At 40.3% G+C, this 72,089-nt stretch overlaps 4 protein-coding genes and 1 pseudogene across 4 annotated transcripts; 2 read left to right on the top strand and 3 right to left on the bottom strand.

Annotated features, from left to right (window-relative positions):
* Positions 1–32,666: 32,666 nt before the first annotated feature.
* Positions 32,667–33,212, top strand: Ifne (interferon epsilon). Its single transcript, XM_004658504.2, has one exon. The coding sequence runs from the start codon at positions 32,667–32,669 to the stop codon at positions 33,210–33,212; it is 546 nt and encodes a 181-aa protein (XP_004658561.2).
* A 6,965-nt stretch (positions 33,213–40,177) lies between these two features.
* Positions 40,178–42,372, top strand: LOC101610234 (McKusick-Kaufman/Bardet-Biedl syndromes putative chaperonin-like). Its single transcript, XM_045142094.1, has one exon. It carries the CDS (start codon positions 40,188–40,190, stop codon positions 41,898–41,900), a length of 1,713 nt encoding a protein of 570 aa, XP_044998029.1. The 5' UTR covers positions 40,178–40,187; the 3' UTR covers positions 41,901–42,372.
* A 4,454-nt stretch (positions 42,373–46,826) lies between these two features.
* LOC101610527 (interferon omega-1-like) lies at positions 46,827–47,411 on the bottom strand. Its single transcript, XM_004658406.2, has one exon. The coding sequence runs from the start codon at positions 47,409–47,411 to the stop codon at positions 46,827–46,829; it is 585 nt and encodes a 194-aa protein (XP_004658463.2).
* A 9,239-nt stretch (positions 47,412–56,650) lies between these two features.
* LOC101610816 lies at positions 56,651–57,205 on the bottom strand (annotated as a pseudogene).
* A 5,427-nt stretch (positions 57,206–62,632) lies between these two features.
* Positions 62,633–63,154, bottom strand: LOC101611106 (interferon omega-1-like). Its single transcript, XM_012948762.2, has one exon. It carries the CDS (start codon positions 63,152–63,154, stop codon positions 62,633–62,635), a length of 522 nt encoding a protein of 173 aa, XP_012804216.2.
* Between the last annotated feature and the right edge of the window lie 8,935 nt (positions 63,155–72,089).

The raw sequence follows: 72,089 nt of genomic DNA, 5'->3' as shown, positions 1-72,089 counted from the left end.
TCCTAAATCTTGGAAAGTGCCTCCTATTTTTTTCTTCCAGTACTTGAAGAGTTTCAGGTCTCATATTGAGGTCTTTAATCCATTTGGACTTGATTTTTGTATATGGTGAAATGAGTAGGTCTAATTTCATTCTTCTACATGTGCTCATAGTTTGCCTAAAACCATTTGTTGAAGATGCTTTGTCTTCTTCAGTCTACATTATTGGCACCTTTGTCAAAAATCAAGCAGCTGTAGTTACTTGACTTAAGGTCTGAGTTTTCAATTCTGTTCCATTGGTGTATGTTTCTGCTTTTATTCTAGTACCAGGCTGTTTTTGTCACTATGGCTTCATAATATAGCTTTAGATTGGGTATGGTGACAGCACCAGAAGTGTTTTATGTTTGTTTGTTTGCTGAGGATATGTTTGCATATCCAAGACCTTCTACCATTCCATATGAATTTTGAGATCAATTTTTCAATCTCTGTGAAGAATTGATGCTGTTATTTTTATTGGTATTGTGTTAAATCTGGATATTGCTTTTGGTAAAATTGCTATTTAAACAATATTAATTCTACTGCTTCAGGAGCATGGGAGGTCTTTCCATCTTCTCAAGTCCTCCTCAATTTCTTTCTTCAGTGTTTTTATGTTTTCATTATATAAGTTTTTCACATCCTTGGTTAGTGTTATTCCAAGGTATTTAATGTTTTTTGTTGTTGCTATTGAAAATGGGACAACCTCAATGATATCTTTCTCTGTGTATTTGTCCTTTGCATATAGAAAAGCTACTGATTTGTGCATTGATTTTGTATCCTACCACTTTGCTGAAGGAATTTATCATCTTTAGAAGTTTTGAGATGGAGACTTTTGGGTCACTTATATACGATCCTGTCATCTGCAAATGGGACTAACTTGACTTCTTCCTTTCCAGTTTGAATCCCTTTATTTCTTTCTCCTGTCTTATTGCTTGGCCAGTATTTCTAATACTATGTTGAAGAGCAGTGGTGAGAGTGGTACCCCTGCCTTGTTTCTGATCTCAGTGGGAACTCCTTGAGACTTTTCCTTTAAGAATTATATGGGCTTTAGGAGCTTTATATATAGCCTTTATTGTGTTGAGATGTAAACCCTCCATGCCTGTGGTTTCCAGTGTTTTGATCATGAAGTGGTGGTGTATTTTGTTAAAGGCCTTCTCTGCATCAATTGAGATGATCATGTGGCTCTTATGGTTAAGTTTATTTATGTGGCTCTTACATTGACCAGTTTCCATATGTTAAACCACCCCTGCATCCCACGGATGAAGCCTATTTGATCCAGGTGGATGATGCTTTTGATATGTTGTTAAATTTGGTTTGCAAGGATTTTGTTTAGGATCTTTGCACCTTAAGTTAATTATGGATATAGCTATGCCGATAGTTTTCTTTCCTTGTTGCATCTCTGTCTGGTTTTGGTATTAGGGTGATGCTAACTTCATAAAAGGAGTCGAGAGGATTCCCTGGTCTCTAATTATGTGAAACAGTTTGAGAAAAATTGGTTTCAGTTCTTTAATGAAGCACTTAACCAATGGGATCTCATGAAACTAAAAAGCTTTTGCACAGACAAACATACCATAAACAGAGCCAATAGATTACCACTGAATGGGAGAAAATCTTCACTAGCTATACCACTGACAGAAACCTAAAATCTAGAATCTACAAGAACTCAAAAAACTAAACAATAAAAAAATCAAACAAACCACTCCAAAAGTGGAACAGAGAACTGAACATCCAGTTCTCAGAGGACAAATTACAAATGGCCAACACACACTTAAAAAAATGTTCCACATCCCTAACCATTAGGAAAATGAAAATGAAAACAACTGAGATTCCACCTTAGCACCTCCACCAGTAAGGATAGCAAACATTAAAAAACCAAATGAAAACAAATATTGGCCAGGATGTGGAGAAATAGGAACACTCATTCACTGTTGATGGGAATGTAAGTTGGTACAACCACTATGGAAATCAATTTGGAGACTCCTGAAAAGGATGAATACAGACTATTATTCCCTTACTGAGCATTTACCCTAAAAGCTCCACATCTCAGCTCAGAGATATTTTCTCAACCATGTTTATATCTGCTCAATTCATAATAGCTAAGAACTGGAACCAACCCAGGTACCCATCATTGGATGTAGATAACCAAGATGTAGTACACAGTAGAATTCTACTCCACAGTAAGAAAAAATGACACAATGAAATTTGTAGAAAAATGGTCAAACTTGGGACAGATCATTCTGAGTGAACTCACACAATCACAGAAAGACAATTGTTGCATGGTCTCACTCATCTCAAAAGCAAACCTGACGTGATGCTCACACAAGTGCAATAGTGGCACACAGCCATGGTGGGTAACCAACTACTCTTGGATTGGCTAACAAATCCTCTCAGTGGAAAGTAAACCATATCTGCAACTGGGAAACAAGTCACAATCATATCCAGATAATAATTCTGCTTCCCATTGTCAAGCTTCCACTAACCTTAGATGATAAGAGGGTCTATACCCTTTAAATTCTCTCTGAATTAAGAATGGCTGTCCCATTTAACTGATGCTGACTTTACTTTCTGTTGGAGAATCTGCTTCTCTTTTCAGATGGGAGCTGGACCCGAGGAGATAAATGACCCAGCACACTCCACCTCAGCCCCACCAGAGGAATTGGGGAAATGAGCAAGAGTGCCATTTTCTTAGTGAATCTGATAAGAGCATAAGGGTGATGGAGATAGACACTGAGGACACTCAACACCTACCAAACCAGAGATCCAGAGGCTCCTAAGTCCCCATCACTGAAGTAGACTTAAAATGCTCCCAGCATGGCTCAGGGAATTTTGCAGAAGATGGGGCAGAAAGATTGTTAGAGCCACAAGTTGGAACATTTTACAGAGAGACATGAGGATAACTGACTGCTGTTCCCATAATGTATGACCCACAATCCCTATGGAGTTGACCTGCACCCCCAACAAGGAAGACCTCTTCATAAAAGGGCAGGGCAGAGGGGAAGGATGGTATCAACATGTATTGTTTACATACTAAGTATGTCCATATCTCATAAGAAAGTAAATTAAAAAATAATATACTGGGCTGGAGAGAGGGCTTAACAGCTAAAGCACTTAAATGCGAAGCCTAAGGACACAGGTTCAATTCTCCAGGTCCACATAAGCCAGATGCAAAGTGCAGAAAACTTTTACCCAATATCCAGGTTTCTTTTTTTTCAGTTATTCATCCAAAATTTATTAATTGCAGCTCATGTAGCAGATACACAGCCAAATCTTTTCTACTGCTAATAGTCTAAGAAAACAAGTCATTCAAGGTCTGTTTGTGACAAGAACATGCTTTAAAATGTGAAAACAATTGGGAAATCTGAAAGAACAGTCCAAGGAAGAGATCATTTTTTAAGGGGAAAAAGTAGAGAAAAGTGTATCTTAGGCAGAGAGTATGTGTGACATCCTTATGTCTGGAATGTTGAGGAAAAGAGGGACTTAATAGGGCTGGAGAGATGGCTTAGCAGTTAAGCGCTTGCCTGTGAAGCCTAAGAACCCCGGTTTGAAGCTCGGTTCCCCAGGTCCCACGTTAGCCAGATGCACAAGGGGGCGCACACGTCTGGAGTTTGTTTGCAGTGGCTAGAAGCCCTGGTGCGCCTACTCTCCTTTCTCTGCCTCTTTCTCTCTCTGTCACTCTCAAGTAAACAAATAAAGATAAAAAATAATTTTTAAAAAAAGAGGGACTTAATAAAACAGGAAGGGCAATGCAGCTCATCTATGCCTTCTTCTAGAGTGCAAATCTTAAAAACACAGCGAGGAGCCCATGAAGTATTTGAAGTCACTGCCCCATAAAATGAAGGGTTTTTTTCCCCCCTTGAATAGTCTTTCTTTTTCCACAGGTTTAGTAACTTCTGCCCTCCTGCATGTCTTAAAATGTAAGCTTTCTTTGAAGCTAGAACTCTTTTTTTCTTAATTCTTGCTTTTCAAGGTAGGGTCTTGCTTTAACCCTGGATGACTTGGAAATCAATATGTAGTCTCAGGCCAGCATTGAACACACAGCAGTCCTACTACCTCAGCCTTCCAAGGGCTGGGATTAAAGGCATGTGCTACCATGCCTGGCAAAAGCTAGAATTCTTTCTTGCTGCTGGCCTATCCTTCTCTTAATTTACTGACTTCTAGCAAAAAGAGCAAATACTGGCTCTGCTTTCATATGACCTATTAACTGCTGGACCTTTCCTGTCTTCTGTTCTCACTAACTGAAACTTAATTTCCAAAGGATGCTGACTTAATAGTCATGAGTCCAGCAGTCATTGTGCATTGCTGTCCCGTCAGCTTCCTCAAGTAACACTTTTTTATGGCTCTGACACTACTTCCTGTTCACATCTCTGACATTGTCTCTCTGCCTTTCACCTTCACCTGTTCCTGTTCAAGGTATTTATTTTCATTTTGATTTCTCATGTTTCCTGGGTATATCCCTCTATCAGTTGTTTTCCAATTTTCACAAACATTGAACATATATAGCTTTCTAGCCCAGATCTCTGACTTATTCCAATTTTTCATTTTCATTAGCCTTTTGTACCATACATAGATGTATGCTATTCATGCCACATACTCAACTTAGAAACATACTCCACCCGAATGACATCATGATGAAAAGTTCCATCACCAATCCGCTTTGTGAACTTAAAGTCATCTTGCATCCTTTCTTGCCTGTCAACCACACTACCCCTTCCCACTTAGTGTCGTATTGTGTGGATTCTGTCTCAGCAATGTCTCTCGTGTACAGTCACTACTTCCCACTCCTACAGATACTGCCTTCATTTATGCCTGGCTTCCAACCGTACATTTCAAAATCTTCTAATTTATCTCCCAACCTCTATTCCTACCCTTTACTCAATCCGAAATCTATTCCTGCTGAAGTTATCCTCCTAAAGCATACCCTTAATTGTCTTCATGTCTTGCCAGTTTATGATGATACTACTTCCCTCACATTTTCACAAAACCCTCTCACTTTTTCATTAATATGACCGAACACCTGTTAAGGAGCAACTTAAGTGTGGAAAGGTTTAGCTTAGAGTTGGAGAGAAAACCATCCACAATGGCAGTAAGGGATGACTGCAGGAGTGTGTGGCAGCTAACCACATTGCATCTTCATTCAGGATACAGACTGGGTAAATGAAGGTGCTTAGCTTGCTCTAGTCTGGAACGTCAGCCCTTGGAATCATGCTGCCTATTGCCTGTTTGGAATTGATCTTGCCTCTTCTGTTTATTCTGGAACACCCTCATAGATATACACAGAGATGTGTTTCTATGGTGAGTCTAAATCGAGTTAGGTCAATGGGAATTAAACCATCCCAACTCCATTTCTTGTCAGCATGATACCCAGCCACACCACTTCAAATCATAACTTTCTGCCCTTTACTCATAAAGTCTCATTTCATTTCAAAATGCCAAATCATTTAGTTATTTCTAAAAGTCTTAAAACATTCCAAAGCCTAAGGTCTTTCCAGAGAATGAAATGTGAGTGCATGTAAAACTTTAAAAAGCAAGATCTACTTCTAATACCAAGTGGCACAGGATAAATGTTTCTGTTCCAGAGTGAGGAACAGAGGGTAGCATGGAAATGTCATACAAAACATGACCAAGCCTCCGAGGAGCACAGATGAGATGCATGCAGCTCCACATCTGGCATCTCGTCTGTATCTCATGGAAGCTGTCCTCTAAGTGTCTTGGGCACCCCTGCTCTAGCTCGTCCACAGAAGGTACATGTTCTTCCTTGGGCCAACTCCACTCCATGTTTGTAGCTTCACTCGGTGAACATGCCATCGTCCTACCATCCTATATCTCCACTGCACCTCACATTTCACCTACCCGGCTTCACACAATGGTCTATCCAGGTCTCTTGCCAGAGAATCTGACTCGGTCACACATTGCTTGGCCTTAGTAGCTTTCTGCAATCTTGGTGTAAGCCTCCGTGATCCTGTCACATTTGCATATTTTATGCCTGCCTATTTCTGCTGCCAATACCAGACATTGTCAGTGGCATTCTCAGTTTAGGCTCTCTCCTAAATTTACATCACCACAGGTTGGAGCTTTTCATGAGTGGAGTCTTGCCCTCAGGGCACCTTTCTTATTGTCCTAAGGCATAGAACTAGGTTTCTTTTTCATGGTATTTCTCTCTTTAACAGTTATGGCTGTTTTCTCAGCACATGACTTGTCTAAAACTTTGAACTTTCTCTCACTCCTTACCTCACCAAAGTACATTTTTTTAAATCTGTCATTCTCTGTCAGTGAATAAAAGCAGTAAGCATTAACCATGGCACAGCCAGAAAGCTCTATTTTGAAATTTCCTTTGCCAAACAAATTAGTACATTACTTTTGAAAACAACCTCACTCAAGTGCTCAGGCATGGACAGATTATTTGGCAGATATAATATAAATGGCCTTTACCCTAGCTCAAAAATGAGTCTTTATTCTTCTATGAAACTTCATGATCTGGGCTTCCAATGACCAGTGCCTCTTAGCATTCTGTTCTTCAAAACTTATAGCAAAATGGCCCATAAGCTCTGATTGCAACATTCTAGGCCTCTTCTAGCCACAGTTCCAAAGTCCTCCACATTCTTCCTGCAAATTACAAAGTCCTAAGAAACACTTAAGTGAGGAGAGATTCTTATCCTAACTTATACTTAGAAGGGATAAAGTGTATCACAGCAGGGAAGGCATGGCTGCATGGGTGTGAGGCAGTGGGTCACCTTGCAGCTGTAGCCAGAAAGCAGAGAGAGATGAATGCAAATGCTCAGCTTGCTTTCTCTTTTTCATTTAGTCCAGGACCCTAACCCATGGGATGGTGCTGCCTGCAATCAGAGTGGGTGGTCTTCTCATTAAACCTTTCTGATCATTCTTGTACACTAATTTAGAGATATGCATTATGGTGATTCTAAATCCTGTCAAATTGTCAATAAAATTAACCATCACACCATCTTTCCACTTTTTAATATTTCCAGATATCTGTTTCCACAAAGTTCCAAAAGGGTCATATGTATTCATACTTTCCTTGATGCGTATTTTCCTTGTTCATCTTTGTTGAAAAACTCTTCCTAACTTTCCCAATTAAAATTGTTTTTTTCTAGATGTCCTATAATTATTTTGTTTGTAACTCAGTAATATAAGATCATGTATTCCCGTAGAACATCACTTTTTATCTGCCATATGTAACTTGACTATTCAGATTATTTTACAGAAATGAGAAAGAAGAGAGAGAGATCCTTTTGAGAGTGCTTTATGGGGGTAAATGTGTGTCTGTTTTATATTTATATCTTTAGAGTACCTAGTACAGATCCATACATTATAATATATTTGATGACTATAATCAAGGTGATTATAGGTTGTTCTATTTATTAAAAGTAGACCAAGGAGTCAGATTTTAGTAATATAATACACACACACACACAATATGCTCCAGATGCTCTGATCTCTTACTAAATGAGGACACATTTCCCTGCCCAGGATATCTATGGGTGTGTTCTTACATAAGCTATTGTGGATAAGGATAAGAGACTTGCTCAGGCTAAAGGAGAGGGTGTCCAGTGTAAGGGCTCATAAGGCCTGCAACTAGAAGATGTCAGTACCAAAGCTGAAATACGGATACTCTCCATCTGTGTGATTATTGCTCATTGCTTTCCTACTCTCCTCCCTTGCAAGGGTCTATTGCATCACCTTCCTTAGTAGCTTTGGCTTTGAGGAGATTTAAATGGATAGCACCATCTCCTTTTGTGGGTTCGGTCTATGTACATCATCTATCAGCTTCACCCCCACCCTTCCCACTATCAATTATAGTGACTCTCCATATATCTCTCAATTCTACTTTTCAAAAGTGTGAATCTGAAAAGACCAGGCTTGTTTTGGGGAAGGCCCATCTGAACTTTCATTTAAAACTTTTTTTTTGTTTCTTATTTATTTGTAAGCAGAAAAAGAGAATGAGCATGTCAGGGCTCTGGCCACACCAAGTGAACTTTAGACACACACACCACTTTCTGAGTCTGGCTTTACATGTGCACTGGCAAATTGAACCTGTGGTGTCAGGTTTTGCAAGCAGGTGCCTTTAACTGCTGAACCATCTCCCCATCCCTGTATCCATCCAAAGTTTCATGAATGAATTTGGCCTTAGTACATGTGGCACCTCTTGATGGCTGAGTCATGAGAATTGTGAATAGAGTCTGGAGAGATGGCTCAGCAGTTAAGGCACTTGCCTGCAAAGCCTAATGATCTGGGTCTGATTCCCTGGTACCCACGTAAAGCCAGATGCACAGAGTGGCAAATAAATATTAAAAAATAATTTTGAATAGGGTGTCTTCTTCACAGGGATATGAGTCCTGACTGTCCACACTCAGCAAATGCCATCACTGAGTAGAAATAGTATATGTACATATAATATATACAAATATATGCATACATATCCTTGACATTTAGAATTATATTCCTCCTATTAAGTGTCCTAATATAACTTCCAAAAACATTATAACAATTTTGTTGATTAAAATAATCATAACTTCAATTCTTATCTTCCTCTTTTTTGTTTCTACTCTTTCTAATGATATTTGTCATTCAAGCCACACACTTGGAAGATTCAGTATTGTTGATGTTCCAAAAAGTTTAAACCCTTAGAGATTCTTTGCCCCTTCTTCCTTGCTTTTTCCTAGTGGAGCCTATAGGAACTCCCAACTTCTAGTGTTTGCTCCTTCATCATCCTTTACCCTATTATTTACAAATGTTTTTAATATTTTGTTTATTCATTTAAGAGAGACAGAAGAAGAAAGGGGGGAGAGAGAGAGAGGAAGAGACAAAATGGGGAAGGCCAGGGTTTTCACTGCAAACAAACTCCAGAGTCATGTGCTACTTTTTGCATCTGGCTTTATACAAGAACTGGGGAACTGAACCTAGGCTATCATACTCTGCTATCTCTCCAGCCCCCTCTCCCCACCCCAAATTAATTAATTAATTTATTTATTTACTTTTGGTTTTCCAAGGTAGGGTCACATGCTAGCTCAGGCTGACCGGGAATTCACTATGTAGTCTCAGGCTTTGCCCAGAACTCTTAGTGATTTTCCTACCTCTGTCTCCTGAGTGTTGGAATTAAAGGCATGCGCCACCACATCTGGCTGCACCCAAAATGTTTGATAAACTGTGTTAGGAGAAAATGTGAGACTTTTCCTCCTCAGATCATGTTCTCTTTTTGGAGTGTATTTTTTTTTAGACAAGCTACAAATTTATTTTGTGTAATTTACTGAGTGAACAACTTAGGCCATAAAAAGATTTTTTTTTCTAAATTAAAGTCATCAGGCCTACTACCCTATGAAATTTCCAAGATTTTAAAATTTGATTTAACTTCTAGTTTTTCTGGAAATCAGACTATGCACATAACATAAACAGTTCACTTTCTAATTTAATCTCATCTTACACTTTTTAAGGTCTTGACAACAATGTTTATGATTATAATTAGAATCAGAGTTAAGCATTCCTTTATTTTGGCTGCCTTCATTTGTTTTGGACATTAATTGACTGAGGTTTAGAAAACAGTAATCAAGTGGCAAAGGCTTTATGTCATGTCTCTTGCTTCTAGCAAATTTTTATAATTCCTTCTTAGTGTATTTTTGGTATGTAGGTTATATTCCTCTGCTTCTTTTGGGACATAGTGAAATTAGAAGAGTTTAAAACCTAATGACATTCTTCCTCTCAGGAAGACCAAAAACAGCGATAATTTTTAAAAACAATGAAATATAACCTTATAACCAATCTCTAAGGAAACAGATGCATCTAGATTTCACTACTATCATTAGTATATTCTCAGAAATACTAATCATTATGACTGGCAGGAATTTAAGAGTGCATAAAGGTTTTATAGTCTTTAACTGTTATGATCAAGATTTTAAGTAGTAAGTTTTAAAATTAATCATCTTTTTAGAAAAACACAAAGAAGAATTAATGACATTACCTTCCAGAAGCTTCTCAGAGTTCATTGGGTATCACACACTACACTTCATACTTTGAAAAGACTGCCAAAAGCATTGACATTGTTTTAAGTACAGTGCCCTTCTATTCCATGAACTGCATCATGTATCCTCAATTTGAGTTTGAGTCTTAGAAGATTCAAGCCTGATCTTTTTCATCTTTCTGTGAGAGCCTTAAATTGCCTAACACACTAGATCATTTTCCTAGTTTGTGTTTTCTAACTTTATAGGAAAGAGCACATTCTGGAGTCATAGAATTTTTAAGTGAACATCATGAATTATTGCTATTACAGCTTTAGTTACATATTACAGGCAAATCAAATACAAACTTGAAGAGCCAAGGTAACCTTAAACCATTATCTACACTAATGGTCTGAAACAAATATATGTTGGGAAATTTTTAGAATTTACAAAGCCCTTTCCATTAGTTTCTTTTTGCATGAAATATGAAAGGCCTGTTGTTCAATTTTAGTAACAAATTATCTAGCTTCAACATGTAAATTCTGTGCTTCACTGAACCTAGGAACCAAGAGTCTTCATGACTTATTACATGATAAACAAAATAGATCCTGTAATGTAAAGTGAAGTGTAAAGATTTTAGACCTAAAGATTATTTATCACTACTTTTTCTATTTTAAAAAGGGATTGTTCCTATAATTATATCTCAGCAAATTAAAACATTCATTATGCCTATCTGTTTTAACCCATGCTAAGGATTTAATGCATGACATCATCAGCCATCCAGACTAATTCTGAGCTACAACCCTACCCTTTTTCATTCATTCAATACTCCACTTTCTATGACCCACCATACCATTAGGCATTTTTGTCATTATTGTATGAATTTCTAGTTATGATCACATGTCAATTGAGAGACATGCATTAGAGATGCAATACTCAAATTTGCTAAAATTTAAGCTTAAGGTCTATAGTGCTTTGGCTCTTACTTTCCTTGAAAAAAGAGCTAGGCATGTTGGTGCAGACCTAGAATGTCAACACTGGAGATGTGGAAAAAGGATCAGGCATTGAAGGTCATCCTCTGCTATATACTGAGTGTGAGGCAGCCAGGGCTATATGAGACCCTGCTTAAAAGAAAAAAAAAAATCATTGTCATTCTCTTACCATGTGGAAAGTAATGTGAAAGTCATATGATTCAAAATTATGCCTTTTAGAAAGTCCATATGATGACCTCCAAATGACAAAGTACTATAATTATATAGTACTTGATCCCATAGCTAACTGGCAGTCATTGCATGTAGTCCATTCCCCTCACCCTTTTTTGAAACAATCTTGCTATATAGCCCTGGCTCAGTTTAAATTCAAGATTTTTCTGCCTTAGCCTTCCAGGTATTGTTTTAGTAGGCATATACTCTGTGCCCAGCTTATATTCCCTATCTCTAGAAATTATTTTCTTCAAAAATGCCATTTTCTTCTTTATGCATGTATGTATATTGATGATTCAAAAATAAAAAAAGAAATGATTCTGAGGTCCTCAGTAAAAGATGTAACTAATCCATCTTGAAAGTTATCAGTACACCTCCAGCTAGGAGATGATTGATTTCAGACTGATCTTAATCCTGTTGTGACCTTCAGGATGGATGCGATGGGCAGGAAGCAGTTCAGTTTATATTCCCAAGGCAAATGAATGGTTTCATTATGGGACTGGACTGTGTTGACTGCACAGTCACATTGACAAAGAGGACATTTGTTTCTGTGTGTAAAGATTTTGTTAAGAACCTTTATTCCTGCCCCAAAAAGGAGAATTGTCACCACACAAGATGTTTATCAAAGACACTGACATCTTTCCAGCTTGCTCCACCTATGCCCCAATTACTGCCTGTTGTTGGGTGGGTGTTACTAGTTCTAAGCCATCATCTCTGGAGTTTCAGGAGTGTCCTCTCAGAGCTGCAGCCTCCAGACTCCATGCTTTATAATGACCTCTTCCTTTTACCTTTATGTGAGACTGCACTGATCAGGTTTCATGGCTTCCTAGGCTACTCCATGAACCTGACACTGATATATGGGGTCAAGCAAAAGTGTTCTCAGGAAGTTGATTGTGAAGATTAAGTTGGCCCAATGTTAATAAATACAATTAAGCCTAGAAAAAAGTGAACTTGAATTTGAATAAATCTTGTCAGCAGTCTTTCCTCTTGAAACTTCAGGCACAACTTTTGGTCTTTACAGAGATCTAGCATGCACCTTAAGATTTTTTAAAAAGTAGTCAGATGTATATATGTGTGTTTGTTTGTCTAGAAGAGCACCTTGCTCACATAAGACAGAAATTCTTATATTAGCTATCAACAGTAACTGGCACACACATGAACTTGGGATCCTGGCATGGATGTCTATAGGTCATTGGATAATCTGGTCTTTTGATAACACTTGCACTGAGGTCAGCATTTCCATTAACCATTTTAGGACACAGCCTTCATACTACTCATCCTTCCTCCAGGCTGCTGACCTTGCCAAAAAAAAATATTATGACCCAGGAAGTCAGACTTTGTTGCTTGGTAAACTCCATAATCTCTGGACCATGTCAAGCACTGATCTTACTATCTGATTCCTGGTGGTTACACAAGGTGTGCAGTATTGATTTTAGATGACGCTGTTTCTTGCTGATTGCTTAGAGCCTTGAAACATGTGGACTAGATTAAGAAGGCAAAGGGTAAAGGTTCCAACTCCTTAAAAGTTTATAGTCTTCTGGTTTATTTTTCTCTTTGTTCTATCAAGGAGTGAAGCCAGTTGAGTTCTTTCTTTCCTGGAAACTCAGATTAATGAATCCCAATGGTGAGGTGACAAGGCCCATAAAATTCAATGATTTCTTTTGTGTTTGTCTCTCTTAATCCCTCAAATGTTTCTTCAGGAAATGAAGAAGTAACATGTCTAAACTGAGGGATTGACATCAGAGGCCTAGTTTTCCCAAAACAGGATTTCTTAGCATCAAGAAAACAAAGGGCTCCAAAAGGACAAGAACACAATAAATAGCTAATTACTAACAGTTAATTTGTAGGTAGTATTTAATTCTTGTAATTACTTTGTCAAATCACTCAGTATGCTTATTTTCCAAAAGCAAAACCACACTAAAGGTAACTGATGGTCCATGTTGTCAGTTAGATGGGTTTCAGGTCCCATGTCATCTCTGTGTAAAACCCAGAATCTTTCCAATGCCTTGTTTTTGTTCCTAGAGGTAAACAAAGCATTCAACCAAAAAGTAAAGTTGCTAGCAGTTTTTCCTAAAGTATATTGTAATAATATATGTGGTTTCCTCCTAGAATACCTGGCAACATACTTCAGTCACAAGGGCAATATTATTAAGACTTTGAGTGCTGTTCTAAGAGAAATATGTTCATAATATCATCCAACTCACCAGCTTTAAAAGTGTCCAGAAGATTGGTTCAAAAGTTCTGTTGGCAAACAGAACCACTTCCTCCTTTCACATAATCACTACAACTTTTCCTAAGCCTGCATCAGGCCTTTCAATCAGTGGTATATCTTTAGTTCCTTGACCCCACATGATAATTTCAGGGTTCTCTCCTATCAGCCATTGAAAAAGATTTATGGGCCTATTGCCATGTAAAATGATAGTACTTTCTTACCTATAATCTCTTTTCTTCTTTCTGTCATGTTTTCATTTTTTCCTCTGCTCATAGCCCCTCTACCTGAGTGAAAGGTTTACTTTTTGGGTAACTCTAGGATTTTTTCATAGCACTACAAAATGTAAAGCTCTGTGGAAAAATGAAAACACATTAGAGTCACATGAATTGTAATTGCACCTATGATATGATTGTCTTTGGCTATTTTCTTCATCGAGTAGTTCAGACATTGTATTTTTCAAATCTTGGAGTTTCTCTCTGGTGCATATATTTATGTTTTTATTTCTCTTCTAATCATGTTTATGCTTGATTTCTCTCCATCATTGAAAATATGGCATATATTTATAACAGCTATTATATTATGGTCTGCTAAGTTCATTTCTTATTCATATACTATTACTTTATTTTTCATTATAGATCACATTTCTCATTTTCTCATATGTCCTAGCGGTCTTTATTGATTTACAGACATTCTGCAGGTAATGACTTTTTAGAGTGCTCTATCTTGTTGGGTAGGCAACTGTTAGCTGCATGTTAGTCTGAGTCTTTAGTGTTGTGTTCTTAAGCTCTTTTTAAAACAGGTCTAGAGGAGGCTTTAGGCATTAGTACTATATTTAGATTTTTTTTTTCTTTGGGGAGACTTGCTGAATGTACAGTGTAATCAGCAAGGTTTTTGCCTGTGGCTTGTGGGAATTTGGACCATTTCCACTCTGAAATTATTTGATAGTTTGGCTTCGAGTTCCCCGGGAAGTTTTCTTTCTTTGGAAATTGCACTTGCTGGGCTTTGTGCACTCTCTCTGATGTGTGCACATTACTTCTCAACAAAGACCTAAAGGGATACCTGTGAAGAGTTTTGGAACTCTTCCTCTCAGTTGCAATCTCCTCTCCAGCAACCAGCCCTGCAAGTGTTAGCTGCTTGGGCTTCCCAGGCTCTCATCGCTGCCTCAAACTTGGTGACGTCATCCTAGGAGCGTTCTGTTCCTGGAAGCACAGTCAAGAATTTCTCCAGACAGAATCCTTGCTGGCTTCTATCTCTCGGGATTTTTGTCTTGCACTGGCTATTATCCAGTGGCTGAAAATAGATTGTTTTTATATTTTGTCTACTTTTCCAAGTTGTTTATAATGGGAGCATAATTTTGACCCTGTCAGTTCCTCATGACCAGAAGTTAGAAGTTACAGCTGACTGTTTGAAAATGCTATTTACATTTTCTGATCAGAGTTTGTATATGTGTTCTCATTTTTAATAAGAATTTATACTATCATAAGACCTATCTCTCAATATTATCAAGATTAGAAATAATATTAAAGGTATTCTCATATGCTTGTTTCTGTATTTCCTTGTTGGTGCATAGGAATGATAGTGGTATGTACTCCACAGAGTAGTTATGAGGATTACATGAATGAGAATTTATAATTCCCTGTAGACTTGTAAGAGGTACAAGTTTTGCTAGAATAACTTCAACAGTTATGGACAGTCAGGATATATTTTCTATTAGAAAAGCAAAGAAGTTTTGTCATTAAACAATGAACACAGTTGGCATTAAAGAACATGCAAGCTATTTCATTTAATTAAGTAGACATGTATAGACATCATGTGTTGACACCATTGCCTTTCTTCCAACCCCCATTCCACTGAAGCAATAGGGTCTTACCTTTTACCTCATGTGGGTAATCAAGTACTTTGACAGAAGCCTGTCTTGTTTTGAGGACCTCATAGGTCTCTCCAAACCAACAGCCAAATGTGGGTTGTAACTGGTTTCTGGTACCGGGAGTTACAAGCCAGAGACAATTGTTCTTTTTGTTTTATTTTGTTTTGTTTTGCTTTCTTATTTTTTGGTTTTTTGAGGTAAGGTGTCACTCTGGTCCAGGCTAACCTGGAATTAACTATGTAGTCTCAGGGTGGCCTCAAACTCATGGTGATCCTCCTACCTCTGCCTCCCGAGTGGGATTAAAGGCATGCACCACCATGCCCAGTAATTGTTTTAGGGGCAGACTTCATCCTAACCTCTCCAGGGCCCTTCTTGCCAGATGATACTCTCATACCCCCATTGAAGGCTGTATATCTTTTAGTCTGCTATCCAAGAGCAAGGATTCTATGGTACTAATTCATTTGGGCTTTAGTTTTTTTGTTTTTGTTTTTTTTTTTGTTGTTGTTGTTTTGTTTTTTTGGTTTTTCAAGGCAAGGTCTCACTCTAGTCCAGGCTGCCCTGGAATTAACTATGTAGTCTCAGGGTGGCCTCAAAATCAAAAATCAAAATCAAAATCAAAATCAAAATCCTCCTACCTCTGCCTCCTGAGTGCTGGGATTAAAGGCGTGTGCCACCACGCCCGGCGGGGCTTTAGTTTTGTGTATATCTCCCCTGCCCTCCCATTCCCTTCTTTTAAAACCCTTCTATCCCTATTATCTGTCCCTTGAGTTGCCTTTTAGGCATGCTTGCAACTCAAGATGTTCTAGGTTAGGAACCGCATATGAGGAAGAACATATGTGGCATTGATTATTTCTTTTTAAAATATATATTTTATGTTTGCAAAGGAAAAGGGAGAAAGAGAGAGAGAGAGATTGAGAATGGGCACACCAGGGCCTCCAGCCACTACAAATGAACTCCAGATACATGCACTACTTTGTACATCTGGCTTTCCATGGGTACTGGGGAATTGAACCTGGGTTGTTCAGCTTTGAAGGCAAGTTCCTTAACCACTAAGCAATCTCCCCAGCCCATGTTAACTATTTCTTAACTGTTCTTAATGATGTGCTTTTAAGTCCATGGACAGTCCAACTTAGATGGTTGGCCAGGACTTCATGTCTCATCAACTCCACTTCATTTTCGTCTGTCTTAATCTCTCTGTCCCATCCCAGCTTCCTCCATCACTTCTGGCCATAACATAAAATACACTCAGGATTATGATGACCATACTTGCTTACATCATTTAGAAATATTGATGTGCCTTTGAACACTTATCTTTCAAAAACTTGGGTCTTCTTTTACACATATATGTGGTATGCATGTATATATATGTATGGGTGGACATGTGTGTGTGCATGTGGAAGTGAGAAGTTGACATTGGTTGTCTTCCTCAGTTTCTCTCCCCTTTGTTTAGTTAGGTGGGGTCTCTCACTTGAACCCAGAACTCACCAATTTGGCTAGTATAGTTGGCACTAGCCCCTGAATTCCCTATCTTTACCACCTTTGTATGTAGTAAGTTGTTTCTCTCTTGCACTCTCTCTTTGTTTTCATTTTTTAAGAGTTTTAGCTATCATGTGCCTTGGAAAGTTTCTTCTTTGGTCCTGTGTATTTGGTGTTCTGTGAGATTCTTGTATCTGGATGGGCCTCTCTTTTGCGAGATTGGGAAATTTTTTTTTTCTTTTCACAATTTTTATTAATATTTTCCATGATTATAAAAAATATCCCATGGTAATACCCTCCCTCCCTCCCCACACACTTTCCCCTTTAAAATTCCATTTTCCATGTTATTACCTCCCCATCTCAATCATTGTAGTTACATATATACAATACCAACCTATTTAGTACCCTCCTCCCTTCCTTTCTCTTCCCTTTATATCTCCTTTTTAACTTACTTGCCTCTGCTACTGAGTTTTTTCCTTCTCACACAGAAGCCCAGTTATGTAGCTAGGATCCACATATCAGAAAGAACATGCGGTGCTTGGCTTTCTGGGCCTGGGTTACCTCACTTAAATATAATCCTTTCCAGATCCATCCATTTTTCTGCAAATTTCATAACTTCATGTTTCTTTACTGCTGAGTAGAACTCCATTGTATAAATGTGCCACATCTTCATTATCCACTTGTCAGTTGAGGGACATCTAGGCTGGTTCCATTTCCCAGCTATTATAAATTGAGCAGCAATAAACATGGTTGAGCACATACTTCTAAGGAAATGAGATGTGTCCTTCGGATATATGCCTAGGAGTGCTATAGCTGGGTCATATGGTACATCAATCTTTAGCTGTTTTAGGAACCTCCACGATGATTTCCACAATGGCTGGACCAGATTGATTCCCACCAGCAGTGTAGAAGGGTTCCTCTTTTGCCACATCCCCACCAGCATTTATGATCATTTGTTTTCATGATGGTTGCCAAACTGACAGGAGTGAGATGGAATCTCAATGTAGTTTTAATCTGCATTTCCCTAATGACTAGTGACGTAGAATATTTTTTTAGATGCTTATATGCCATTCGTATTTCTTCCTTTGAGAATGCTGTATTTAGCTCCATAGCCCATTTTTTGATTGGCTTGTTTGATTCCTTATTAATTAACTTTTTGAGTTCTTTGTATATCCTAGATATTAATCCTCTATCAGATATATAGCTGGCAAAGATTTTTTTCCCATTCTGTAGGTTGCCTCTTTGCTTTTTTCACTGTGGCCTTTGCAGTGCAAAATCTTTGTAATTTCATGAGGTCCCAGTAATTAATCTGTGATTTCATTTCCTAAGCAATTGGGTTGTATTCAGAAAGTCTTTGCCAAGACCAATATGTTGAAGGGTTTCTGCTACTTTTTCCTCTAGCAGTTTCAGAGTTTCAGGTCTGATGTTAAGGTCTTTAAGCCATTTGGACTTAATTCTTGTGCGTGGAGAGAAAGAAGAATCTATTTTCATCCTTCTACAGATATATATCCAGTTTTCCCAACACCATTTGCTGAAGAGGCTGTCTTTTCTCCAGTGAGTATTTTTGGGATTTTTTTAGAATATCAGGTGGCTATAGCTACTTGGGCTTACATCTGGGTCCTCTATTCTGTTCCACTGATCAACATGTCTGTTTTTGTGCCAGTACCATGCTGTTTTTGTTACTATGGCTCTGTAGTTTAGGTTAAAATCAAGTATGGTGATACCACCAGCCTTATTTTTGTTGCTCAGTATTATTTTAGATATTAGAGGTTTTTTGTGATTCCAAATGAATTTTTGGATTGTTTTTTTCTATTTCCATGAAGAATGCCTTTGGAATTTTGATAGGGATTGCATTAAATATGTAGATTGCTTTAGGTAAGATTGCCATTTTCACAATATTGATTCTTCCAGTCCAGGAACAAGGGATGTTTCTCCACTTTCTAGTGTCTTCTGCAATTTCTCGCTTGAGTGTTTTAAAGGGCTCATTGTAGAGATTCTTTACTTCCTTGGTTAGGTTTATTCCAAGGTACTTTATTTTTTTTGATGCAATTGTGAATGGGAGTGATTCTCTGATTTCATCCTCTGTGTGTTTGTTGTTAGCATATATGAAGGCTACTGATTTCTGTGTATTTATTTTGTATCTTGCTACATGGCTGTAGGTTTTTATCAGCTCTAACAGTTTGCTAGTAGAGTCTTTAGGGTCCTTTATGTATAGAATCATGTCATCTGCAAATAATGATAACTTGATTTCTTCCTTTCCAATTTGTATCCCTTTTATGTGTGTCTCTTGCCTTATTGGTATGACTAAGACTTCCAAAATTATATTAAATAAAAGTGGGGACAGTGGACACCCTTGTCTTGTTCCTGATGTTAGTGGAAAAGCTTCCAGTTTTCCCCATTTAGTAATATGTTGGCTGTAGGCTTGTCATAAATAGCTTTTATTATTTTGAGATATGTTCTTTGGTCCTATCTATTTGGTGTTCTGTGAGATTCTTGTATCTGGACGGGCCTCTCTTTTGCGAGATTGGGAAAATTTTCTTCAATAATTTTGTTAAATATGTTCTCCATGCTTCTGGCCCAGATTTCGTCCCCTTCTAGTATACCCATGATCTGGATGTTTGGTCATTTTAGGGTATCCCACAGTTCCCTCATATTCTGTTTACATGATTTTTGACCTTAGGCAAGTTTTTGGACTCACAATCAATTTCTTCTGTCTTGTCTTCCAGCTCAGAGGTTCTGCCCTGTACATTAGTGACTCTTTGAGGGCTTCTAGAGAGGTTTCTTAAAGCTCTATTTGATTTTTGTTTTCTGTTGTGTTCTTTCTTTCTTTTTTTTGCGTCATGTTCATCTCTTTTATGAGGTACAATTTCAGGTCAAGGTCTAATTTTCTTGATGCTTTCTGGAATTCATTCTTGCATTTGATCATGTCTTCATTAAGCTTAATCAGCTAGTTGTTGAGATCCTCTATTTGTTGACTCACTTTCAATTCATTCATTTATAGCTCTTTTGAGGCCTCTGTGGTTTTCTTCAATAAAGTTAAGCCTAGTGACAAAAGCTGTGTGCTCTAAGAGATGATTCTGCTCATTTCATTTATGTGATTGTTGTTTTTTTATAAAAATATATTTTATGCATTTATTTATTTGAGAGAGGGAGAGAGAGAGAATGGGTATGCCAGGGCCACCAGCCATTGTAACTGAATTCCAGATGCATGCACCCCCTTGAGCATTTGGCTTATGTGGGTCCTGGCATCAAACCAGGATCCTTTGGCCTTGCAGGCTAATGCCTTAACTGCTAAGCCATCTCTCCAGCCCCAATTTTTGGTTTTTTGATGATTTGCTTCCAGTTCAGTTTAGCAATTCACTTGGCCAGGGTCACATAGCTTGTTGTGTTTTCATTTGGGGTTCTAATTCTGTTGTTGTCTGTATGTTTTCAATGGAGACTTCCATTTGTGGGACTGGGCATCCTTGGTTTCAATCACAAGGTTTTCTGACTAGTTTTCTTGGTTTGTTTATTTATTTATTTTTGCACTGTGGTCTACTCATCTCATGGTAAAAGTTTTATTTTATTAAGGAGGAAGTAAGAATTTGTCCCTGTAGGATCTTCAGTGAGTGTTCTGTGTTAAATTTGAACCAGGTTGGAGTAGGATGGGGTTATAACTGCAGATATGCTAATTGTGGAGGGTCCCTGGGGAACTGGGAGCTCAGGCCTACTCACTCTGCTTGTGTACACTCTCCTGGGAACTGGGGGTTTGGAAACCAGAAGCCACAAAGCTGGGGAGTCAGAGGGAAAGGGGAAGCTACCACAGTGGTCCATGAACCCTTGAACTCAGAGGAATCGGGAGTTGGGAAGCCAGGGACCAGTCAATCAGGAAGCCAATTGTGGTGGCTTGATTCAGGTGTCCCCCATAAACTTAGGTGTTCTGAATGCTAGGTTCCCAGCTGATAGAGATCTGGGAATTAATACCTCCTGGAGGCAGTGTTGTTGGGGGTGGACTTATGGGTGTTATAGATAGTTTCTGCATGCCAGTGTTTGGCATACTCTCCTGTTGCTATTGTCCACCTTATGTTGGCCAGGTAGTGATGTCTACCCTAAGCTCATGCCACTGTTTTCCTTGCCGTCATGGAGCTTCTCAAGTCTGTAAGCCAAAATAAGCCCTTGTTTTCCCACAAGCTGCCCTGGTCAGGTGATTTATGCTAAGAATGAGAACCTGACTGCAACAATAAAGTTGGTACCAAGAGTGGCATTTCTGCTAGACACCTGACTATGTGGCTTTGGCCTTTTGGAGTTGATTTTCAAGAGGAATGTGGAAGTATTTGAAACCTTGTCCTAAGAGATGCCTTGAAGTGCTATAAGTACAGCTTGATGGACTATTCTGGTCACAGTTGAAAGATATGAATGCAGTAAAGAACTATGGGTTGTGAGGTTTGGCTTATGAGGGAGAAAAAGAGCTTTTCCAGGACTAGCTCGAAGCAGTTTGTGTGAGAGGCTTGCTGTTACGCCCATGTCCTGAGAACTTGTGCAGGATTTCAGTGCATAGAAATAGACTGGTATGAGCAGAGGGATATGGCACAGAAAGAAATCCTTGGCTGAAACTACCGCCCGTTCAGCTGCAATTATATGAGAGAGTACAACCATTCAGATTAGGCCAGCTGACCTGCACTGGGACAACAGGAAGAATGTAGACTCTTTTGAAGGGGCCTAAGTGCTCAAGGAGTATACTACTCTTCAACGTCTGCTTTGTTCTGCACCCCCTGGATTAACAATTTGGCACCCTACCTAGTATTATGGAGTATAAGAAATGCAAGAAAGAGGGAGTCAATGAATTTGCAACATGGTCTTGTATTTTGGAAATGGCCATGGGCAGTGTGTAGTAGGTTTGCTGGATTGGCTGCATGGAGACCTGATGGATCCATGAGGATGAACCATGGATTACAGTGGAGACCCAGTGGAGATTCCAGGACCATGAGACAGCTGCTAAGGAGAGCTTCAGGGCCTGGATGAAGTTTTCCAGGACTGTGAGTAGACTAGATGGAGGGGCAGAATTGGAACTCCAGAGACTTGTTACTGGTTAGAATTATCAGACTTGGAGATTTGTCATTGACTAGAGTGTTAGACTTGGAGATATAGAGTTTGATGTTTGCCCTGTTTAAATCTTGTATTGGTTGAATTTTCTTTGTTATGCCCAAATCCATCCTTTGCAGTGTGAATGTTTATTGTGTGCTATTATGGGCTTTGTGGGGATTTTTTGGTATTATGGTTAAGTTAAAAGACTTTGGAGTATGGGAATGTTTGAACATCATTAGGATTTATAAAAACTATGGGGAATTTTAAAGTTGGACTGAATACATTGTATTTTATATCCTGTATGGATATCAGTTTATGAGGGTCAGGGGTGGAATGTGGTGGTTCGATTCAGGTGTCTCCCATAAATTTAGGTGTTCTAGATTCCCAGCAGGTGGAGATTTTGGAATTAATGCCTCCTGGAGGCAATGTATTGTTGGGTATGGGCTGATGGATGTTATAGCCAATTTCCCCATGCGAGTGTTTGGCATACTCTCCTGTTGCTGTTGTCCACCTTATGTTGGCCATCATTTTCCCTTGTAATCATGGAGCTTCCCCTTGAGTCTGTAAGCCAAAATAAATCCTTTTTTTCCCAAAATCTGCTCTTGGTCTGATGATTTATGCCAACAGTGTGACCCTGACTGCAACACTGGAGCAAAAGGTATGCTTCTGCTGCACACTTGTGGCATCCAGGCTGCCCCACATCAGCATCAGAGGTACCAAGACTAGGGAACTGGGACATAAGAAACTAAACAGGAGTTCTGGCCTATTCGTGCCATGCACACGCCCTCCTGTGCAGGGGATCTGGGAGTTGGGTCCTATTGTCTTGTTACTGTCATTTGAATGGCTATATAGATGTAAGATAATAGGCATTAATATCCAGATCAAAGCAAATAGGAAGTCAACTATTAAGCATATTGCCCTTGAACTTAACATCTGAATAAAACCTAACCCCATATGATTTTAAGTTTAGGGGACTTATACTTTCACTCCTGTCTTACTGATATCTTAGAATTCCTCATTGCATTGTCATTTTGTTGAATCCTACTTGGCAAAATCACAACTTTGAGATGTGTTATCTTTATGCTTCTGGTCAAGTAAATATAAAGTGATATCATTATTAACTTGTAATCACCAATGTACATAATCAGATTTTCCATCCTACTCTCTCATTTTACAATATGACTTTTATATGGCCAGCAACTATCCACATTCTTGCTATAACAACTCTAAATTTTGTCCTATCATATCAGATCTAAAGCATCCATATTGCCCATGTTGAATGACTTTATTTATTCATCCAGTATTTATTGACTTCCTATTATATTCTGGACTAGGTGATGCAGTTATGGCATGAGCAAAACACAAACCTGGTTAGTATCCTTTGAGGGAAGATGGGGAAATAATGAAGTAGTTTAAAAAAAATCTTATTACCATGGACTATAAGAACTATGAATGGAGCTAACTGGGCGTGTATAAGACCATATCAGCTCATTCTGGTGCTAGATTTTGAAACAATGGGGTTTTGGAGGTTTTAATGTAAAATGCTCACCATAGTTTAATTAAGTATTTCACCAGGCACAGGCCTTGAGGTGTTACAGCATAACCTCACTTGCTATTCTCTCTCTCTCTATTTCTTTTTCTCTCTGTGTGGTTATGTGAGCCTGCCTTCCTGCTCCTGCCATGCTTCCCCTACCATGATATAGTCTACCTTCTGGAACTGTAGTGTGAAGCAAACTCTTTCCTTTCCTTTTCCTAGCAATGAGAAAGTAACTGATACAGAAAATTGGTATGGAGAAGCAAGGTTACAATAAATGTCTATGAGATTCTTGGTCTTTTGGAACTGGTTTATGAATGGAATGTAGAAGGATTGGGAGCTTTGAATTAGAGAAACCTTATAATGCTGTAAGCAGAGCCTAATGAGCCATTCTGGTGAGTTTTGAAGACCAGAAGGCTAAGAGAAATGTGGACTGTGGAGGCGGGGTTCATGAGGTTTCAGAGGGGAAAAGAGACTGTCAAGAATGAGGTTAGAGGTAGTTCATGTGCTATGTTGGCAAACTGCATTCTGATTGTGTCTTGAGAACTTGAGCAACATTGAATTTAATAATGGTCCCACTCTCTCTCTTTCTTTCCTTCTCCCTCCCTCCCTCTTTCTCTCACTCAAAAAAAAAAAAAAAAAAAAAAAGACTGGAGGGATGGCTTAGTAGTTAATGTGTTCGCCCACAAAGCCTAAGAATACCTGTTTGAATCTCCAGGTCCCACGTATAGTCAAAGGCCAACAGTGACACAAGCATACAATGGCACAAATGCCCACAAGGCAGCACACACGTTTGGAGTTTGTTCACAATGGCTGAAAGGCCCTGGCACACCCATTCTCTCTGTTGCTCTCTGCTCAATGCACATGCATCTGGAGTTCATTTACATAATGGCTAGAAGCTCTGGCATACCCATTCTCTCAATATCTATTTACCTATCACTCTCTCATCTCTTTCCTTGCAGATGAATACATAATTATTTTTAAAAAGAAAAAGAAAAAGTCCCAGGCACTAGACATAGAGCTGCAGGAGGATTTGGTGTATGCCTTGCTGAGTTTGGGTTCTTGTTTTGGTTCACTCTTTCTTGTTATACCCTCATTCTTCTTTTTTAATAATGGAAATGCTTACTCTGTGAAGTTATATGTTGGCTGTATGTGACTCATGTTTTCCTTTTGCAGGGCTCACAGTTAAGAGGTGGTCTTGAGTTTTAGATGAAACTTTGAACTTTTAAACAATGTTGGAAATGATAAAGGCTGTAGAGACTTTCAAATTGGACTGAATGTATTTTACATCATGGCCTTGGAGCTTATGGGGATCATGGTATAATGTGGTGGTTTGAATGTAAAATGTTCTTCATAAGCTCATGTGTTTGAACACGTGGTTGCCAGTTGTTTAGGGAGGTTGTAGAAACTTTTAAGAGGTACAGACTTGCTGTAAAACATGTGTCACTGGGGTGTGACTGGGTGGTCTTTAGCACTACTAGTTTTTTTTTTTTTTTCTTTATTTCCTCCATTATGTTGAAATACCAGTTTTTTCTGCTTCTGCCCTGCATTCCCTGGCATAAAGGAATCTACCGTCTGGAAATGTAAGTGAAAATAATTAACTCTTTCCCTCTCTTAGTTAATTCTGGTTGGATAGTTTGTCACAGCAATACAAAACCTAACTAAGACAGGGTTCTTTCAAGGGAAAAGAAATTTCAAGTGCCAAGGCATGTGTTAATCTCATAGGTTGTTTTTCAGGCGACCCAGCCTCCCATTTGGCCAAGGAAATAAGTTGAGTTCATCAGAATTATGATCACCTTCCTCTTCTAAGCCTGTGTTCAATCTTTGTATTAATTCTATTCTTTCTTCTTCCTAGTCCACAGAAAGCTGACAAACTGACTTGAATCTCATTCCCTGCCTCCTTCCCTCTCTTCTTTCCTGGCTCCTTCCATCCCTTCTTTCCTTTCCCTCTGTACCTTTCTTCCATGTCCCCTTCATTTCTTTTTTTCACTCTTGTAGAATGGCACATGCAATAGCAAAACCGCCAAGAAGTCCTGCATCAATAAAGATGAGAGGAAGAGTTTTCCTCAGATCTCCACACATGTGTCTTAGCATGCACTTGTGTGCACACATACGTACACACATTTAGAAAAATAAAACATAGGCTAAAGAGACTGTTCAGTGGATAAGACACTTGCATGTCAAGCCTAATGACACAGATCCAATTGCCCAGTACCCAGGAAAAGTCAGATGCACAAAGTGGCACATGTGTCTGGAATTCATTTGCAGCAGCTAGAGGTCCTGTGAGTCTACACCCATTCTCTCTCTCTCTCTTTCTCTCTCTCTTTCCCCTTCTTTAGCCTCTTCCTCTGCTTGCAAATAAATAAATAAAATACTTAAAAATAATTTAAAAACATCTTCCAAGGCTGAACTTTGTACTTCTGCTTTCATTTCATATTTTCCTTTGTACTGTGATCAAAATTTTGTTGGCATAGCCTCATTATTCTACTCCCTGTTTACAAGCCATGAAATGCAAGATCCATCCTTCATCCTATTGAAAATTCTGTTTATTAAAGTCGCTAGTTGTTTCCATACCATTAATTCCAACATGTGTTCAAGTACTTAGTTTTGTCCCTGCAGCAGTATTTGACCTTTTAGACTAATCCTGCCTTCTTCCAAGTCGGTTTTCTTTTTCTTTTCTTTTCTTTTTTTGTTGTTTATTTTATTTATTTATTTGAGAGCAACAGACAGAGAGAGAGAAAGAGACAGAGAGAGAGAATGGGTGCGCCAGGGCTTCCAGCCACTGCAAAGGAACTCCATATGCATGCACCCCCTTGTGCATCTGGATAACGTGGGTCCTGGGGAACCGAGCCTCGAACTGGGGTCCTTAGGCTTCACAGGCAAGCATTTAACCACTTAGCCATCTCTCCAGACCCCAAGTAGGTTTTCTTTTTAGTGATGCTCTGTTTCACTGTAAGGTGCCCTCTTCTATTCATTACCAAAGTCCTAATGTTCCTTAGGGTTTGATTACACAGTAATTGTTCTTCTTATTCTGTACATGGAAGTGGTCAGTCAGGAAGACAGTAACTTAAGAAAGAAAAGATGTTCCAAACTGATTTTATCCTGACTTCTTTTTTATATTATACTATATGATTTTGTTATACTTTACTGTTTCCATCCTCCTGCCCTATCTAATCTAATTAAATCCAATACCAGAAAGCTTTGCCTCTGGCTCACTGAACATGAATAGAGCAGGGCTAGGAACATAATGAGTAATCAGTAATAGTTGTATGAATTAACCTCATGGGAACCAGTACAGATTGTTTGCTCTCTAGGTTCCAATCCTTATTTTTCTGGATTAACTGATACTTGCTGAAAAAGAAAAGCCATTGAAATAAAACAAGATTCATCTGATTTCCAGCTGTGACTTAATAATAAAAGGCTGCTTGTGGAACATGCTGAAAGTACTTAATCAGAGCTCATGTGAATGCTGCTGTAACCTGTTAATAATGTCATGTCTAGCACTAATAGCATAACAGCAATAATTAAGCATGGATCATATGTCATACATTACACTAAGCATATTAAGTAGATTATCTCAATTATATTTCCCAACCAGTCCATGGGATACCAATATTGTTCTCATATTGACAGGGATGCAGCTAGAACATAGAGAAACCAATAGCTTGTCAAAGACCATACAGCAAACAAGTGGTACAGCTGATATTTAAACATTGGCTATCACATCTTACGGCTCACATGCTTATACATCATCTTACCTTCTTTTAATGCAGAGTGGTGGCCTTCATTTCACTGTGTGTTTGCTATTAATTATTTGTTTACACTCTAAGAAGATGATAATGTGCAGGGAATGTCTGGGCAAAAAGAAAGACATTCTGTCTTATTTGGTCTAAAGTATCACCTTTCAAATACAAATTATTTAGTTTAAAAAATACACATTTTTATTTTGAAATGATTACAAAACTTTCAAATACAGCAGCAGCAGAAAGGACCTAGTTTTTGATGCCGTTTCACATGACTAAATTGTTGATGTGATGCTATGATACTACAGAACACTTAGATGTATATTTCCTACCAATTGAGACATTTTCCCCATATGGCTATACTTATGAAATTCAGAACATGATATTGTTACATTGGACCATATGACACTTAGTCTTCATGTTCAATGTTTATCAGAATAACCCAAACAAGAAGGGATAATATTTAACAGTAATAACCATCATGACTTAGATATTAGTGATCTTATACATTATATAAACAATTCATCAGGTTTATTAATTTATCACTGATTACATCATATTATTTAAAACCCTAGATGATGAGCTATGGAGGCAGCTCAGTTGATTGAGTGCTTGTTCTAGCATGCATGAAGCTCTGGGTTTGATCACTAGCACCACAGGAAGAAAATCAGTTATGGTGTTAATCCTGTAATCCCAGCAGCTATATAGGAAGTTGGAGGCCAGCCTAGGTTACAACAGAACCCAAGTAAAAAAAAATAAAATCTTAAATACCATGAACCCTTGCTTTTACTTGCCACAGCGGAGTTGATGATTAGCTATAGGTGACTAATATTATGCTGCCATCCTTTGGTTGAAGGGTTGAATTGAAAATGCCATCGTTGCTAACTAGAAGTATTTTGATATGTTTTGATCAAACAGAATATATCACAATTTAAATATTATTTTTATAGTTTTAGATAAAAAGTAATGATAAATGATTTATGGAAGTAGGTAATAAATAAAAATACATACTTGTACAATAAGTTAAAATCAATGGAAAACTCATATTAGCTAAAGATAGACCTATACTTTATTACTTTGTCACTTTATCAAAGACTGTCACGCTCATTGATACTGAACATTTAGCCTTTTCTTCACAAACAATGTGGCTGTGCCTGATGTCATTAAGGATAAATTGCTTTAGAATATGAATCACGTGAGCTGCATAAGGAAGAGACATAGTATTTGACTTGTAAATGCTTCTTCAGGTACAATATGGATACAATAGATTCTTTCATAATGAAATATCTTTTTCCAGTCATCCTAAATGTCAGTTCCCTTATCTTTATTTATATAGATATTAGTTATTCAAGAGGTATTTATTAATTAAGAAAGTATTTGAAATAGTTGCATATGAAAGAACATTTTTAGAATAGTAGTTTGCTTTACTTGTAAATCTTTCCCTATTGCTCTAGACATAACATGTGCAAATGTGAGAAAAATTCTTGTACCTTATCACCCACTTGAATTTGGTAGGTAGAATGAACATATTTCTACTTTTATAAAGATGCTTTAATATTTAATAAGTTTCAAATTAAATGCTAAATGTAATTTCAATTAAATAATTTTGATTACAATTTGATATACATTATACTGTGCATTTTGCCCTTTGAATGTGTACGTGTGTTCTTATGCACATGTACATGTGTGTGCACGTGTATGGAAGCTAAAAGTGTCTTCCCCAACCATTCTCCACATGTTTTCAGACAGCATTTCTTGTTTTTATTATTATCATTATTAGTATTAACAACATATTTCATATGGATACCTCATGTGTTGGTACTCTCTTTTACCTCACCCCTGCCCCCATTCTGCTGGGGACACTCCTCAGTGAGGGTGCAGGTATTCCCTATAGGGTTGTGGTTTATGCATTTTGGGATTCTCAGTCAGGTTTTTTTTTTTTGTTGTTATTTTTATTTATTTATTTGAGAGCGACAGACACAGAGAGAAAGACAGATAGAAGGAGAGAGAGAGAATGGGCGCGCCAGGGCTTCCAGCCTCTGCAAATGAACTCCAGACACATGCGCCCCCTTGTGCATCTGGCTAATGTGGGACCTGGGGAACTGAGCCTCGAACTGGGGTCCTTAGGCTTCACAGGCAAGCGCTTAACCGCTAAGCCATCTCCCCAGCCCATCAGTCAGGTTTTTTTTAAGGACTAGGGAATGCCTCTGGGCATGATGTCTCAACCTGTGACTCTTATTAAAGTCTTTCTGTCCTCTCTTCTGAAAAATTCCCTGAGCCGTGGTGGGTGGGTTTTAAGTCTACTTTAATGATGAGCTCTTAGGAGCCTCTGGATCTCTGCTTTGGTAAGTACTGAGTATCCTCAGGGTCTGTCTCCTACACCCTGGTGCTGATTGTGAGGCCCAACATGGAAGCAGCACTCTTATCTCCTCAATTCCCCTATGGTTTCATCTGTAGCTTGGCTGAAGTACAAGGTAGTTATCTCCTTGGGTCTCTCCAACTACATTTGTAGCAACAGTAGGAGGTAAGATTGAGAAAGCAGACTGGGGGCTTAATCAGGAGGATCTCTGAACATGGAACTGAATATTTGTAATTCAACAGATACTCATGTAGAGATGTTCATAATGCTACCCACGAATGAGCTGTCTCTAATCTCTTCTGTTAATGTTTGTTCTTCTAATTTGTGTGTGTATGTATCAGCAAATGAAATGCCAGCTGCTTGCACCACTTTACATGATCTGGCTCTACATGGGTTTCTAAGGAATTGAACCTGGACTGGCAGGCTTTTCAAGCATGTGTCTTTAATTGCTGATATATCTCCCCAGACCTTTAATCTCTTATTAAATATTTTATCATTTGCAGTGGATTTGTAACATTTAATTATGAGGAGGTCCCAATGTGTATGTGTAATCATGCTGTTGGACTCCTAAGTTGTTTCTAATATGTCACCATTGCAAAATTATCACAATAACCTCCTTTTGTTAATTTTTTTCTCATATTATTCTGTAGGCTAAAGTATTAGGTACTCTACTGATTTGGCTGATATGGTGGTTTGAATATCACACCTAGCCTTATGTGTTTTTTCTTAAGACTCATACTAGATTTGAAGTAGGGTCTTACTGTAGCCCAGGATGACCTGAATTCACTCAGTAGCCCTAACTGTATTCAAATTCACAATCTCCTATCTTAGCCTCCCAGTTGATAGGATTAAAGGTGTAAACCACTACACCAAAGCCTCATACTTAATCTTCAGCTAGTAGAACCTATAAACAGCTAAGCCTTCCTGGAGGAGGTATGGCACTGAGGGTGGGCCTTGTTATTTCATAATCCAACTACATTTGACAGTGATAGTGAGCTGAATAGTTCTCCTTCCTCCCTTTGTGGTGGAGATGTGATGCCCAACTATCTGCTTCTGCTACATTTTCCCTGCCATGATGAAATTTCCCTTCAAAGCTCTAAGCTGGAAATGTACCTTTCCTGCACAAGGTGCTTCTGGTTGGTTGTTTTGTTTCAGCAACAGAAAGTAACTGTTGTAGAAAATTGGTAACAAGAAGTAGGATCATTGCTGCAATAAGTCTGACCTTGTGATTTTCAGTCTTTCATAACTGGTTTGCAGGAGGAATCTGGAAGGATTTGGAACTTTAAACTACAGGAGCCTCACAGTGCTATAGAAATTGATGGAACATTCTGATGAGAGTTTAGAAGACCAAACTGCAGAGAGAATTGTGGACTATGTAGGCTCAGCTTATGAGGCTTAAGAGGAGAAAGAAGGATTTACTGAGAACTGGACTAGTGGTAGATTTTTTGTGATAGTCTGACAAGGAGGCTGACTGTCTTGTGCCCACGTGCTGATAACTTGAAAAGTTGAGTTTAAAAGTAATGGTCTGGTCTGTTTGGAAGAGAAAAATGATAAGAAAATTATGGAGTTCAGAAAAACGTGAGCAAGTTTGGATGCCAGGCACAAGACCGCAGCTACGTTAGCTGTCATTGGTGAAGAGATCACCCCGTTGAGTATGTGTCAGCTGCTCTGCATTGGGACAGCAGGAAGAGTGCTGGTTCTTTTGAAAAGAGGGCCCTGAACAAAGAATGCCAAATAAGTTTCCTGGTCCTTAAGGTCAGGCTTCATCTATTCTGGATAAACAAGTTTGTCAGTGTCACCGACCTGGTACTAGCTTTGGAAACATTAAGATGTAGGAAGTAGATGTAAGAAGTGGTCATGAAATGCATATGGTTCTAGAGATAACAGCTAGATGATGTTGATGTCCCTGCAGGAGTGCCCAAGAGGCCATTTGGGTGAAGCTGTGAAAATAATCTGTATGTTTTGGTGGAAACCACAGAATATTAGAGATGCCAATACTATAGAATGACTAAAACTTCTGGCTGGGAATGGATTCTGCTCAGGAAGAAAGTAGCACTCCTTGACTGGCAGAGTTTCCCAATACTTTTGGAGCCAAGATGATTTTATCTCAGGTACTAAAGTTGGAGCTATAGGATTTGATGTTTGCCCTGCAGGTTTTTGATCTTGCATTGGTCCAATCTTTTCTTATTATGCCCTCATTCTTCCTTTTTAAGAATGGAGATGTTAACTATGGAATAGTATGTGTTGGAATTCTGTAGCTTGTGTTTTGATTTTACATGACCCATAATTAAGAGACTACCTTGAGTCTTAGATGAAATTTTGGACTTTAGGCTTTTGAACGATTTTGGGACTGGCAAAAACTATGGAGACTTTTAAAGTTGGACTGAATACATTTGGCATCATGAGATGGCCATAAGTCTATAGGGCCAGGAACATCATGTGGTAGACTGTGGACTAACTTCTACCGCCTCATGTGTTTGTGACTAAGCCTCATACTTAATCCCCAGCTGGTGGAGTTTTTGGTGGAGACTAAGCCTTTCTGGAGGAGGTGTGTCACTGGAGGTAGAACTTGAGATTTTCTAGTGTAACCCCACTTGCTGGTGCTCGCAAGCTCACTCCTCTTCCTCCATGCTGTTGTGGAGAAGTGATGCCCAGCTATGTGTATTAGCTATTATGAACTCCTTGAAACTGTAAGCTGGAAATAAACCTTTTCTTCCATAAACTGCTTCTGGTCAGGTGTCTTGTCCCAGCAATAAAGATGTAACTAATTGCTTCTGAATACCTTTGAAGTACTGCTAAGTTTCCAGTATTACTCCATGAAATATGGCTGCTTTTATTTTACCCTTGGTAAAAGAATGTTAATAAGCTTGACTAAGCATTTAGAAAGCACATTGTGTTAAGTGAAACTTTGGATGCAATAAATAATGAGGGTGACAGATCAGATTGGATAATTAGCCTAGGATTGTCTCAGAAAAAGTATGCAGTGAGACCAGTTCTTTCAGTTACTTCCTCCAACAGTCATTACAATGGAAAAAGTAGAGGACATGTTCCTTTAAAAACATACAAAAGGACCCTGGAAACCTAAAGTAAACCTGGATAAATGGTAACAGAAAGAAAACAAAAGTAACAAATCAGGACAGCCTGCAAAACTATCTGAGCTGTATGAAAGGCAGACATTCACAATAACTGGGCGAAATGAGGTCTGCACCTTGTGCTCAACCTTCACCATGACAAGCTGCTTTGTGCAACCATGCTGTTGCTGCTGGCTTCTTCCAGTATCTTTTCCCTGGAGACAAAACTGCTTCTCTTCCAACCAAGAATGAACACAGTAGGTTTTCAGTTACTAAGTACTTTGCAAATCTCATCAACCCAGCACTGTCTACCACACAGGAAAGATTTCTTGCTTCCTCTGAAGTCTGCAACTTCTCACCAATACCAGAAAGGACATGTTCTAGCTATCCTCCATGAGAGGCTTCAGCAGATCTTCAGCCTCGTAGGGGCAGGTATTTCTGTGGGCACATGGGAGGGAAAACACATAGAGAAATTCTTCACTGAACTTCACCAGCAGCCGGAATACCCAGAATCACTCATGGGACTGGAAGCAGAGCAGAGAAGAGCTGCCTTGGATAGCAAGAGCCTTAAATTACAGATTAAAGCATACTTCAGAAGGATCCATGGCTACTTGGAAAGCCAGGGTACACCAGCCTGGATCATGGTCCAGGTAGAAACCAGGTGGTGTCTATTCTTTATATTTGGACTCACAAGAAGGCTATGCAAACAAGAAATGGACCCTTGAACACTGTGGAACAAGAATCGGCAATATGTTCTCAAGAGTAGTGATGGTAGAGGAGTGAGAGGACTTTATTTATTACTTCTTTATATTTTATAAGACAATAGCATTGTGTTAGTTTTGTGTATAAGTGTTTAATGGTGCTTTGAGATTATATGTATTGGCCATAGTTATTTTTAAATATTTATTTATATTTATTTAAGAGACAGTAAGCGAGAGAGAGAGAGAGAGAGAGAGAGAGAGAGAGAGAATAGGAGTACCAGGGTTTTCAGCCAATGCAAACGAACTCCAGATGCATGTGCCCTTTTGTTTGACTTTGCAGGCTAACACCTTACCTGCTAAGCTATCTCTCCAGCCTGGCCACAATTATTTTTATTCTGCCCACTTGAAGTTGCTTGTGCGTTACAATTACTTCATTAAACTTTCATAATTGTCTCTCTCTCTCTCTTTTTTTTTTTTTTTTTTTTGGTTTTTCAAGGTAGGGTCTTGCTGTAGCCCAGGCTGTCCTGGAATTCACTCTGTAGTCTCAGGCTGGCCTCAAACTCATAATGATCCTCCTACCTTTGCCAGAATTAAATGTGTGTGCTACCACGTCCGGCTCTATAATTGTCTCTTCAACTGGCTAAATTTTCATAGAAGTTGGCAAGTAAGTATGATGACTTATGCTTCCAATCCAATAATACCTTCCTTAACCTAGAATATTTATTCCAGTAAATTCTTTGTTTTCCAGAAATTGGTAGATACAATGAAAATACAAACTACAAAAGTTAAAAATACTGATAATATTTACTTTGTAAGATTTGAAGCCAGCATCATATTCTGAATATTTCAGTTACAAGACACACAGCATGGCAAAGGTATATAAATAATTTGCAGAGAAAGAATGCACACATGAAAACAGATTCAATCTCACTCATTATAATAATAGTGATATAAATTAAAACTAAGTAGTATACCATTTTAACCTATTAGACAGGTAAAAGCCAAAAGTTTAATTAAGAATAATAACATTCTTGTGAAGATATTAGTGAGTGGTGCTCTTATAATTTTCTAGAATACAAGAAGTTGGTATAATCACTACAGATGCAATTTAATGCTAGAAATCCCAATTATAGATGCATATAGATGCATATAGATGCATATTTGATCTTTCAATGCTAGGCATGGAAATATATCTTATTAGATACTTGTTTGTGGGTAAAATAGCTGAGATACATTATGCTGTGTGTCATCACTTATAATATCAAAGATGGAAAGCCATCAAATTCTTCTAATCAGAGGAAGGTAGAGTCACAGGCACTTAAAGGACAAATCATCTGGAGAGGACAATGAGAAAGCCCTTTCCCTACAGAAGTGTGAAGGGACAGAAAAGTAAGAATGAGCAAGATATGGGGCAATGTATATAAATTCTATATTTACATTAAAATTTGAAGCAACTTAAATATTTGTACTTACTGTCTATGAGTAATAAAGAATATATAAGAACAAAATTGTAATGGTAAATAATCTGTACCTCAGGGAAGAGAGGTCAGACTGAGGAAGTAGTACAGGGAAGAACAGTTTTATTTCTCATTTTTATATTTTAAGTTTCAATCAGGTGAATATTACAAATTAAAATGTATGTCTAACAGGTTAAAGTTATTGGAAATGTGCATGAAAGATTGCTAATGAAAAGTGGTGTTAGGTGAAAGACAGAAGCTGTCCTTGGTTGGGATGGCTGGGATATGGAGGGCTTGAAAGAAAGACCACCATGCCATGGGAGAGGGTTCCTGTTCCAGAAAGATGCTGGTGTTGAAGGGATAGTAGCTCTTCTAGGCAGGAGCTCTCAGAAATCATACAATATAATTGTGGGACAAGATAATGGAAGCCCATTGAGACTTAGAGGCCTCACACTAACTAGCCTCATGTAACAAAACAACAGACCAAAACCTATGTTATACTCTGCTTCAAATTCATTGCATAATTCAAGATTAAAATAGATATGCTGAAGAACAACACATATGCAAGTTAACTTTTTTTGTTGTTGTTGTTTTGTTTTTTCGAGGTAGGGTCTTGCTTGGGCAGACCTGGAATTCACTATGTAGTCTCAGGGTGGCCTCAAACTCACTGCAATCCTCCTACCTTTGCCTCGAGTGCTGGGATCCAAACATGAGCCCACTCTCCATTATCAAGCTACTGCCAACTGTGGATTTCAAGAGGGCCTACACCTATTAAATTCTCTATTAAAAAAATAAGGGTAATCCCATTTGTCTGGTGCTAACTTTATTCTCCATTGGAGAATCTGCTTCTCTTTTTCAGATAGACACAGATCCTAAGGAGATAACCACCCCATCATACCTCAAAAGGGCCCCAGCTGAAACTAAGAAAAATTGGCAAAACAAGCAAGGATGCTGTTTTCTTGGTGAGCTGGGTACCAGAACAAGGGTGAAGGAGATCAACACACAGAACAATCAACTGCTACCAAATCAGATATCCAGAGACACAGAGGCTCCCAATACCTCATCACTGAAGCAGACCCGAAGTGAACCCAACATGGTTCAGGGAAATTTTGGGGAAGAGGAGGTGGAAAGAATGTCAGAGCCACACGCTGGGTCATGATACAGAAAGATTTCTCTTACCCATAACTGTGGGCTAACTCCAGAATGCATGACCCATCTACCTCAACAAGGAGGGGCCAGGGGAAGGGGGTAGGACATGGACGAGCCTAACAATGGTACCAACTTGACTGTATTCACTGATACAAAACTAGTTAATAAAATATTTTTTAAAATGAAGGCATGTATCACCTGGCTCCAAGTTACCTTTAATTTTTTTTTTTTTTTTTCGGTTTTCCTAGGTAGGGTCTCGCTCTGGTCCAGGCTGACCTGGAATTAACTATGTAGCCTCAGGGTGACCTCAAACTCTCAGCGATCCTCCTACCTCTGCCTCCCAAGTGCCGGGATTAAAGGCTTGCACCACCACGCCTGGCTTCCAAGTTAACTTTTAATTACTGCTAGTAAGTCATTTAACTGTTGAGGCTTCCAGATTTGGTTGGAAACTGAGGAGGAAGAAGGGGCTGAATGAGCTCCTCAGTGTGCTCAGTCTCCACACTTAGGAACGCAGAGGCGGGTAGTCAGGAGCAAGCCTTTGCTGACCTCACTGTGAGGCCCAAGACCTGCTTACCTCCAAGTTCACACAGAGGTAGTGAAGTCAGAGGAGGAGAGCTATTTACCACACCAGACTACACATACACTTTGCTTATCATGGGCTGAATAATTTTGTTGTTGTTGTTTTTCTTTTTTAAACCAGGAAGTTTTTTGAACAAAATCCTTCATCTAGCACATTATTCAATTATAAGATTAACCTTGCAAGGTACTTTCTGTTATCCTCTTTGCCCAGGTGAGAACAAGGCTTCAAAGGTGAAGTGACAGCGAGCCATAGAGCTAGCAAAAGCCAGAGCACAGATGTCATCATAAAGTGGCTTGACTTCTGACTGAAAAGCCTACACTGTGTTTTTGAGACCACAAACCTGAACGATCTTGTGCAATACTGCTGTAAAATAATTATGGCTTTAATGCTAGCAATTTTCTCTTGGAATTTGTTGTTTGTTATTCAAGCTTACAACACTCTGATTCTGAATTAAAGAAAGGACATTTCCTTTCCTCTAGATATTCCTTTCACAAGAACTGAGACATTAAATGCACAGGAAAGGGGAGAAGAGGGAGAACGCATAGTTCTTACCACAAAATGTGGGAAGCAAAAGCATTTCTTGTTCTGGTAGCATTCAGTAGAAGAGAGGAGAGGGAGAGGGAGGTTGAGACTATACACAGGATATCAGTATCCTCACTAACTCTCCTCAGTGAAACTGGGGAGGAATGCAGTGAATCCAGAGTAGGAACTTGTTCCTAGGCATGAAGGCTGTGACCTGAGATAGCATTTCCAGTAGATAAAGAATCTCCTGCAAGTTTCTCTAGGCAAATGTTATGTCAGATTCCACCTGAGAGTGTATGAGATGGATCAGCACTATAAGTTATCCAGACTTCCAGTCCTTTCGCATTTTCTTCAATATGTGCTATTCAAGAATATAAGTAATGGAAAAGTAAGAATTGTATATGGACCAAGCACAGAGAAAGGGAGCACATAGGTTGCTTTTACCCATACCTATGTTAGTATAAAAAATTAGTCATATGGCTTTAATTAACTGTAAGAAAGAGTATATCTATTTGTCCAAAAGGAGAATGAATTGTATTTAGTGACCATATAACAGTGACTCACTGCACATTGCCATACCTAGTCAGGGTACCATATATCCACATTCCCCTGTCTCTCATGCTGAGCTCTGCATTATCCTTCTCTGCTGTAACCAAATACCTAACGAACAGCAAATAAAGGAAGGAAGAGTTTCTTACAGTCAAAGGGGGATGCAGCCCGTTATGTCGAAGGAGGCATGTTGGATGAATGTGAGGCAGCTCTGCACAGGCACTCTTTACTTAAGGGCCTGCAGATGGCTCACTGGTTGGAGGCACTTGCTTGAATATGCAGTCCTGAAGCAGGGAGAAGACAGGAAGTGGGGCTGGGCTATAAATCTCAATACTTGTCCCCAGTAACTCATTCCCTCCAGTAAGGTTATACCTCCTAAAAGTTTCACAGCCTTCCAGTCAGTGCCAGCAACTAGGGAGCAAGTTTTCAAACACATGAGCCTACTGGGTACATTTTATGTTCAAACCACAACAGGCACACTCACTCTTAACTTGAAGAGGCCAAACCAAAGTATTTTCTAGTATGTTTGTCCAGTCCAGTGCTCAAAGTGTTTACTTTCTATGAAGTTCTTACCCCAGTGGCTGGATGTGGTCCTGTGTGTGGTAGAAAAGGATAAGTATGGTTAGGTGTGAATGAGAAGTTGCCGTTTTAATTCCAATTGTCAGGAACTGTGAAAGGCAAGGTGTTTCCCTGGGTTTGAGGAGCGAGTAATTTTGTGGATTAGATACTAATTCTGCCTTCTGGGATGAGGACCCTTTCTGGTTTTTTTGCCCCCTTTACCTCTGACTTCATTCTGTGGGACACTTTTAATTATCTGTTAGAATCTTTGACCAGTTTGAAGTGGACTTTGAGGAAGTTGATTGGAAACTGGAAATTTTCACAGCCAATTATCTATGAATATTTTTTATACTAAGATTGAATATAAGGCCTCACGTATTAGGCAAGCACTCTACCACTGATGTACATCCCCCATCCTCTTTAACCTCTACTCTTCCTCCTCTTCTTCCAATTTTGAGATGGGTCTCAAAAAGTTGAAATAACTGGAGCTCAGCATACCTAGGACCTGAGATCCTCCTGCCTCAGAGTGTGGAGTAGTTGGGATTACAGACTTGTGTCAGTGAGCAGGCCTGGATCTAAATTGTATACTAGCTGAAGCATCTAAGATAACTTTCTGCTTTTAGATAATAATAAATTGTAGATAAAGATAATTTCTCTTAGAGCATGACTATATAATAAGTTCCTTACAACTGTAGTTAGCTAGCATTCATATGCTTCTAGTCACTTCCATGAGGAGAGAGATGCTTTTTTTTGTTTGTTTTTCAAAGTAGGGTCTCACTCTAGCCCAGGCTGACCTGGAATTCACTATGTAGTCTTAGGGAGGCCTTGAACTCAAACTCACAAAGATCCTCATACCTCTGCCTCCCAAGTGCTGGGATTAAAGGTGTGCGGCACCACACCCAGCTTCCAGCTGAGATTCTTAATACATGTATGTAACAACTTTTTTTTTAAATAGGGACTTTAAGGAGCATACTGACTTTGCCTGGTTTGTTCTAGATACTTCCTGTGTGGTCGAAAGGGAAACATAACTGGAAAGAATTTATAGCAACCAGCGTCACTTTGATGTTTCAAGGAAGAGAACTTTAGGGGTAAAGAGGAGAGGTAGGTTGTAGAAAGAGGATCCAAAAAAGCAGGAGTATGCTGCTGTGCCAACCTGTGCCATGAGTGGAGTCAGGAGCAGATATCCCCTAAGCCTTCCTTTGTTCTAATGTCAACTAAGTGCAAATTTCCAGCCTAACATGCTTCCCTGAGTTAAATGATTATACACTCAACTGCCCAATGGACACCTCTTGATCTGGAAGCAGTCAGTGTGTATGTGGATAGGGAGATGGTGGAATGAGACCAGTGAGCCTATCAAAGGTAAAAAACTGAATATGAACCTTCCTCTTAATTACAAAAATAAATTCTGGAAACTCCGGAAGAGGCCTGGGAGCTGCCCGCGCCGTGGCGCATGCGCCCTCGGGCTGGAAGGTCAAGGGTTGGCTTCGGGCCTCGGCGGCCTCTGCGTCCCGTGCGCGGCGTCCTGCTCCTGGCTGCCAGGCAGCGGCTCGTAGGCAGGTGGGCTGATGTCAAGGAACTATGAACCTCTGGAAAGATTACAAAGTGCTGATTATTATGGTCCCTTTAGTTGGGTTCATACATTTGGGGTGGCACCAAATCAAAAGCAGTCCTATTTTCCAAATACCTAATAAGGAGAGCATCCCTGAGCCTGATAGTCTGGCACTTGCCAGCCCACCAAGGAGCCAAACCCAAGCAAAGTAGCAGGCCTGCAATTTCCAGGAAAAAAAGAACCTTTGAATTTGAACTTGATATTTAAAAGAAGAAATGAAAAGAAACAGTTGGATTAGAACGAACTGGCTTCTTGTTGCTGGCGTGGCTTTCATAGGGGTCCATCTTGGAACCTACTTTATACAGAAGGCTGCAAAACAGTCTGTGAAGTCTCCGTCTGGAGACAAGCAAGAGAAATGAAGAAAGAAGTAAAATAAATACTTGGAATTGTTAATATGTCATTAAATCTATATCTGTTGACTGATTTCAGAAACATAGAAGTACTTGATTTTATAGCCATAAATTTATATAGACGTTCATTCTTAGAGAATATATTTTATGTTAACACTTAGCAATGTAATACATGGAAAGCAGGTTAATAAAATAAAAGCTGTCTTAAGTTAAACCTTAAGCAAAATGTCTCGCTTAGAAGCTAAGAAGCCCTCACTGTGTAAAAGTGAACCCCTGGTGAGTGAGTCAGCCAGGGCCAAGCTTTCTGTCCTGAAAGGGATTGTGACGTCATGCTATGGACCCTCGGGGAGGCTAAAGCAGCTACACAATGGCCTGGGAGGTTGTGTGTGCACAACCTCACAGTCCTCTGCTCTGCTTGGGAGCCTTGCCATCACCAATCCCATACTAAAGATCCTCACAGCATCTGTGAAGAATCATGTGTCTTGCTTCAGTGACTGTGGCTTATTCACAGCCATTCTGTGCTGCAACCTGATTGAAAATGTCCAGCCGCTGGGTTTGACACCCAGCGTTGTCATTAAATTAAATAAGCATCTTTTGAGTCTGTGCACCAATTATCTGAGGTCTGAAGCCTGTGGTTGTCGAATCCCAGTTGACTTTAGTAACACTCAGATATTCCTTTGCTTGGTACGCAGTATATTATCGAGTAAGCCTGCCTGTATGCTCACCAGAAAGGAAATCGATCATGTCAGTGCTTTGATTCTGAGAGCCTTTTTGCTTACAATTCCAGAAAGTGCTGGAGACCATATCATTTTAGGAAAGAGTATAATTGTGCCTTTAAAGGGCCAAAGAGTTACCACGTCTACAGTGTTACCTGGACTACTCATTGATATGTCAGAAGTTGAATTAAGGAAGCTCTTACCTATTGAAAAGTCAAGTGCCCACAAGGTGGCACTCTTCTGTGTGTCTTTAGCCGGAGACTTCTCTGATGCTGGAGAAGGAACTGTGGTGGTCACTGGAGGAGCATCTCTAGAAAATGCAGTCCTGGACCAGTTATTTCATTTAGGGAGGCAGCTAGTCAGTGACCATGTAGATCTGGTCCTGTGCCAAAAAGTTATCCACCCATCTTTGAAACAGTTCCTCAGCACACATCACATTACTGCTGTTGACAGAGTTGGAGTGGCTCTGATGGAACCTCTCAGCAAAGTGACAGGAGCCACACCTATTGGTACTCTGGGCTCAGTATCTCCTACGAGCTATGGAAGTGTGAAAGATCTGTGCTCTGCAAACTTTGGCTCCAAGCATTTTCTTCATGTTATTCCTGATGAAGCAACAGTCTGCAGCTTGCTTCTGTGCAACAGAAACGACACTGCCTGGAACGAGCTGAAGCTCACATGTGAAACAGCACTGCATGCCTTGCAGTTAACAATGAAGGAACCATGGGCCCTGTTGGGAGGAGGTTGTACTGAAACACATTTGGCTGCATATATCAGACACAAAGCTCATAATGAGGCAGAAAGCATTGTCAAGGATAATGGATGCTCCCCAGGAGAACTTCAGCTGGTTGCTGACGCATTTTGCTGTGCTCTAGAGTCTGTGGCTGGCTCCCTGGAGCACGATGGAGGTGAAGTCCTTACTGACTTGAAGTACGGACACTCATGGTCAGTTCAAGCAGATTCTCCGGCTGTCACCAGTTGGCCAGACTCACTTTCACAATGTGGCTGTGGATTACACAATGGCCAAGAAGAGCTCAGCTGGTCGTTCCTAAGAGGCACACATCATCCTTTTGCACCACAAGCCTGCCCCCCTCACTCAGCTGTGGGCTCAGCCAGCATCCTGACCTTGGACTGCTTGACTGCTAAGTTTAGTAGCCTACAGGTGGCTGTAGAGACAGCCAGTTTGATTTTAGATCTTTCATATGTCATTGAAGATAAGAACTGACCTCAGAGAATGGCATCTTTGCATTAGGAAACAAACCAGTCAGATGTCAGTTAAGAGCTGTGGTTAACTTGTTCTTTCCCAAAGGACTGTTCTACACACATTTACAAAGCTATAAGTTTACTTCCTTAAGAAAAGTATGATTCCTGAATATAGTAGTTATCTTAGAGATTCCATAGTGATTGCTGTATCTTGTTCTAAATTTTATGATTTTGACATTGTTCTTAGAACATGCAGAAATTTAAAAACACACTTATCCATGCTCTATTTTGGATGTTTTCTAATTAATAGTGATTCCACATGTTTAAAGTATGATATTAGATCCTACAGTATCATGAAGCACCCAGTACTTATTGCTCAATCAGAAGAAGTATGCAAACTGCAGACAGTAGGCCCCATTTTTCTCTGCTCCTCACCTCAGACTACACTAACTCCCGGTGAAGTGGTTGCTGTGGAGCTGTGTGCCAGTGGTTGCTGCTATTTTAAGAAAATATGTAACTAGAAAAAAATCAGTTTATGTAATACTTAAGGCTGAAGCAGCTTTGTAATGTCTTCGTGGTCAGAGTGGAAGCACTGATGTGTTTGTAGACTAGAGTCTCGCCTTGACACTTGGCATTCTGAACTAAGTGGTTATTGGGCTGAGGCTGTCCTGTGTACAAGTCATAGAGTGCTCTGCAGGTCCCTGGCCTGGACTCACTAAATGCCAGGAACACACTCAAGTTGTAAACCAAAAATGTTTCCAGGTATTGTCTAATGTCCCCCACAGAGCAGAACTATCCATGGAGAACCGCTCTTATACACTGGAAAAAAAAAAAAACAGAAAAGAAAAAAGAAAAAGTTGGGTTGGGAAAAAAAAAAAAAGTTGGCTCAGCAGCTGCAGTGTTTGCTTGCAAAGCCTGACAGCCTGGGTTCAATTCCCCAGATTCACGTAAAGCCAGATACACGAAGTGGTGCATGTGTCTGGAGTTAGGCCTGGTGTGACCATTTTCTCACTCACTTTCTTTTTCTCCTTCTCTCTCTCTCCTGCAAATAAATAAATAAATAATAAACAAAAAATAAATAAATAAATTCTGAGGAGCTCAGCTATCTGAGATATTTCTGTTCCCAGGTCATGGTCCACAGAGATGAAGCTACACATACAAGGAAAGATATCAGCCAACTTCTTTATATTCTGGCCAATCACAGCTCAAAGACTGACACAGCCCTGGACAAACAAAATAATATGTCTTTCAGATCAAAGACAGAGTATAATAATGGTTTTGGTGGTTTACATTATCAATGGGTTAATATTTCCAAAACTCTCAATAAAATGGCAATAGACATTTTTCTTTGGAAATTGAAAATTCTAAAATTCACATTGAAATGCAAAAGAACTATAATTGCCAACTCAATTTTTAAAAGAAATGGGCAAAGGTGGAATAGTAATTGTACGTTTTTCATTGAAACAAAGACTGAAAAATAGGTAGAACACTGGAAAACAATAAAGTCAAGAATAAATGACTAGCGATAAATGCATCACCACAATTCTGTGAGCATAGATCTTTTCATAGGTTCTGTGAATCAATTGAATATCTGTATTGTTCCTGTTCATAACAATTTTTCTTTTGATCTTTTTCATTTTTATTGAGAACTTTAATATATGACCATACTGTGATTTGATCATTCATATATATATATATATATATATATATATATATATATATATATATATATATATATGTTTGGTTTTTCAAAGTAGGGTCTCACTCTAGCCCAGGATGATGACCTGGAATTCACTATGGAGTCTCAGGGTGGCCTCTAACTCGCAGTGACCCTCCTATCTCAGCCTCCCCAGTGCTGGGATTAAAGGCAAGCACCACCACGCCCGGTTGATCATATCTTTTGATTTAAGCAGCAAAATATTTATGGTAGGCAAGTCTAAAAGGTAAGCTTACAAATGGTGATAGTAGCCTAATGCCAGTTATAGGTTGTTTTACTTTCTGGTTTGACCTCAGTAGATAATATAATTGTTTCTGCAGTTTTCTGCAGTTATTTTTTTATAATTTCCATTGTAATTTCACTCTGTTTTGCTAAAGAACTATGCCTAAGGTCTGTAACTGTGTTCATTAAAGATGAAAATAATCTGTGTTTATGTTAACTGAACAGATGTACTAAGACAGATTACACCCAGAGTTAGTTTTCTTAATATTGGGGTGATGAGCATTTTTGTGACTGATGCTATTCTGCCCTCTAGTGGTCCAAATTGGAAGGGAAGCCCTTGCTCCTCAGATGAGGTCGCTTCACTAATAAATAGCCAGTAGGGGGTGCGCTCCCAAGAACCTCTCTGGGAGCAGGCCCTGCAAACTCGTACTTATGTGGTTGCCTTTATTTCCATGTCTATTACATCACGCTAACAAGGACATTCCTCAGACTCCAGAAATATTTCTCTGGACTCACTTGCTTATGTGAACTTGTTTAAAGCTGTTTTGTTTTGTTTTGTTTTGTTTTCCTGTAATTTTCTACTCTTAATAAAAACTCAAAAACAAAACAAACAGCAACAACAAAAAAACCCCACTGGATGTGGTGGTGCACACCTGTAATCTTAATACTGAGGAATGGAGAAAGGAGGATCAATTCAAGAAACACCCCTGGCTACTAACCAGTTGCAGGGCAGTCTGGGATAAATGAGACCCTGTTGGGTGGGCGGGACTGGGCAGGGAGCCTTGTCAACAGGAGAAAGAAGAAAGGAAAAAAGAAGGAGGGGTTGAGAGGATGGTGGTCCATGTGGGCTACATAGCACCCATGAAAAGGACATGGCTACAATTTCCAGAATTCATATATCAATGAATATAGAAATACAAAATGAAAAAAATGTAAATAACCAACATAAAAACTAGAGTAGAATAACAGAATAGAAAACAGTATGATTCTAATGTTTGACTAAAAAAACTGCATTTAGCAAACAAATCCTTGAAACTTACACAAAGTAATATTAAATAGAATATGAATGGTGAGAATTTTACCCAAATAAGTAGGTAACTATTTTAGTCACATGTTTTAAATGGTCACATATTTGATGGCAATGAATCCATTCTTTGAGCATTCTTTTTTACAAAATATTTTATTTCTTTATTTATTTGAGAGAGAAAGAAAGGAAGGGAGGAAGAAAGAAAGAAAGAAAGAAAGAAAGAAAGAAAGAAAGAAAGAAAGAAGGAAGGAAGGAAAGAAGGAAGGAAGCAGATAGTAAGAGAATGGGAAGCAAATAGCAAGAGAATGGGCATGCCAGGGCCTCTAGCCACTGCAAACAAACTCCAGATGCATGCGCCACATTGTGCATCTGGCTTAGGTGGGTCCTGGGGAATCAAACTTGGGTCCTTAGGTTTTGCAGGTAAATGCCTTAACCTCTGAGCTATCAGTGCAGCCCTACTATTATTTTTTGAACATTTTTGTTGAAAGCCTGTTGGGCAGCCTGGGAAGAGCATGCAGGAGACATTAATCCACACTGTTCTCTGGGTACCAGCTCACTTCACTCCTCCTTCAACAAGCTTCTGTACATGATTGCCAGGGCATGGTTCTGCTTCTCTTCTGACTTCCTCTTTTCCAGCTACCACGCAGTACCTACTCCATTCATTCCACTAAACTAAGTTCTGCTAAAGTCACAAAGGCCTTCTGCACTCAGCTCCACTGGACCATTTGGTTCTCACATATACTGAAAGCACCACCATCTTCTCTTCTGCACACATCTCCCCCCTTAGATTTTTCACGGTAGGGTCTCTCGCTTTAGCTCAGGATGACCTAGAATTCACTATGTAGTCTCAGGGTGGCCCTGAACTTACAGCAATCCTCCTACTCTGACCTCCCAAGTACTGGAATTAAAGGTGTGTGCCACCATGCCCGGCTCCCATTTCTCTTTCTAACTATATTGGATTCTTGCCTCAGTGTGCTATACAGACTGTTCCATGATCTTGCCTCTAAATGTTGTTGGTCTGCAGGAGAGTGTGCAGGCCCTCCTCTCATTGTTCCTCTTGTTGGTAAGGAACAACATACATTCTCATGTTCTGAGACACACAACCAAAAATCTCAAATTCGTATCTCAGCAATGCCAAATTTATCATTCCTTTTAGACCCACCTGCAAGTTAGACTTCTGCCTTTCCTGTCTCTCAGACACCTTAGGAAGGAATCTAGAATTATTTTCATTTCATACATCATATGTAGTATTTCCCATAGGAGGTATTGGTACAGAGAGTGCGCATGTGTGTGTGTGCGCATTACTGTGTAGGACTGAATGCTGCAGCATTGAAAGTACTTAACTGTCTGTTTCTTGGTAGCAATTCCAGCACCTGCCACACTGATGCTTATCTACTTGCATGATGTGAATGCAATGGATGAAGAAAGTAGACATTACTGGCCACTCATCAATTTGATTCAGAAAACTGCCAGATTTTGGTTTTATGAAAAACAAATCCAAGTTTTGTTGGGTAACAATGTAATAAATAAGATGTGTGTGGTGGTGCATTCCTTTAATCACAGCACTTGGGAGGCAGTGGTGAGATGATCACCATGAGTTCTTGGCCACTCTGAGACTACATAATCAATTCTAGGTCAGCCTAGGCTACAGCAAGACCCCACCTTGACAAACAAAAACAAAAACAAAACAAAAGAATATAATAAATAGCAAAACAAAACACAATATTTAATAAAGTCCCAAACTGAACATGTTTACTGACTTTACACAACATAAAGGCAAATATTGGTCACATAAATAATAAAATATAACATATATATATTAAGATACAAGAATAAATAGAATACAGGTACACAAATAAATAACTTTAGGGCTGTTGCTCCTGATTTAATAAGTTCTAACTAAAGCTGAAATCAGAGTCCTTTGAAGTGACCAAAGACACGTGACAACATGTGCCATGTCAGATTCCTCCAAGGGAATCATCTCAAGATGACCCCAGGTGTCCGTCCTGACTCAACCTTTCTTGCAGCTTGGCCACTGAAGAAATGGCTCTCAAGATTTCCACTCGGACAATTTCCCAGGCACAGTCACTGTATTTCTTCTCTTCCAGGTAGAGCCGGATTCTCTGGAAGTACTTCCTCAAGGCCACACTGGGATCTCCAGCTATCAGGGCAGATGGTTCCTCCACCATCACTTGCTCCAAGCAGTTGTCCAGGAGCTCCAGCTGCTGGTGGAGCTCAGTGCGGAGTTCATGCAGGAGGGGGGCGCTCCAGGCAGCAGAGGAGCGCTCTGTGTGGAAGAGGCTGAGAGTCTGCTGCAGCATCTGGTGGACGACAGACATGGCCTGGACCTTGTGCGACTGACCACCATCCACCATCCCCGGGGAAAGTCGAAAGTCCCTTCTGTCCTTCAGACACAGGAAAGGGGAGACTCTCCTCATTTGGTCCAGGAGGTCAAAGGTCCTTCTGCTAGGCAGGACAGAGTTGTGGGGCAGGTCACAGCCCAGAGAGCTAACAGAGCCATAGCTGCACACCACCATGGCGGCCAGTAGAGGGAGCAGGAGAGCCATGGGGAAATGAAGATGCTGCTGGCCTGGCTGAGTTGGGGGCTGGGTGAAGCTTGGAGCTGAGGTTCTCTGAAGACATGCTGTGCATGCATAGCTCTTAAATAGTACACAGACAATTTTCACTTTCTGGATGTTTTTCTCAACTTTTACTTCCTTGTTAATTTCCATTTGTGTATTTTCATATTGCGTAACAAAACAAAAAACCAAGACAATTAGTCTCCCCAACCATACTCCCCCACCCCTTAAATTTCAGATGTCAGTCAAAGTGGATACTTGCCAATCAACTGAGAAATGTTTGGTTTAAATTAAGAGGATCCTGTTTATGTAGTCTGGCACACACGTTTACACTGACACATTTTTCATAGATGTGTTACTGCTTTTCTTTTCTTGTACAATATTTTTAGCCCTGATTATTTCTACTCTCCTTTATCTTCAGAGAAAGTCAGGCTCCCTCAGACCCCATGGCTTTCTGTATATGTTTAGGGGTTTACCAGATCATCTGTGGCAAATAAACTCTTTATATTTAAAAATGTGGTTTAGTTCATGCTTTTTGCACAACACAGGCTGTTAGCCGAGAATGAGTTTCTCTAGTGTTTTCTGTCTGTGGTGGTTTACAGTTTTTGTCAACTTTACATGACCTAAAGGGTCCATTTAGTGTAGGCTAACCTCTGGTCAAGCATCAAGGGATTACCTTGATTGCATTAATTAATGTGGAAAGACCCACCTTAACTGTGGGCAACACCATGTCATGGGCCAGAATTTCAGACTGTATAAAACAAAGAGAGGAGCCCTGGCACTCATCACTCTCAGTTTCCTTGCTGTGGGCTGCATGTGAGCTCGGCGTCAAGCTCCTTCTGCTATGCCTTCCCCGCCATGACACTCTAACCTGGAACTGTATGGTGAAATAAAGGTTGAATCTGATTTTTGTCAGGTATTTAAGGAAGCTGATGAGCTCTTCCAGAGCACTCAGGCAGGGTCCTGTGCTGTGCTTCTTTGGTGTCACAAGTCAGGATACACTTAGACCCCTCTGTCTGTCCAGTGCTCCTCTTCTGTACCACTCCTGGGAGCAAGCCTTGTTCTTTCCAGGTGCTCATGAATGTGGAGATTCTAATTCCAGGTGATGTCACTCCCCACCACCACCTAACTCCTATGTGGCTATCACATCCCTTAATCCCCTCTGCTCTAGAATGACAAAGTGTCCTCATTCCACACTCAAAAGATTCCATTCTGAGAGCAGGCTCACCACATCCTGATGACTTTAGGACTACATTACTGAAGAGGACTGTCCTCTGTTTGCAAAATAACAACTCTTGAAGATCCTTGCCCCTGTACCTAGAGTGCTTGAGTGAAGGATCCTAGCTCTCAGTGGATCTCTTCTAAATAAATACATATAAAAAATGCAACAGTCCTCAAATGATAATAACAAGTGTTATCCAACTGTTACACTGTTGAAACATTGTTCACCTCAGATTTTCTGAGACAGACAGGGGATTTATTGATGATGCTATCTCATTAGAAGCTAATATTACCAGAGTTAATGACTTTCATGGTCTTGTAGCATGGTCACATCTGTGTGCTTTGTCTATATACGACTCACTCTCATAATACAGGGCACTGAAAACAGATTAACTGCCAAAGGGTAAGATGTGTCCCATACTCCCTCATGAATTTTTGGCTTTAGGATTAAAAAAAAATAATTTTTATGCCTTCTCCTTTCTTTTCTGTGAGGGCTTAACAATGAAGGTGTATCTTGCTGATCTAGTATTACTTTCTACTTCATTATGAGGTTAACATAAAAATAAGAAAATAAAAGAATAATGAAAGGGCTGTGGGATTTTTGTTCTACAATTTTTTTAATGTTTATTTATTTGAGAGTGACATACAGAGAGACAAAGAGGCAGAGAAAGAGAGAGAGAAAGAATGGGCATGCCAGGGCCTCCAGCTGCTGCAAACAAACTCCAAATACATGTGCCCCCTTGTGCATCTGGCTAACGTGGGTCCTGGGGAATCGAGCCTCGAACTGGGGTCCTTAGGCTTCACAGGCAAGCATGTAACCACTAAGCCATCTCTCCAGCCCTGTTCTACAATTTTTGAGACATAAGATTTTTTTTTATTTTGAGCCAAGGTCTCATTGTATTGTCCAGGCTGGCCATGAACTCATAACCCTCTTGCCTTAGCTTCTGGAGAGCTGGGATTAGAGGCATGCATGACCACATTCAGCTAAGGCATAAGGGCTTTTATTTTCCATTTCAACATTGCTGGAAAGCAGAACTCTTCAGCTGTTTGTGGGCAAAATGGAAACAAACTTAAGTCTAAATCTTATGAAAGAGAAAGAAAAAAATTTCTTTCTGCTGAAAAGAGGGCAAACTCTCAGCAAAAAATTAGGGACCAGCTGGGCATGGTGGTGCATGCCTTTAATCCCAGCACTGGGGAGGCAGAGGTAGGAGGATCACTGTCAATTCGAGGCCACCTGAGACTACGTAGTGAATTTCAGGTCAGCCTGGGCCAGAGACCCTACCTCAAAAAAAAAAAAAAAAAAAAAAAACCTAGGGACCAAGGGCTATGCCAGAGGGAAAAGGAAAAGGGGTGATGTTGAGATGCTTGAAGAAAGGAACAGAGCTGGATGTGTGAGATGCTCAAAGAACCACCATTGAATCAATGATTGGTCTTCAGCCTTGAAAGTGCTGCCAGCCTATATTCTTTAGTTGAATCCAGATGCAATCTACTCTGAGTAGAGGAGGAAGAAGTGAAGCCAAGCACTCACAGGTGTCTGGGAACTAGACCCCAGTAACTAAATCACTAGCCATGTCTGGCAGGTTAGTGAATCTCATCCCTCTCTGAACACGCCACCTAGTTAACCATCCACTCAGACAATGAAAGGACTGCCTTAGAAACTTGGGAGAAAAAGGAATAATTCAATAATCCTAAAGAATCTGCGCTTGATCTGGAAAATAATGATGGTGTTTAAAAATAACAGAGAAATTTATGGCATAGTAAGGAGACCATCTAATGGTGAGAAACATTAGAAAATATAAGGTCAGTGCTCTGAAGAAACACTATTGGGATTACACTCAATTATAGCAATTGAGAAATACCTATGTGGAGTAAAAGACCAAATATCCAAAGTCAATACCTTAAGGAGATTTAAGAAAAATGCTTGTTTGGAAAGGCCCATTAAAGAAGTGAGGGATAGTAATGTACATGAAATTTATGAACCAAGGAGAGGCTATGACATAATTAGATAAGAGGGCTGGGGAGATGGCTCAGTGATCAAAAGGTGCTTGCTTTCAAAACCTGTTGGCCCAGGATCAATTCCCCAGTACCCTTGTAAAGCCAGATGCAGAAAGTGGTGCATTCATCTGGTGGCAAACAACCCTGACAAACTCATTTTCCCTCTTTTCTCCTCCTCCTCCTCCTTTCTCTCCTCTTTCCCTACCTCCCTCTCTTTCCTTGCAAATAAAAAATTAAAAATAAGTACTTAAATAAAAACATGGTGCATAGCCTGCCTGGCGTGGTGATGCACGCCTTTAATCCCAGCACTCGGGAGGTAGAGATAGGAGGATCACCATAAATTCAAGGCCACCCTGAGACTACATAATTAATTCCAGGTCAGCCTAGACCAGAGTGAGACCCTACCTCGAAAACAAACAAACAAACAAACAAAACCACAGGGTGCAGAAGTGAAATTAAAATAATAGAGATTATCAATTCAACTTCAGATGCCAAAATGTTTAGCATATGTAGAATGTTTAGTTAGTTTAGCATCAAAGGATCTGATATAAGTGATCTAAAATGACTCACTTCATCTTCTGAGGAGTAGAGTGTATTTTACATAGTCATTAGGAAGTAGATAATTTCCTGTCAAGTGAAAACAACTATCTAATTACTAAGTGACTTCTCAAAAAATATACTAGATAAAAGAACTCTATTAACTCATCAACTGTAACTATCTGGGAGCCTATTTGTTTTAGACTCTTAAAGTTTATTATGTATATTTGTAAACATCAGGATAAATATTAAAAAATTTCCATTCTATGTATTTTTATGGACTCAGACTTTTCTCCATTGGTTCTTCTGGATTCCACGAGGCCCTCTTTTCAAATTTGTTTATCATTCTCAAAAAGACTTGACTTCCTGCCATCCACTGATAAAACTCAAAGAAGAATCTTCCCCTCATCTTCCCAGTAATGGAGCTGTCACTGTCAAAAGACCTTTTGTATGACTAAGGTCAAGGACATGCATATCCTATAAGGAATGACTTTAAAGTGTCCCTTAACCAAAAAGTGTTGGTTTACTGTAAAAAACATCCCTAGTGTGGTGTCTATGGTTGTCTGCAGTTGTCTAAGGTTGCATCACAATGGGTGATTTCCCCATAGCTTGGCCTCTATGTTTCCTGGGCTTTAAAAAATATCGTTTGGAGCCAGGCGTGGTGGTGCATGCCTTTAATCCTAGCACTCAGGAGGCAGAGGTAGTAGTATCATCATGAGTTTGAGGCCACCCTGAGACTCCATAGTGAATTCCAGATCAGCCTGGGCTAGAGTGAGACCCTACCTCGAATAAACGAAAAAAAAAGAAAAAAATATATTGTGGTGGTTTGAATAGAATAGATAGCCCCCAATATATTCAGTTGCTTGTTTGTAGTTTGCATTTGCAGCCACCTGCCCGGAGGCAGTATCACTGTGTGGATCTTAAGGTGTGGTGGTGGGTTTCAGGTTTCAATCTAAAGATATGCAAAGTGTGCCTAGCTGGAGTTCCTGAAGTGTGCTGTGTGGCTTTTGGCTTTTTGGCTTGTGCTTCTCTCTGTCTGCTTGGGCCTGTGAAGGCAGGCCAGCTTCTTCTGCCATTTATAGAACTTCCCCTGGATCAGTAAGCTTCAATAAACATCCTTTCCTCCATAACTGTGCCTGGTCTGGAAGTTCATCTCCGCGAACCTGAAGCTGTCTGCTACATATATGTATATCGTTTGGAGTGCACATGTTTACCAAAACTTGAAATGCAAACTTTGCCATTGCTAAGATAGTGGTCTGCCCGCCTGTGTTCCCAAACACGAATGACCTTCACAGACAGAGAGTCCCGCACACCGAACTTTTACCTCTGCCCCTACTCTGCTCACTCACCACTCTCATGTGGCAACAGCCACAGTGCTCTTGTCTATGGTACTGTCCAGGGCTGATGGCTTCTTGAGGTGTCAGCATGGTTCCTCAGAGCTACTCTTCTGGGTCTTCTTGCTTCACACAGAATCACAGCAAATGCAGCCATGGGCTCTATTGTGGTTTTCTTTATGAAGAGATGAGAATTTTGTTTGGTATTTTTGTGTGTGTAAGAGAGGGAGAGTATGGTGTGGTGCATGTGTATATGGTGTATGTGCATATGAGGGTGAGGCTAGAGGTTGATGTCAGTTGTCTTCCATGATTGCTCTTACTTTATTTATGGTGGCTGGGCCTCTCACTTGAGCTCAGAGTGCAAAAATAACTAACTAAATAAATAAATAGAAGCATATCTGACTGTGGCTGAGAGCAAAAATGATCTGTAGGTATAAGATAAAAATTAAGGAGGAAGTTTGACAACATATCCATTTAGCAATGCAGTAGTCAAAGGTAATTCTCTGCAGCCTCCATTCTTCCCAGTCATGGCCTTTGGATCTGATTTTTAGTACCAGGCATGAGTTACCTCCTGTGGAGTAGTCCTCAAATCCAACCAGAGAATGTTGACTTCCCTCACTACAGTCATGCTGCTATGCACTGCAGTGCACCTCTTGCATGGAGGGTCAGTATTTAAAATGGTAAGAGTCACTGCTGGGTGGTAACGTTGAGGACTTTTCTCTGCCAGCAAAGAATCTTCCCACAGTATGAAAACTAGCCAGCAGGAAGGAAGCTTCCACTTCAACTCCAACTTGATTTCTCCATGTCCTACACCCAGTGGGAACAGAGTCTTACCTTTTATTTGTGGTGGGCAGACAAGACCAGAAAACCATGTGGAGTAAAAGACCAAATATCCAAAGTCAATACCTTAAGGAGGCCCAGTGTGAAGTTCCTGGAGGAGGGTCCTGATCCAGGCAGCAGAAGAATAATGTGTGGAAGAGGCAGAAGATCTTTGGCAGCTTCCCATGCATGCCAGAAAAGGTTGAGACTTCTAGAAGTGGTTGCCACCCACTATCTTCTGGGAGAATGATAAGTCCCTCCTGTCCTTCAGAACAGGAAAGGGAACATGATCAACCTCATTCTGCCAAATACACCAGAGCTTCCTGATGGTATGTCCATGACTCTGATGTAGGTCAGAGTTCATCACTGATACCGTTGTTATGGGCAGGCTGTGGGCATCTTGAAAAAGCCAGAGAAGCTGGATGATGTATGTGACATTGTGACTCTTGCCCCTTGTGGTAGTTTGAATTTGTGTTCCCCAATAGACTCAAATGTTTTATTAAAGCTATCACTTGGAGTTCCAGCCACCTGGCAGGAAGAGATGTCACTGTGGGCACATCCCTAAGGTGTTCGTGGGGGAGGATCTGAACTCAGACTAAAGGTATGCAGAGCGCTTGAGCTCTGCCTGGAGTACCCAGAGTGGGCTTGCTTTTGGTGGTGCTGGTGCTGATCTCTTCTTGCTCTGCCTGGATCTGAGAAAGAGAGCCAGCTTCTTCTGCTATACTGGCACTTCTGGATCTCTGAGCCTGAAATAAATTCCACCCCCCCTCCCATAAGCTGTGCCTGGTCTGGAGGATCATCCCAGCAACATAGAGCTGATTTGACATACCTAAGTGCTCAGAAGATCTTTCCACACATGACTCTTTTTTAAAATTTTATTATTTTTTTTCTCAATTTTATTAAACATTTTCCATGATTATAAAACATATCCCATAGTAATACCCCCCTCCTCCTTTTTCCCCTTTGAAATTCCATTCTCCATCACATACACTCCCTATCTCATAAGTCTCTCCTCTATTTGGATGCCATGATCCTTCCCTCCTCTTATGATGGTCTTGTGTAGGTAGTGTCAGGCATTATTATGAGGTCATGGATATCGAGGCCATTTTATGTCTGGAGGGAGCACGTTGTAAGGAGTCCAACCCTTCCTTTGGCTCTTACATTCTTTCTGCCACCTCTTCCGCATTAGACCCTGAGCCTTGGAAGTTGTGATCGAGATGTTACTTGGTACTCTAGTTACTTCTTTCCAGCACCATGATACCTTCTGAGTTGTCCCAAGGTCACTGCCATCTGAAAAGAGAAGATTCTCTATCCAAAATGAGAGTACCATTAATATAAGGGTATGAGTATTAAGAGAAGTGCTTACTGGGCAGTTTGATAATCATAGTATATACACTTATGCAGACCTCAGCAGATGTTACATCTCTAGTGCTCATGACTACCCCTGCTTTAAGTTTTCAGTATCAGGGATGTATTCCCTCCCTTGGAGCTGGCCTCCAGTCCAATTAGAGGGCAGTTGGTTTCCACCATGACAAACTTGCCATTATTGCACCCATTGGCTCATTTGGACTGGCTGGCCAATTATAAGGCTTGCAGTGTCCACTGTTGAGTATCTTCACTGGTGGTGTATCTTTCTCCCATTGAACTGCATGTAGAATGGCTTCTTCCAGCTTTCTGTCAGCTGGTCTACATGGAAGAGGCTATCAGCTCACTTCCAGCAGGATTACTCAGTGGCCTTGCAACCCAAGTACACACATGACTCTTAAAGTGAGAGCACAGTATTTTGCATGTTCTGCATACACTTGTATATTATTTGCATTCACTTTAAATGTTCCCTTAAAAGATTATGGAACATCATGATTTAACTTAATTTATTTATTTTCTCAACTTGAGTTTCCTCAAGATATTTCAGTTGGTCAAAGAAGGGATGTCTTTCAAATGAGAAAAGTCATTCTGTTACAGGTAAACATAAATCATTCTCTGTGTTAATGAGCAAGACTACAGAGAAGAGAGTGATGATTTTCCTCCATCACAATCTTCTGCTAAGGTAACCATTATCCTTTTTGAGATGATCTGGTCAGTGCTTACAGCTCCTTCTTACAGAGAAAACATAGGACAGCGAGTTACAGAATATGACCATAAATAAAACTACTCTATCTTAACGAGTTTCAAAGTGATCAGAGTTTTAAACATACTTTAAATTTTTTAGATTGATCATTTAAGATTGTCTTGTTGCTTTGGAATTATTGTCTCTTCATTATGTGTGTGCATGTGTGAGTGTATGTGTGGATGAGCCTGTGCCCTGGCACACATGTAGCAATGAAAGGAAAACACAGGTATTGGTATTTGACTTTCACCGTGTTTGAGGGAGGGTTCCTCATTGTTCACTACTGTGTTTGCCAGGCTAGTTGGCCTACATGCTTCTGGGAGCTTCACCTAACCCCACCTCAAATTTTTCCAGAGGAACACTGGAATTATACATGCCTGCCACAGTGTTCTGTGTTTTATATGGATGATGGCAATATAAACGCGTGCGCTCATGCTGGTGCTGTAACCAGTTATTCATAGACCATCTCCCCAGCCCAGGAATTATTTTCTATTTCATATTGACATTAGCACCTAAGTAGGGAAGTAAACAATTATTCTTTCATAATTTCCAAAGCATACATTTTTTTCTTTCTACAGTTAATGTAGAATGCTAAGGTTTCATTTGGGCAAACTGAGATACAAAAAAAAAAAAAAAAAAGAATGTAATTCTAAATATGCTCCAAAAAATAAGAAAAAAGACATCTCAGATGAGAAGAGAATGGAAGTGATCTTTTCTTTTTCATCCTCTGCACAACCCAATGTGCCTTGGTCTTATTACTTCTACCACAGCAGCTCCCACTAACCCCACTCATTCCATCTGCTTCCTCAGTGTAGTTGTGGGTTCAGTCCACAGAGTCGCTTGCTGACATGCAACAGAGCATTGATCACATATGTTATCAGGTGCCAATAGTAATAAGTTATCATTGTAAAAAGTAAAATGTCAAGATTTAATACCAATAAAATATTAGACAGAGGATTTACCAATAGACAATATTCCCATAAAATCTAACTGAACCTTAAGTATCTTTCTACAAAGTAAAACTTGGGCTGATGAGTACCTCAGAGCTACAGTGCATACCTAACATGATGTAGACCCAGTGTTCACCCTCTAACATGTGTGCACAAGCAAACATGTAGACACACATATACCACCCTCAGAACACACATACACAAAATAAAGATATGCATGAAACACAATCTAAATTCTCCTCCAAAACTACCTGTTTTTCTGCTCTATGTTACAAATAAGTTCTTAAAAGTATTTTGCATTTCTGCTCTGACCACCTCCCAGGCACAAGTACTGTATCTCTTCTCTTTCAGGTAGCCAGTGATCCTCTGGAAGTATTTCTTCACAAGCACTAGGGAGTCTTGAAATATCATGGGAGCCTCTTGCACCCCACCTGCTGCATCAGACAGACTTGCATGCAGGTCACTCAGCTGCTGATAGAGGCCAGTGCAAAATTTGCCCAGGAGGATCGTCTCCCAAGCAGTGGGCAAGTCCTTGCTGCAGAAGAGGTTCAAGATCTGCAGGGTGAGCTCATGGAGGACAGAGATGGCTTGAGTGTTCCGGAACAGCTTAGTACTGGACTCACCCTGGGGGATCTAAAGTCATTTCTGTTCTTCAGACAGGAGAACAGGCAGATTCCCCTCACTTGCTCCAGGAGAGTCAAGGTTCTCCCGTTTCCCCATCTATGGGTCTGAGGCAGGTCACAGGTCACAGGCCCGAGAACAGGAGGATGTGCAGCTGAGCACCACCAGGGCCATGAGGAAAGCAAAGGGCCAGGCCATGGGGGATTTGCAGATGCTGCAGCTCCATGGGGAGTGTGGTCATCACCCTCCACCTCTAGCTTCCCTGAAGACCAGGCTTTGTGCACACATCTTTAATAGTAATATTTCCATTTTCTGGATCCCTCCTCTTACTTTCCACTTCCCTTTTCACTTTCTGTAATTCATTATCTTTCGGTGTTTTAGATGATTCTCAACCAATTTGGGTTTCATTATTACTTTCACTTTCCCTTCTTTCCATCAACAAAAGCTTTCTAGAACTTTATTCCTTGGGCTGGAGGAATGGTTTAGTGGTTAAGGTGTTTGCCTGCAAAGCCAAAGGACGCAGGTTCAATTCCCCAGGGCCTATGTTAGCCAGATGCACAAGGGGGCACATGCATCTGGAGTTTGTTTGCAGTGGGTGGAGGCCCTGGCATGCCCATTCTCTCCCCCCCCCCCCACCTTTCTCTGTCAAATAAATAAATAAATTTTTAAAGTTTATTCCTCAAAAAATTTAATCCTTAATTAAAATTTCATTATATTTATAGGAAAAACATATATGTGTGAAATTTACTTTTCATATCCAGGACAAAGTAGAAAGTGACAAAATTTCAGCTATATATTATACATAAGACATTCTGAATTTAGCTTAACTTTACAACTAAATGTGCAGTGAATGTAAGGTATATATAAGTTGCAAATTATATTTTCCAGATCCATAATAATAATGGAGATACAGTGATACACTTCAAAATCACTCAAATCATTTTAAAAGCCTAAAATGAAGTAATTTTATTCGCACCAGCTCTATTTTCTTACATTTTAATTAGTGTAAGAAAGCGTATTTTTATTTCAGTAGGTGCTAATTATTTACCCAAAGATTGTAAGCATTTCTTACATTAAGGGTTGCTTAAAATTATTAATGTGGTTAAAAAAATCTGCAGTAGAATGAAGTCATGTATTATAAGCTATTTGCATTTAATACCCAAACCTACCTCACAGTCAGAAGTTGAACAAGGTTGTCATGATAAGCACTGAGAGCTTGTATGTAGCCAGGGCTACCTCTTAGAATAGGACTTTGAGATCAAAGTTCTCAAGTGAAGCATCTTCTCCCCATGCCATCTGATCTTGCGATTGTTCATCATCCTTCATGATGACAGCTCAGCACTTCTCATGTGACACAGGAGCAAAGCCAACAGGAGAAACGAGGAGTAAGAAATTAGATGTTATGTCAGGTGTGGCGGGACACAGTTGTGATCCTAGGCCTCAGGAAGTGGAGGCAAGAAAACTAAGGCCAGCTTTGGCTACATAGTGAGTTTGAAACTGTGCCATACTGTTCAGTCCCCACCCCCAAAGTGATCTTGGCTGTGGTTCATCTTTGGAGGACCACAAATTACTTGATGGTGTAAAGTTTGTTCACACTCCTTGTGATGGTTGATCTTGATTATTGGTTTGAAGGGACCTAGTATCACCTGTGGAGATTAGGTCAGCCCTTGTGAGGGATTAGTTTGATAATGCTGAGGTAGGAAGATGCACCTTCCTACCTGAACATTCTGTGGGCTAGGCCTGGATGCTATGCACAGGGGAGAGCTGGAAGAGCGGGAAATCTATCACTTTCTGCTTCCTCACTTGGACTGAATGTGAGCAGCCGCCCTGAGCCCCTGTGGCCACGCCTTCCGCATCAACATGGACCGTGACGTGGAAATCTAAGATGAAATAAACGCCTCCTCCCATAAACTGATGTTCATCAGTGTTCTGTCCTGCAATGAGAATTTGACTGAAACACCTTGTCTAACTTTTGCAGCTTGGGAGATTTAAGGCCAATGTTAGCATGGGTTTTATAAAATAACATGAGATTGATTCTTTCTCTGCATATTTGCATTAAAATTCAACTTTCCCAAAGCAGTTAAATTGGTGTCAAACCTAGTCACTTCTTATCAACCCCAAGCACCCATCTTTACCTATGTTCATAGCTGGATTAATACTGAGTATAGCCCTGGTTGACTTTCCCAGTAACCCTGTACATTGGCCTTATCTTTGTTACTTTGCCTACTAATGTAGTTGTCTAAGCCCTTACGTTGGTACCATTTCAACAGCTGGTTTGGAAACAACCTTAGCAAACCAGCTCTGTAACAATTGCACTTGGTATTATGGCTGTGTTCTCCTCAGCACCAGGCCCAGGGGTATCACTCAAGAGACGGCTCATGTTTCCACCTTCTCTTTGTGAGCCTTAACATTGAATACTGAATTTAATGGATAAGAATTAATTCTTATGGATGAACACAGAAAAAGTTGACTTAAGATGGAACCTGCTCCTCATTAAGATGTTATGTCATTGTTTAAATGACATGAAGTAACTTAGACATTACAACACATAGTTAATAAAATAATGGAAAGGTTTGTGAGACTGAAGTCCAATTTTGAAAGATGTATTGCTGTGGTTGAAATGCTGCAAAGTAACATCACACAGTTCCAAGAAAGCTTTCAAAATAAGAGCAGTCAGTGGATGCATTGGAGTTCATTGCTCTGTTTTGATTAGTTAGCAAGGCACGTCGGCCTTCAGCAGCACCTCCCTGATGAAGCACAAGTCATCATCACTGGGGCAACTTCCTCTCCCCAGAAAAACACTTGTGCTGGCTGAAGGCTGACTAGTTTGTTAGCAACTTTTTTTATAAATAGAGTTGTTTTAGTTAGATATATAAATTCTATATATAATAATATTCAACACTTGATAATTGACTCTATTGTATTGTAAATGTAACATGTAGATGGATGAGGAAACCTCAAATTCAACACTTTCTTATGAGGTATGCTTCACTGGGGTCAGTTAGAACTGAGCCAATAGTATTTTTTGAGGTATGCCTGAGTGCAGTGACATAAAGATGGGTGGTTATACCATAAAATTGGAAGAAGAAAACTTATAGGGAAAATTTTATGAACTTGGATTAGGTAATAAATTCTTGGATATGACACAACAAAGCAGATAACTAAAATATATATATTGGACTGATGTGGACATTTATAAATATTGTGTGTCAAGAACAAAATCAGTTGCTGGGCAACAGTTCAGGTGGAAAGTACTTGCCTTGTAAGAATGAGTACCTGAGTTTGATTCCCAGGGCCCACATAAAAATTCATGTGCTGGTCAGCATCTCTAATCTAAGTGCTAGGAAGGTGGAGATGGAAGGATCTCTGGGGCTCCATCACCAGCCACTTTAATTTAATTGGTGAGCTCCCATTCAATGGCAGACCCCGTCTCAAGAAGAAGTGGAATGTCTATCTTTCTGTAGTCTTCCATACACATGTACACATACAAGCATTCACAGGTGCACACATTTACATGGCATGCACACACACACATATGGGAACACAATCAGTAGAATAAAATAATAACTTTAAGCTTTGAAGAAAATATTTGCATATCATATATCTAATAATGCAATATCCAAGATATATAAGGAACTCTGTTAACTTGACAATAAATGCCATGTAAGTTAAGAATAAACAAAGGAGGTCTGGAGAGATGACTTAGCAGTTAAGGCATTTGCCTGCAAAGCCAAAGGACCCCGGTTCAATTCCCCAGGACCCACATAAGCCATCTGCACAAGAGGGAGCATGCATCTGAAGTTCATTTGCAGTGGCTGGAGCCCTGGCGCACCCATTCGCGCTCTCTCTCTCTCTCTTCCTCTTTCTCTGTCACTCTCATAAATAAATAAATAAATAAAATATACAAAGGATTTGATTAGATGTTTCTTCAAATTAGACACCTGTAGTAGACAGGTCCACAATGCTGGAATGAACATCCAACCAAACACAGTGCATGGCAGGAAGGAAGCTTATAGATCCATAGGAAGCTCCCTCAATGGTGGGAGAAGCTGGCACCCTTTCTCAGAGCCAAGAAAAGAGAAGCAACTACAGCTAGAAAATACCAAAAAGAAGCAAGCAGGGACCTGCTAGAGCTCACACGGCTCTGTACACCTTTGGGCTGGAATGAGATCTGCCCTCAAACACACCTTTGGGCTGGATCCCAGGATCTGTCCCCAGTGACACCTCCTCCAGCCAGGCACATGGAGACCCAATTTACAATCTTAATAAAACACTTGAATGTGGGGGACATACATTCACATTCAAACCACCACAAGCACATATAGCCCAAATTCGTATTACCTGTGGTTGAGTGTTTGCTCTGTGCAGAAACTGATGTGTTAAATCCTAATCTCCAAAGTGTTACTATTAGGAGGTGGAGCTGAGATTAACTCTTGAAGGCAGAGCCCTCATGAATGGAACTAGTGAAATTATAGAGAGCCATATGGATATAGTGGGTTAAATTTCAAGATTTTGATATCATTTACTTCCATAGCCCTTCTTTTCTGCATTTCTCTTTCATTCCGGGAAATGTTTCCTAATTTTATGTCTTGTTGTATGCACTCTCTCATATCTAATTTCTGTACATAGCCTGTTGTTTTTTTTTTTGTTTGTTTGTTTGTTTTTTTTTTTGTTTTTTTTGACGATGCTTCTGCATTCTCATACCTCCAAGGCACATTGGGAATAAAACCCAAATTTAGTTTTTTTGTTTGTTTGTTTGTATTTTTGTTTTTCAAAGTAGGGTTTCACTCTAGCCCAGGCTGACCTGGAATTCACTCTGTAGTCTTAGGGTGGCCTTGAACTCATGGCAATCCTCCTACCTCTGCCTCCCGAGTGCTGGGACTAAAGGCATGCACCACCATGCCTGGCCTCCAAATTTAGTTTTTTAAATCTCAACCAGTCATTACTCATATGCCCATAGCATCTGCTGTGAGCTCACTTTCCTTCCCTGCCCTTTGTATCATTCGGCATAATTGAAAGACAAGAAGCATTTATTTATTTTATTGTCTCTATACCCGTGACACTGAAACTGGGGAAACTCTTCATTTTCATAACTTAAGTAAATTACACAACCTCCATTTTACCCAATTTATACATATAACATGAACGAACATAACCAAAAGCTGTGAACATTATATCATAGTAAACCAATCTAAGAAATTTGACATTTACTAAATAAATAAGACAAAATATAAAATAAGCAACATTAGAAACTAACTGTGTTATAATTTTACTGCAATGCAAATACATACATGTCCATACAATATACAAATCTTACATGTATGACCCATACAAACAATAATGGAAATAAAGAGATAAATATAAGTACATAAATAAACTTCAGATCTGCCATCTCTGAAGGACTGTTGCTCTTGAAGTTAATTATTTTTCACATTCATACACTTAGTAGAATCAAAATATTTGGTGAATTTACTCAACAAAATGTGGCAAAAGAAGAAATAAGAGCCTGTCAGAATGACCACAGGTAGATGCACAATTTGCAGATGGCAGAGCATCAGGAAGGAGGGTTTCAAGATGACTCCAGGTCTCTCTTTACTTCCAGCCTTTCTCGACACACCTTCCTCATCAGGAGAAGGCTCTCATGATTTCTGATCTGACGATTTCCCAGGCACAGTCGCTGTACTTCTTCTCTTTCAGGTAGAGATGAATTCTCCTGAAGTATCTCCTCAAGGCCAGGCTTGGGTCCTCAGCAGACCTGTCCCCTCCCGTCGCCTGCACTAAACACGGCTGCAGGGCCTCCACGTGCTGAAACAGCTCACTGCGGAGCTGGAGCAGGAGGGTCTCATCCCAGGCAGCAGAGGCGTGGTCTGTGGAGAAGAGCTGGAGGGTCTGCTGGAGCACCAGCTGGGAGACAGACATGGCCTGGGCCTTCTGCAACTGGACACCGTCCACCATCTCCCGAGGGAGTCGGAAGTCCCTTCTGTCCTTCAGACACAGGAAAGGGGAGACCCTCCTCATTTGGTCCAGGAGGTCTAAGGTCCTTCTGCTAAGCATGACAGAGTTGTGGGGCAGGTTACAGCCCAGAGAGCTAACAGAGCCACAGATGCACACCACCATGGCGGCCAGTAGAGGGAGCAGGAGAGCCATGGGGAAATGAGGGAGCTGCTGGCCTGGCTGAGCTGGGGGCTGGGTGAAGCTGGGAGCTGAGGTTCTCTGAAGACATTCTGTCTGAATGGTTTTTATAAAAGAAACACGATTTCACTTTCTGAACATCTCTGTACAATTTTGCTTCCTTTTTTGTTTTCATTTATATGTTTTCCATGTATCTTATGAACGTAAGGCTAAAATCTTCCTATTACTATAGAAGATGAATATTCCCAGTACATTTCACCTACTTCTAAACAAGTAGTAATTAACATTCCAATGAAAAGCGTCTGTGGCCTAAAGTCAGAAATGTGTCCATGTATGTCAATCCTCATTTGCACATACAAGCACAATTGTACTTTTTCACATACAAATACTGCTGCTTGCTCTATGAAGACATTTTCAGCCTCAATCTTCACATCCCTTTTTCCTTCCTTCTGTTACAGGACAGTGATGCTCCCTTGACCATTAGAATTTCCTTGAAAACATGCGTGGTAAAGAAGCTCTTTACAAAGGAGAGCAGAGGGTGGCCTTCTGTTTTACTTCAAGGAAATAAGGGTGCTGCTGGTCTGGGTGAAGCTGGGAGCTGAGGTTCTCTGAAGACATTCCCTGTCTGCATGGCTTTTACACAGGAAAGATGATTTTCATTTTCTGAACATCTGTGGTGGTTTGACTTAGCTGTCCCCACAAACTTAGGTGTTCTGAATGCTAGGTTCCTAGCTGATGGAGATTTGGGGATTAACACCTCCAGGAGGCAGTGTATTGTTGGGGGCGGGCTTATGGGTATTATAGCCAGTTTCCCCATGCCAGTTTCTGGCACACTCTCCTGTGGCTATGGTCCATCTTATGTTGGCTAGGGGGTGATGTCCACCCTCTGCTCATGCCATCATTTTCCCCTGCCATCATTGAGCTTTCCCTTGAGCCTTTAAGCCATAATCAACCTCTTTTTCCCACAAGCTGCTCTTGGTTGGGTGATTTCTACCTGCAATGCGAACCTGGCTGCAACAACATCTCTCTACAGTTTTATTTCCTTTTTTGTTTTCATTTGTTTGTTTTCCATGTGGCCTAAGAACACAAGGAGGCCAAGCTATTCCTTTTACAATGGAAGATGAATTTTCTCAGTAAACTTCAGGCATTTCTAGCCAAACAGTAATTAACATTCTTCTGAGAGTCGTCTATGGCCTAAAGTCAGAAGTGTACGCATATATGTAAATCCTCATTCACACACGCGAACGATTATATACATTTTACAAATAAATATTTCTCTAGGTAGAAATTTTTGTCTTCTTTATTTTATAAAAAAGTGAAGCTCCCTTGACCCTGTTGGCTTCTATAACTGTTCAATGATGCCTATAGAACATAGAGTGCATTTCTGTTTTATCCTAAAGGTGAGCGATGACTGGTGAAAGAGCTTCTCTGATCTTTCTCTCCTTTGGACATGAATCTGTGCAGGATCATGTTGTGCCTCATTGGGGACAAAGGTTAAATTATTGTGGCCTCGCCCTTTCTGTCCATCTCTTCTGTACTGAGGTCTAGTTTCTTCAGGTGGTAACGACCACCCTTCCCTGAGTGCTGTCTCTCTCTGCCCAGATGTGCATGGATGAGGAGGTTCTAGTCCCCGGGTCATGTTGCCTCCCCAGAGCTGAGTGATTCACATGGTGACGGTGACATGACAGAGGTCCTCAGTCCACTCCTCCCTGCACCCCTGACAGCCCGCTCGCCACATCCTGACCACGCCTGAGCTCTGTGACCGGAAGTGCTGTTCTCTTGGTTGGCAGCGTGGTGAATCCGAGGAGGGAGTTGCTTTTGACCCCGCAGCGCTTGGTGAGGGGATGACCCACGTTTCCAAGTATCAAAGTGGTTCAAGACTCCTCAGTATGAAAGGCAAAAGCCTTTTTTGTCTAGGTAAGTGAGGAAAACTGTCAATTTATTGGAATTACATTTTTATTAGAGAAATATGTTGCAGACTTTCTAAATATTACTTCACGATACATACGTTTCTGTGACCACTGATTACTTCTTATGCAGGGCAGCTCTGAAGTGGAAATACAAGGTGACTCAAGAGCCAGTGACCTACATGTTTTCCAAGTCATTCATTTCCCCTTTTTGCCCCTGTATCCAAATGCAGCCTAGACATTCAGTCTCTTCTATCAGGCAGAAATAGCTTTTTTACTTAAAAGTTTTAATCTTTTTTTAAATATAGTAGAGGTTTAATTGAGAAAATTTGTTCACCTGTCCCTTCATTACATTTTACTTCATAATAAAGTAATGAAAAATACAAGCACTGAAGAAAGGAAAAGAGGTAGCTTTATTCTTCACTATTATTTTCATTACATCTGATTTTTTATTTCTCCCTTGCACTTTCCTAGAAGGCAAAACTTGAAAGTGGTTGTGACCTAAAGGAAAAAGTTGTTTCTGTTATCATGAAAGAGAAAGAGTGTGCCTCTGCTGTCAAAAGGGAAAATATGAGTCAGTACAGTTCAATGCAGCAGTGTTGGGTACTAGGAACTGTAGCAAAGTGAAGAATGGGGGCCAATGCAGGAGTTCACAAAAGCAACTAAATGACTCTGTTAGATGTTCAAAGGAGAGCCACTTCCTTCCCAACAGACTGCAACAGACTATCTTGTCTTTGCAAGGCTAGCTCCTTGCCATCTCTCTTATGAAATAAAAATGTGAACAGCTTTAAGGAGGAAGGAAACATCACCAATTCAGAGGAGACTGGCAAGCAGACCCAGAAGATGCCCTGCATGTGGGTGTGGGGTCAGTGCCATCCTGCTGGGTCACAAGTGTTGGGCTCTTCCCCGGGGATCACCCAGTGCTCTCAGAATCCTCTCCAATCTTCACTTTTTCTAAACTGAAAGTATGTGAACAGTTGATGCAACAGCCCGTTGACGTTGTTCTGTTGGTAAGAACCCCCAGTGTTGTAGATGCTGTGAGCAGCTCTGTTCTTCACATTCTCCAGCTGCTGCTGGTTTTTTCGTAGGACACTTCATTTTCTGAGAAAAGGCATGTCCCCTTCCCATGGACGACCCTCTGGGGAACTCAGAATGCTGAAGCCCCTGGCCGGGGGCAGAGAGGTCCTGCACTGTGCCTGCTCGCTGGTGCTGACCTGCACGAGCGGTGTCTGCTGCTTATTGTGTGTCTGCCCTCATTATGTAAGACTAGTGGATTGTGGATCACTGAGCCTCAGGAGCCAGCGCACGGGGCACTTCATAGCATGTCCCTAATTATACTTACAGTGATGAAGTTCAAAATATTGCTTATCTCCATCTAGCCCTGCATGGTGACATTTCTCCAAGGTCTCTGTGTTCACAGGGTCACTGCCTTCTTCCTGTTCAACACGCTTAAGTGTCTGCAGGACTAGAAGTGCAGTAAGCATGAATGTGGCTCTACTGAGGGATATATGTGAGTGGACAGCTGAACACTCCCTCCCCCACTTCATCTGATCCTCATCCTCATCATTCTAGCCCTGCCTCTCAATGATATTTCTGTTGAATACATAATAAGTCAATAACTATGTTGTGAAATAAGACATGGCCATACAGACTTTGAGGGCAATGTGTCAGTATAGAGCCAAGCCACAGACAATTGGAGCATTGTATATAGTGAAAAATAAGGGCTAGAGAGATGGCTTAGCAGTTAAGTGCTTGCCTGTGATGCCTAAGGACCCCTGTTCAAGGCTTGATTCCCCAGGACCCATGTTAGCCAGATGCACAAGGGGGCGCACGCGTCTGGAGTTCATTTGCAGTGGCTGGAAGCCCTGGTGCATACATTCTCTCTGTCTCTCCCTCTTCCTCTTTCTTTCTCTGTCTGTCACTCTCAAATAAATAAGGAAAAAAATTTTAAAAAAGAAAGAAAAAGAAGTTGAAAATGTGACCATCAACCAAAGATAGAAGAGGTCATAATGAAAAAATGCTGTATGATCACAAATTAGCCAGATTTATAATACAAAGTCATTACCAGAGAGTATGGGAGGTTAGGATACAGGGACAATGAGGAGAGCTGGTGGATTCCTAGTTATATTGAGGGGACAGCCAAAGCTCTGCCAGGCTACTGCACAGTAGGTACCTAGAAATAACCAGGATGGACTGTCCATCCCAGAACTTAGATGAAAAGATTTTCAGAGTTTTCTATGGAAAAATGTTTGAGAATATGGATGTTTAAATTATAATCTTTATACCATGCTTACATGTATCAGAACATTGCACAGTACCCTATAAATATACACAAAAATTTTTATGGCTTACGCTGTCAGCTAAAATGTAAGTTTATATCATAGCTCTGCTCCTATACTAGTGACTTCAAAGTGGTGGAAGAGGAGAGAATAGCCAAATGGACCAAAAACTCAACCCCCATGTAAGTTAGATCCTCTAACCCTTGAACAGGACAGGAGCAATGTACATCCTGGGTCTCCAAGTTCAGGTAGAGATGAGTGAGATCTCATTTGGAGTAACTCCCATGTCTCCAGCCCAGCATCCTCTTAATTATTCGATAATATTTTATTTGTTACATATTTATTTATTTTATTTGAGCAAAGAGAGAGAGAGAGAGAGAGAGAGTGTGTGTGTGTGTGTGTGTATGTTTGTGTGTGTAAACATGCACACGTGCCCCAGGGGCCTCTAGCCACTGCAAAAGAACTCCAGATGCACGCGTCACCTTGTGCATCTGGCTTACATGGATACTGCATAATGAAACCTGGGTCCTTAGGTTCACAGGCAAGCACCTTAACCGCTAATCCATCTCTTCAGCCCCCATTACCTTCTTCAGTTACCATACTGTACAGATCGTCATGGTACCTCTCATGCAGCTCTACCAGGCAGACTATGAATCTCAACGGCAACCCTTGTAATGATAAGCTGGCCGTGTCTGTGTTCTCTGCCAGTGCCCATGAGGGTCGCACTGAAGCCTGCACGTACGCTATGGAAAGTGGTGAAACTTTCTCCAGATGATATGGTCAAGAAGAGAGGTGCTAGTGGGAAACATCCATACAGCACAGATTACACTTAGGAAGGAGACATGCAGCATCACACACATTCCCCTGACTTCCCTTGCACCTCCACTCCCACATGGGCAAGCTGTCTCTGGAGGAGCTGATATGTCAGGTGAGCGCGGGCTCTGAGCATGCTGTAGGCCAAGATCACATTCTGACACTTCTGTCCTACAGTGCAGTCCATTGCCTACAGAGAGCAGCTCTGCCTGAATTGGGAACAATTGGCACTCTCTAAAACACACAAACCATCAAAAGAGATTCGTTCCAGTCATGGGAATTGATTTCAACGAATCTACCATATTTTAGCTCTGAGAAAACAGGGTTTCAAATAGTGTCAGGGGAAGGAGGCCCGCTTCTGGAGACAGAAAGGAGCTCCCTGGACTTGACTGCTCCAGTATTGGCCAGGAGGTGGCGCTGTTCTCGCATAGACCCACTCTAAATGAATCCTGTTTTCTATTTCCCTTTAGCTAAAAGCTTGTTACATCGTCTTTATAGGAACACTTCCTAATTGAGATAGATACATAGATGATAGATAGATAGATAGATAGATAGATAGATAGATAGATAGATAGATAGATGGATGGATGGATGGATGGATGGATGGATGGATGGATGGATGGATGGATGGATGGATGGATGGATGGATGGATGGATGGACGGACGGACGGACGGACGGACGGACGGACGGACGGACGGACGGACAAACAGATGATAGAGAAGTATGTATCATAAGGGGAAAAAGTTCTTCATATAAGAGTTTTTGACAAACCAAGAACTTTCACTCTCAACTTGTGCTTTTAATTTGTGGCTTTAAAGGTCTTTGGGGGAAACTAAGAGGCAGAAACTAAAAGGAAACAGCGGTATGAATATTCAGGGAGGTAATGAGGATGGGGACCCAGGACTTCTAGAGGAAGGTGAAAATGTTTGCTGAGATTTCATGATGAAAATGTGTGTTTCAGAAAGGTAGGGATGAGGACAGGATGTGCCACGTGTCAGGATCAGCAAGGGATGCTGTGTGTATTTCACTCACACAGGACACTGGCTGCTCTTCCAGACACTTCTGCCACCTGCCACTTCCTGACTGCAAAAAGCCAGACTACACAGCATATGAAGGATGAAGATTTCTTTTAAATATTTTATTTATTTATTTATTTGCAAGGAGAGAGAGAGAGCACCAAGGCCTCTACCCACTGCAAATAAACTCCAGATGTATGCACCACAACTTTGTGCATCTGGTTTTACATGAATACTGGGGAATTGAACCCTGGGGTCGTTAGGCATTGCAGACAAGTACCTTAACTAGTGAACCATCTCTCCAACCTAAGGATTTTTATCGTCTCCAAAATTTTTCCCAGAATTCCTTTTTGGGGTGTGTTTCTTTTTATTTTTAGTCTCATATTTTTCTGGTGGCCCCAGACAAGGTGTAAAAGTTAAATTTTATATACCTATCTTTACAAAGGTCCTTTCACAATGGTACCATATGGTATCCAGAAGGAGTCTCTGCAGCACAAAGAGAAACCTCCATGAGCAGGAGGAGTCCTATGCTGAATGAAATGTCTACAAATCATAAGGCATTTGGGATGGAGACCTCTTAATTTCCATTGCATATGACTCATTGGTCAGGAGAAGAGATTGAGTAAAGGAAAGATAGAAGGAGGGCTAATCAAAATCTAAGAGAATATAAATAAGTCATATGGAAAACTACTTTTTTAGACAATGGAACACACAGGAGCCATAGATTGCTACAAGAAAATTTTCAGTGCCAGGGATGGGATACCCTCCAGTGAGTTGTTTGCCAGGAAGGTCCCTGATGCCCCCAAAACATTACAAGCCATGGCCACGGCCTTTGATTTCCCACCAGGAATAGATGGTAAGACCCTATTGCCAAAGACTCCACATATTTGGGCTGCAAGGTCACTGAGAAACCCTACTGGAGTTGAGCTGAAAACCTCCTCCATGTAGACCAGTTGATATGTAGCTGTAAAAAGCCACACTGCATGCAGTTCAATAAGAGAGAGAGATCACCAATGAAGATACCCAACAGTGGATGCTGTAAGCCTTATATTTGGCCAACCAGACCAAGTGAGCCAACAGGTGCAATAGTGGAACACCTATTATGGGGGAAACCATCCACCCTCTACTTGACTGGAGGCCTACTCCATGGGAGGGAATACATCCCTGATACTGAAAACCTACAACAGGGATATTCATGAGCCCTAGGGGTGTAATGTTTGCTGCTGTCTGGCTAAAAGTATATACTATGCTCACCAAACTGCCCAATAAGCACTTCTCTTAATGTTCAGACCCATATATTAATACTACTCTCACTATTGGTTATAGAATCTTCTCTTTTCAGATGGCAGTGACCTTGGATGATTCAGAAGGCACCATGCTGCTGAGAAGAAGTGATAGAGGAGTGCTGAGCACTGAAATATCTCAATCACACCTTCCATGGTTCAGGGTCCATTGCAGAAGAGGGGGCGGAAAGAATGTTAGAGCCAAAGGAAGGGTAGGACTGCTTACAATGCACTCTTCCAGACACAAAATGGCCTGGATATCCATGACCTCACAGTGTCTGACACTACTTACATAAGATACATAAGACCATCATAATAGGAGGAAAAGATCATGACATCAAAATAAAAGAAAGACTGATTAAGAGGGTGTGGGGATATGATGGAGAATGGAGTTGCAAAGGGGAAAGTGGGGGTAGGAAGGGAATTACCATAGGATATTGTTTACAATTATGGAAGTTGTCAATAAAAAATTTTTTAAAAGGGCTGGAGAGATGGATTAGCAGTTAAGCACTTGCCTGTGAAGCCTAAGGACCCCAGTTCAGGGCTCGATTTCCCAGGACCCACGTTAGCCAGATGCACAAAGGGGTGCAAGCATCTGGAGTTCATTTGCAGTGGCTAGAGGCCCTGGCGTGCCCATTCTCTCTCTCTCCCTCTTTCTCTCTCTGTCTGTCTCTCTCAAATAAATAAATAAAAATAAAATAAAAATAAAAAAATGAATAAGGCAGGATGGAGTGTCTCTTTTGGTGGTCAATTACTGGGAGGTGAGAATTTTGAAGAAAGAAACAATATTCCCATAAAAAGAAAGGAAAATTCCAGGAACCATCTACCATACTTAAAATAGTATAAGATGGAAGATACTATGTATGTTTTCTAAAATGCAAGTTTTCATGTAATATCTGTGACAGCCCTGTGAGCATATTTTCAGCTCATTTTATTCATAAGAAAACTGAGAGCCAAGCATGGTGGCTCACATCTTTAATGTCATCACTTGGAGGCAATGGTAGGAGGATCCTACCATAGTGAATTTCAGGTCAGCCTGGGCCACAGCAAGACCCTAACTTGAAAATCCAAATAAATAAATAAACTTTAAAGAGCTGAGGCTTGGAGAGATTGACTGCATCAGAGCCTCACATAAGCCTAGCAGAAGGGGATTTGAATACAGTTCCTTTATTCTCAGTATAGGAGAATTTATACATTTTGTATTTTTGATTGCTGTTTTTAAATTGTTAAATCTCCTCTTACTCTAGAACAATGCATATTTCTCTTGCTTTCTGGATTTCTATGGGTTATTTTTCATTTTAAGATATTGTTGTATATTTTGTATGTGAAACGGTGGAGTTTCACAAATTCTGTTCATGATAATTTATTTGGAAATCCACATGATATTGTGATATTCAATAAGCATTTATGTTTCAATGAGTAACATAGAGACATTATTTATCATATTTACCTGAAAATATAATGTGTTATGAAGCTGCAGAGTAAACCAGTATGTCAGTGATGTAAATTAACTTATTATATAATATTCCAAAGATCAGCTTTGTGGGGCTGTTCTTTAAAATGATGATTAAGGGCTGGAGAGATGGCTTAGCGGTTAAGCGCTTGCCTGTGAAGCCTAAGGACCCCGGTTCGAGGCTCGGTTCCCCAGGTC

This window comes from Jaculus jaculus, chromosome 1 (genome assembly GCF_020740685.1).
Source record: "Jaculus jaculus isolate mJacJac1 chromosome 1, mJacJac1.mat.Y.cur, whole genome shotgun sequence".
Classification (NCBI taxonomy): domain Eukaryota; kingdom Metazoa; phylum Chordata; class Mammalia; order Rodentia; family Dipodidae; genus Jaculus; species Jaculus jaculus.
The sequence above is the reverse complement of the archived record's forward strand: the minus strand, read 5'-3'. Positions and strand labels throughout refer to the sequence as shown.

What these genes read in the sequence shown, in the direction of transcription:
- LOC101610527 (XM_004658406.2), bottom strand. Translation starts at nt 47,411, where the DNA reads ATGGCTCTCCTGCTCCCTCTACTGGCCGCCATGGTGGTGTGCAGCTAT.
- Ifne (XM_004658504.2), top strand. Translation starts at nt 32,667, where the DNA reads ATGCTGTTGCTGCTGGCTTCTTCCAGTATCTTTTCCCTGGAGACAAAA.
- LOC101611106 (XM_012948762.2), bottom strand. Translation starts at nt 63,154, where the DNA reads ATGGCTCTCCTGCTCCCTCTACTGGCCGCCATGGTGGTGTGCATCTGT.
- LOC101610234 (XM_045142094.1), top strand. Translation starts at nt 40,188, where the DNA reads ATGTCTCGCTTAGAAGCTAAGAAGCCCTCACTGTGTAAAAGTGAACCC.